The 71,909-nt window shown below is 44.2% G+C and overlaps 1 protein-coding gene across 2 annotated transcripts; it reads left to right on the plus strand.

Moving 5' to 3' along the window:
- Nucleotides 1-3,375: 3,375 nt before the first annotated feature.
- Nucleotides 3,376-19,836, plus strand: TNFAIP3 (TNF alpha induced protein 3). 2 transcript variants are annotated; one of them, XM_062186824.1, is made up of 9 exons: nucleotides 3,376-3,502; nucleotides 7,023-7,332; nucleotides 10,575-10,765; nucleotides 11,392-11,539; nucleotides 11,702-11,872; nucleotides 12,593-12,773; nucleotides 14,975-15,885; nucleotides 16,556-16,737; nucleotides 17,743-19,836. In XM_062186824.1, the coding sequence occupies exons 2-9, from the start codon at nucleotides 7,038-7,040 to the stop codon at nucleotides 18,025-18,027; spliced, it is 2,364 nt and encodes a 787-aa protein (XP_062042808.1). In that variant the 5' UTR covers nucleotides 3,376-3,502; nucleotides 7,023-7,037; the 3' UTR covers nucleotides 18,028-19,836. The 2 variants fall into 2 exon arrangements, with proteins under 2 accessions (XP_062042808.1, XP_062042809.1); XM_062186825.1 differs by lacking the exon at nucleotides 3,376-3,502 and adding an exon at nucleotides 3,556-3,648.
- Nucleotides 19,837-71,909: the final 52,073 nt, after the last annotated feature.

The following is a 71,909-nucleotide window of genomic DNA, read 5'->3' on the forward strand; positions in this document are numbered from 1 at the left end:
CCACTGCCATCCATAGCCCTCATGGATTTGAACCTCCAAAACCATGAACTGAAATAAACCTCTTATCCCTTCATAAATAGCTTGTCTCAGGGATCTCACTGGAATTCTGAAATGTTGAAAAATATAGAGGGCAGTCATATAACGTATACAGAACGTCCGATTTTAGCATAACCCATGATCACGGGCACCAAAAGTCTGTACACTCTGAGAAAGGCATTGTCACTGATTCTTGATTAAGAAGTTACTGAACTGCATCCAAGCTGAGCCCAATCCGTGTCCCAATAATCCCACTTGCCTCTGTTGAATCAGGGTTCGCCTGATCCTCACTGTCTTGAGAGGGATGCACGTCCTGTTCCTCGTATGGTGTAAGCTGGCAAGGTGCAGGCACGATCACATGGATACTGTTTAATCCCAAGATGTCTCAGGGGCTCGTTGTGTACAGTTCATGGCATAGGAATGCTGGCAGTGCAGTGAAAACGGTACACCACTCAGGAACTCTCCAAACACTCTGCGTCACTGGAATTCGCCTTTCCTCTGAAGAGACACATTTTTCTCCTACATGCTCACAAGATATTAACAAATATTCCTTCCTCTTAACAGACCTTTGTCTATATTGACACGGTCTACAGCAAAGAAATTAAATCCCTTTCAAGCCTTGTGGGTCTTTTAGATCTCTTTGGTTCTGATTAAATCAATTCATTGTTATATCCCCCTTTTGCAGAAGGGATCATTTCCACATTCTTTCCTTATAGTCTCTCTTCCCTGTTTTCACCACTGAGAAAATTCGTATTGGTCTTGTCCATGTGTTTAGAAAGGGTGGGGCCAGCGCCGTGGCATAGTGGGTTAAGCCCCTGCCTGCAGCACCAGCATTCCATATGTGTACCACTTCAAGTCCAGGCTGCTCCACTTCCGATCTAGTTCCCCGCTAATGCGCCTGGGAAGGCAGCGGAGGATGGCCCTTCAGCCCCTGCACCCACATGGGAGACCCAGAAGAAGCTCCTGGCTTCTGGCTTCCGTCTGACCTAGCTCTGGCCATTGCAATCATTTGAGGAGTGAACCAGAGTACGGTTCACTTTCTCTCTAGGTCTCTCTCTGCCTGTCTCTCTCTCTTTGTAACTCTGCTTATTCAAATAATAAAATTACCTTTTAAAAAAATAGAAAGGGAAAAGTTAAGTGGACCCACTAAACAGATCCCTGCTTTGGGCAGCAGAAAGAACAGCTAAGACATAGGCAGGGCAGGACTATGCACACGCCCTTGTCTTTCCAGAGATCATCTCTCACCCTGTCTCGGGTACAGCCCGCGGGAATCCATTAGCTCAGCAGTAGAGCTGCGGAAAATGGAGAACACAACGAGGGCTGCGGACCACTCCTGCCTCTGACAGCTCCAGCCTTGTCACTTATCCTGGCAGACAAGATGGCACACAGCCACGCTGGGACAATCGGAAGTGGCAGGTATGACCATGGCCTTTCGGGCTTGTTATTCCTTATGACATTCCTAAATCATCAAACCAGGGAGCAAGATGTGAACCAGAAAGCAGTTAATTGAAGCTGCAGGAGGAAGACAGATGAGACAGAACAGGCCCATTCTGTTTACAAGGGAGTGCCAGGGGAGAGTGCTCTGAGGACTAAAGTTCTGTGAAGCGTGTTGTTTTACATTTATCATTTTTTTTTAATCATTGCGACAAGTCCAGGAGGTTTCCTGAGGGTGCATCCAAGGCCCTCCTGCTCTCAAGCCCCCTTTCTGCCCAGGGTCCATGTTTGCCTAAGTGGTGTGTTTGTGAAGCTGTGGGCCAGAATATCGACAGGGCCCCTGAGACTCTAACCGAGAATGGTCTCGGAGTTAGGATTTACCAGCCTGCCCCTGGCTAAGAAGGACCTAGTTCCAGCGGCGACTCTGACACTTAACCGCTTGTGCAGAGTCCAAGTGGACTCAGTATCTTCAGTTTCATATAGCAGGTGCATATTCAGTAAATGTCATTTTACACATGTCATTTGGCGACTCTTAGCTGAGTGTTGGTAGCTGAAGACATTTGTGAATGAGGACTAAATGATCCCAGGAGATGTGGAGTTGGGAGAAATTCTAGCCATCAGTTTGAAAAGACTAGAACCAGGGGTGATGTGCGACCCAGTGGCTAAGCCACACTAGGATGCCCACACCCTGCACCCGAGGGTCTGGCTCCAGTTCTGACTCCTCTGCTTTCCATCCAGCTTCCTGCTCATGCACACTGTGGCAGGCAGCAGGTGTAGCTCAAGTGTGGGGGAACCCTGCCACCCACCCGGGGAAGCATGGATTGAGTTCTGGGCTCCAGGCTTCAGCCTGGCGCAGCCCTGGCTATTGAAAGCATTTAAGGAATGGACCAGCAGAAGGCAATTCACTTTCGCTCTCTTTCTCTCTGGGTCCAGCTTGGCCATTGCAGGAACTGAGCCAAGGGGCACAGGGGCACCCCAACTCCCCAGCCCTCACTCACCCGCCATGGCCCAGGCACCTCCACCGCTCAGGGGGTACACCTAACTTCTAGGTGACGTAGGATCCCGGGGAAGCCTGCAGGGCCTCGGTTACATGGGAATAGTGGGAGACGGCCTGGAGGAATTGCGAGGACGCTTGGCCGTGGACCTTGGGGTAAGTAATTGTCAGGACGTCTAGGAGCGCACCGAGTAAAGCCAGGGCGAGAACGCCCGTGGGCGCAGGTGACTTCTGAACGGAAGTGCTCTTTGAACGCCGGGGCCTGGCGAGGGCGGGGTCGGGGGCTTGTCTGACTCAGTTTACCCAAGACCGGCCTTGCCCCCGCCTCTAACGCGCCGCCAGGAGGATCCAGAGGGCTCGGGGTCAAGGGCAGAGCCTGCTTCTTTTTCTTGAAATTCCCGCCCGGGCTCTGGCCAGGACTCTCCCCTCGGAGGTCATCACGTGCGCAGCCCGAACTGTGCAAACCCAGCCCGGGGCCCGGGTGGTTTTTCGGGTTTTCTTGCTTTCTTATTTCCCTTCGTCTTCTCCACAGTGGATGATTTTCTGCAGAAAAACGGCTGCGAAAAAAAAAAAAGAACCGATTTCATTTCCAGTTCCCATCACCGCGATTTCCACATGGATGTGACGTCGCATCCCCGCTTCCGAAATGCCCAGGTGACTCACGCGGGGACACCCCGCGGGGCGGGGCGCAGGAGTTTCTGAGCTGCGGCGGGGCGGGGCGGGGCCAGGCCGCCGGGGGCGGAGCGTCCGGACGGGGCGGGGCGGGGCGGGGCGGGAGCGGCGCGCGCCGCGGGCCTCCCGCGCGCGCCGCGTCCCCTGCCCCCTGGCGGCCGGCGCCGGCTCGGCCAGGCGGGCGGCGTCACGTGACTGGAAAGTCCCCGTGGAAATCCCCCCGGCTGTCGCGGTACAACTGAAAGGGTAGAAAGGAAACTGCGCAGTCTGCAGCCTTCGCAGCCGAGCGCCGGGACTTTGGAGTGCGCGGGGGCGGAGCGGCGAGCGCGGCCGCCAGAAGACATCACACACCCCCCACCCCGGCCGGTGAGCGAGCCCTAGCCCCGGCGTCCATGGGACGCCGCCTCGTGCCGACCCCCGCCCCGACCGCCACCTGCGGCGCGCGCCTGCGGTGACCGGCGCTTTGGGGAACTTGGGACTGACTCTGGGAGAGGATCGCGCCGCCCGGAGAGGTAACCCCCGCGCGCTGTGCACGGGCTCTCCGGGGCTGCGGGTGCGAGTCGGGCCCGCCTCCCTGGCCTTGGCTCTTGCAGCGTGCCCCGGAGAGGAGTCTGTGGCTCGGGTGTACCCGTGCTGGGTTTTGGAGTGCTGGGCGCTGCGGTCGCCGCGCCAGATGTTGGGGTGACAGCCAGCTCTTGCTTTCCAGTAGTGCAGAGAACCTGAGCTGCAGGTGCCTGGCGCCCCTTGCTCGGGTGGTCGTTGATGCTTCGCCCGTTTCTTTGCCTCTTTTTTTAGGGGAGAGGTGGAGGGGGTGCAATCAGGCACTGCATGTTCCCGGCCACGTAGGCTTTTGCAGAAGCTCTGCGGCTTCCTAGATTTTGCAAAACCAGCCAGTGGCGGTGGGATTGTCCAAGGGGCAGCGCCCCGGCGCTCAGTGGGCTTTGCATCGGGGTGGGCTCGCAGCACGGGGTCCCGCTTTTCGGCTGCAGCGATGGAAGAGAAGTGTGCATGGAGAAGTGGCTGGCCGGCTTGCTTTCGGGGGTGGGGAGTGGGATGCACTCCGGGAGCGCCGTGCAGGTTCCCGCCGCTCCACACTCGGTCTATCTCTGTACAGCCTGTGTCGTCTCACATCCTGCCACCTGGCTTCTCAGGAAAGCAGTGGTATTAAGTAAAGAAGAAGCTCAGCTCTTTCGGGGCTGGCTTTGTTTGGAGTTCCCGCTGCTCTGAGCCTTCCTTGGAAAGCTGGTCTGCTCAGGTGTCACCGGGCGGCATTTGGGGGGAAGCATGTTAATGAGAGCCTTCCGGCCCCTAAACCTGGGACACCAGCTTGCTCAGCGGCCAGCCAGCCAGCCAGCCGTGTTGCTTTGACGTCTTGGAGACTGTTTGTACAATTTTTGAGTTGTTGGAGCGTGCCTCCCAACGGTGGAAGTATTTGTTGATAAATAATTCATAAGTATCCGTATCGCAACAAAAATGTCTGTCCAAAGACTTCGAGTGAGGAAGGAGTGCAGTGAGTTCAAGAAGAATCTCATTGATCCTAGCGACCAAAAATAACGGGAGGGGAGGGATGATCTTTAAGTAAGACTCTGGGGTAACAGATGTAGGAATTACACGAGAAGGGTATTACTGCTTTTTTTTTTTTTTTTTTTTTTGGCATGGAAGAGCATTATAAATGTATCAGATGAATGTATATTTTAATCTTAAATGTGGAGAAGTCCCAGAACTGGAAACTTGGGCAGTAGGTTTCTCTTTAAAGGAGTCAGACTTGCAGGCTGTGCCTGAAGCTGTGAAGGAGGCCACACTGGTTATGAAATACTGTCTTTGCGTGTCTTGCATATGGTTTACAGCTCTCACTGGTTTAGATCCTTGCTGAGAGATCCTGAGATCCAGACAACAGGAGAGTGAGAAAGGCAAAACAAGGCAGCCCCTCATTTGTTAAAACTCTCCCTACTGCCTGTCTGTGTTCATCCAGGAGCGCCAGGCCCTGCGGCCACAGGTGTGCTGCTGTGGGCATGGAGGGTGCAGGTGTCGGGAGACCCGGCTTCCACGGCAGGACTCTTCTGGCATGGCTGTGGGGCCTGTGCAGGGCCTGTGGCACTGTTGCCGTGGCTGCAGACCGAGATGGTTGTGTGAATTCAGAGAGGGGAGTAGAGCCTACTCCCCTTCTTGGCTTTTAGCTCCAGCCTCACCGTGGCGTTGGCCTTCAGTGGGTGACTGGACAGCGCTTGTTGGCCGGGTTCATGGATGGATGCATGGATGGATGGAACAGCGGCATTGTGAAAGAGACCGTGCTATGCCTTGAAAGAGACATGTGTGTAGTATTTCTGTCCCTTCCTTGTGTGTGCAGTCCCGTGGTGATTTTGCCCAAATCCACCTGCTGGGAATGTTGGTTATCACAGAAGAGAGCACCATGCCACCCAGAGAGGGACTTCTCCCAGACCCCACCCAGCAGTCAGGGGAAGAATCCCAGTCCAGAATGACCACCAGAAAGCTCCTTGACAGCAATCGCGCACCGTCTGCTCCCCACCCACCCTCCTTCCAGTGGGCCACAAGAATTCAGGCTGTCGGTGGCTTCCCTAAAATCTGGGTTTCTTCTCCCTCACACAAAGGTTTAGCACCTTCCTCAAGGGGAAAGTTGCCCTGACAAACCGTATGATGCAGGAGTGGGATTGACAACTGTTAGGAAACTTCCCAGGGATTTTTTTTTTATGCTCTGAAATTGTCTGCATCTTCTTGGAAATTCACCCTTCCCCGGGACTAGTGATTGAGAGCTGGCTCTCTGCACAGCTCCACCCTGGAGAGGTCCACGGTCACACATCCTTCCGTGCTGTTGGCATGGGTTATTGATGCCAGCCTTTGCCCTTACTCCTCTTTGTTTGAGTGGCCACCTTGTTGAAAGTTTCTTCCTTGCGTGCATCCAGATTATCATTTCTTCCACCAAGTGATGATGCGTGAAGATTTTAGGGTGAAAGGTGGGCTGGAAATGCATGCATGTGAGTGTGGGTACCTACGTGGTGGTCATATACTCTGCTTGGCAGTGGCATTGAAATGATGGAGCTCCTATGTCTGTTGTTGGATGTGTAGAGTTTCCTAGTTCATTGCCATTCTTCGTGTAGAGTTTCCTAGTTCATTGCCATTCTTCGTGTCTTACTTGGATGTTGTTAAGCTCAATGGCTAGGTTCTGAAGGGATGCTCTTAAAAATAGCAAAGCTTCTTGTTGGACATAAGCTTCTTGGCTGGTTATAAAATGTTGGTTTTCACTGGTTATGAATATCATCATAAACTTCACAAATAAGCTATCTGTGCTGCTTCTGGGCACTGGAGAGGAAACCCCAGTCAGCAGGCTAGGTGACAGCATGAAGCTGCAGGGTTTCTCATAAGACGTTTACCATTCTCCCGGCGTAAGGAGGGAGTGCTTCAGAGATAAGTCGAGACTTGCCCATGAGCAGAGATTACCTGGTGGTGGGCTTGGGGAGGGAGCCTCGTCTTTTCTCTGCTCCTGAGATGGAGCAGCTGTTACGAGTGGCATCCCCGCGGCACGGGAGCTGACATGGGTTTGTTGGAGCAGGCCCTGGTGCTGATGCAGACTTGGCTCCCTGGCAGACGTTACTGAAAACATGGGTTATCCCCCTCCTCCTCGCCATCCCCCCCCCCCATCCCTCCATCCCCCGCCTTCTCTTGTTTAGACTAATCTGTAATGGTGATGTAACTTACAACAGTCCAATGTGAGTTCATCTTTGGGGCCAGCTAGTATCCTGGGAGTCGAGTGACTAAGATCCTTGGCCTCCAGATTAGGGTAATGGCAAGATCAAACAGCGGGGTTTCCTGCAGGCAGGTATATAGGAGCAGCTTCAAAGGCTAACGGGTTCTTCCCCCTCCTCTTCAGGTGGTGGAGAGCACCATGGCTGAACAACTGCTTCCTCAGGCTTTGTATTTGAGCAACATGCGGAAAGCTGTGAAGATCAGAGAGAGGACCCCAGAAGATATTTTTAAGCCCACCAATGGGATCATTCATCACTTTAAAACCATGCACCGATACACGCTGGAAATGTTCCGGACTTGTCAGTTTTGTCCACAGTTCCGGGAGATCATCCACAAAGCTCTCATTGACAGAAACATCCAGGCTTCCCTGGAAAGCCAGAAGAAGCTCAACTGGTGTCGAGAAGTCAGGAAGCTGGTGGCTCTGAAAACCAATGGTAAGGGGGCCCCTTCAGGCTGCCTTTGCCCGGGGCAGGGGAGGCAGGGAGCTGGCTCCTCTGGTGCTGGGTCCTCATTCCTTAAGTTTTGGTAGCACCAGCCCAAACTCAAGTCTCTTGGGGCCATAGACCCCATAGTGTAGAACCTCTCAGAGAGCAAGCTTGTTCTGAAAACATTTCTCTTAAGGCTGTTTTCTATGGTTAGACTGCAGCGTGCATGCAGGCCTAGAAAATGCCTCTCCATTTAGCTGATTTATGTTTCTAATTCTTGCAGTGATGCTATTCCCTAGCCAATCATGGAAATATTAAAAGGCTTTCAGTTCAAACACAAGGCATGGTGTGCAAACTGGCATTACTCTCCTGAGCAGATACTGTGGTGTGCTTGGACTCTGGGATTAATTGGTGGCGTTTTGTGGGTTAACCAGTGAATGGCTGTTGGGGATGTGAAGGGCTCCTCTTGTCTCCTCCTGCCTTACCTAGGTTCTATTGCCTGTGGTTCCAGCAGATGAAGTAGAAAATAATTGAGATTTTTAGCGTGAATTTTAGACCTCTACTTCATGACTTTTGAGGATTCCTAGCCGTTGGATTTCTTGTATGCCTGTCTGCCCCAAAGGTCCTTTCTCCAGAAGCACTGTTTCCCACTCCAGGCTTTACTCTTTGATTTTTTTTTTTTTAAATCATTTCCATTGAGCAAGAATGTGTGCATGTTGGAAACATCTAAGCATTCTAAAGGTTCTATTTTTTGGATATAGATAATTGTTTTAAGAAACAAGTAGACTGTCCAAGATCAAGGAAGAGCTGGAATCTCAGGTCCTTATATCTGTGACAGTCTTAAACTGTCTGACCAAAATCATAAGTCCAAGAGCAGAAAATCTTGGTTGACAATGCTTCTGAAAAGAGCATGAATTCATTTAATTGGTCCATTAACTTCGGCTGTTTCTGACTTGGATCACTTAGAGTGACTGGCAAATGTGTGTTTTGCTTTATTTTGATTCTGGGTCTTTTGTACATCACCTCAACATCTTGCCTCTATTTATGGAAGCTTAGACTCTTAGAAACATGGGTAGAGAGCCAGCTGGGGACAGCTCTTGTCTACTTTGTTCTTGGCATTAGATCAAGTGATGAATAGAAGTAGGTAATTATATTAAGTCCTCATCAAGGGGCTTATATACCTGACAGTTTGTGGTTTCAGCTCTCCCATTTTGTTAACAAAAAAAGGGTGGCATTGGGAGAGTTAGTTGGAAACACAAACACTGCTAAATTAGAATTGGGATGGAAAGAGGAAAACTTTATTATCATTCACTGAAATAACTAACATTTTGCTGTATTTCCTGTTATAAAAAAAGGACCATAAAATAGTAAACACTTACTTTGCCAATGTCATTTAATTAAATCAACGAAGATCCATGCTATGAATAAGACTATAAAAGCAAGTGCATTTTGATAACATTTTCTGGGAAATGTGGGTTTTTTTTTTTTAAAGGCTCAGAATCCCTTTATTGCCCACTGTCAAGAAAATTCCTTGAAATTCCAAAAAAGGGAAGATGTATTATTTCAGGGAGGAGAGAAGTGACTTTCCTTCTCTGTTTTGTTAGTAGCGCTTTTTTCTTCTAAAAGTAGCGCTTTTTTCTTCTAAAAGCCTTCCCGCTGTAGGAGAGGTCTTCAAAGCCAGTGGTCTCTTTGGGGCTGGGGGTGATTCACAAGTTTGCATTTGAGGATATGAGACTGCGGTGAATGAGGAAGGGAGTAGGTGGCATAAAATTGAAACTTCATGTGAACAATTCCAGCGTCTATTGGCTGCAGCGATTTCACTTGTATAATGAGTAGCCTTATTCCAGCTCAGCCTGACCACACCCCCTTGGAAAGTCCAGGGTGCAGTTGGCAGTTTAAATGTCTACACCCCAGAACAAAAAGTACAATAGCTTGTTGCTCAACTGCTAGTCAAATAACTGAGCACTGGGGAATTCCAGATGTTACTTAGGGAATTTCATACTGGTGCATCTCAATAAAGAACTGAAAGTAAGCACATGAAGAAGAAGAAAAAAAAAAAACCTTATCTTTGCTCTAGATTTTGCAAAGGGGAAATTTCAACAGAATGCAACCATTGCCACACTTTTGCCAAGGCACAAGGCTTGAGCTATCTTTTGTGTTTATTGGTTTGAATTCTTTACTTAGCTGATTCTTCTACGTGGGTAAAATTGAAGAGTTACTGGCTGTGGATGTGTTTATTTGAGTTTTTGTTGATTTTGTTTTTTAATACAGTTTGGCTATAATTCAAATTTGATAAAAATTTCAATTAGCTTCATTGCCCTGCTTAGAGAGTGATGTAAGAAGACATTTAACTTTGTTTACAAAAAACTATTTTGCACTTGCCAAAAGAAATGTGCATTATTTTGCGCATGCCAAAGGAATGTGCGTTAAACATTCAGGAGTTAACTTTTTGCATTAAACATTCTCCCAAAATGTTTATTATTGGAGCAATGGGGGGTGGCTGAGAGAAGGTGCGATCTATTGAATGTGTATCTTACCCTGGAAAAGTCAGAAGTGAAAGGAATAAAAGCAGACCCTGATCTCCAAATGCCTACCCTAAACGCTGAATTATTTTCAAATGTAGACATCCAAGTGCTTTTGAACTTTGCAAAAGGACTTTACAATTGCTCACATGCAGGTTCACCTAAGGCGCTCCTATAGCTGGTCCTGGCAGGCCATAGGTAGCCTCACTTTGCATACCAGCCCAGGAGCCTCCCAGTCCCAAAGGCTAAAGTGCAATGGTCAGGTCGCTCACCACTGTCCCTGTCTAGTACACCCAGCCCCAGCCCCAGCCACGCCTGCTTCCTGTTTTGCACCTGCTGCACTCTGTTCTCACTGGGAGCTGGATAGCAGCCGTGCCAGTGCCTCAGCCAGGACTGTTAGGAAGGGATGGGTCTGTGGGGATCCCAGTGCAGTGCCCTCACTTCACAATAGGGAGAAACACTGCAGAGCTTGCGGACTTTCCCCCAAGGTCACCTACAGGAGGCAGGACAGAGCCAGGTGGGAGCAAACCACACTCCCCTAGCTCCCTTGCTGTCGGCAGTCCTGAGAAAGAACAATGACGAGACCTGCTGTCTCTCTGAAGCGCGTCACCGTGTGACATGCTCTCAGTGGCCCCTGATTAGCTGAGCCGGTTTATCCTGGGAGCCCTCGCTGGACTTTACACGCTGGTTCCTTCACTTTGCCTCCCTCTCCTTCCCTGGGGTCTGCAGGTGACGGGAACTGCCTCATGCACGCCGCGTGCCAGTACATGTGGGGCGTGCAGGACACAGACCTGGTGCTGAGGAAGGCCCTCTTCAGCACCCTCAAGGAGACAGACACCCGCAACTTCAAGTTCCGCTGGCAGCTGGAGTCCCTCAAATCCCAGGAGTTTGTGGAAACGGGCCTGTGCTATGACACCCGGGTATGTGGCATTCTGCTGTCTAGCCTCTGGTGGGTGAGGGGTGCCCTGGGCATGGGACTTACAACAAAGTCACATGAATTTGGCTAAGCGTCGCGTACTGGATGGAAAGCACCAGCAACTCCTGGGGGATGAGCCTGAGGCTTTGGCCAGTCCGGAGGCCGCGGGCCGGCTGGTTCCCAGCCATGGGGCTCTTGGTGTCAGCAGAGGGTCCCTATCACGGCTTTCTCCCTGGGCACTGTTTGCTGTTTCTCATTGTCACTGCCCTCCCCATGCTCTGGTGAGCAGCCAAATAGACACGTGCCTTACCACTCTCGGCCACAGGTGTGGAGTTTTTGTGTACGTTTGTGATGAGCTTCAATGTTAGGTCTCATCAGGGAGGTTTTTTTTTTTTTTTTTTTTTTTTAAAGAGCAGGTGCTGTCCTCATCTTCCTCCCCCACATTTGAGTTTGCCTTGTAGTGGAAAAAAAGTAAAGGAAGAAAACCAAAACGGGGGAAAGGGTGATCATCTGAATGATTTCAAGAAAGGGGGCCATGGGCTGTGTTATCTAAATGAATAATTGCAGAGTGAGATCAGAGTGACTTGGCGAGGCCGAGTATGTTCAACCATTTCTCCCTTGTACCCTTAGAACTGGGATGATGAATGGGACGACCTCGTCAAAATGGCATCCACAGACACCCCCGTGGCGCGAGGCGGGCTGCAGTATCACTCCCTGGAAGAAATACACATATTTGTCCTTTGCAACATCCTCCGAAGGCCCATCGTGGTCATTTCAGGTGAGACGCCCGCAGGTCACTGCCGTCTTCAGTACCGTGCGGCCTTGGTGCTTCGGCTCTTAGCGGAGGCCCACGCGACCCAAGTTAGAGGTGACGCTAGCTGGGTGGAAGTTACTGAGAGTCACCTGAGGCCCTTCATTTCCTTTCTCTTTCCTTACACAGACAAAATGCTGAGAAGCTTGGAATCAGGTTCAAATTTCGCCCCTTTGAAAGTGGGCGGAATTTATTTGCCTCTGCACTGGCCTGCCCAGGAGTGCTACAGATACCCCATCGTCCTCGGCTACGACAGCCAGCACTTTGTGCCGCTGGTGACCCTGAAGGACAGTGGACCTGGTGAGAAAACTGAGCGTCTACTCATGTGACAATTCCATGAGCTTCCAGATGGCAGGGGGCGTGTTCTGCTCCTCATGGAGGTGTAATGCTTTCAGTAGCAAGAATCGTGGTACCCCCACATCTCTGTGGCTGACTGCCGCGTGTTGTCAGCACGTTCATAGCAAGTAGGACATGGATACACATATGTAGGACTGCTCTGCTACTATTGCTATGTGATAGATGAAGGCGCACACAGGGCCTGACTCGGGTGGCTGTTAGCTTCCTAGAGTTATTTGGTAGCGGGCACAGCACTGTGCTTTCAATACATTCTATTTCTTTCGTTCTATCTGCACAGCATCCCTGTGAGAGGCAGGCATTGACAGCGTTAGTTCACAGGTGGGATAGGCGAGGCTCCCAGAGGCAAATCTGCACCTCTTGTAACATGATAGTGACCGAAGTAGGATTCTAACTGAGGTCGCTCTGACGCCACAGTGTGGGAAATCAAGCTGTAGGATGCACCACTTCCACGCTGCTGACTATTCCATGAGCTTCCTGAAAATAAGCGTGCCTGACACAGGGCAGGGTTTAGCGCTTTCTGTTTTCCTTTTTGCGTTTAACTGTGCTGAGATAATGCTTTGCTGTTCTTTCTGCATTTTCCAGATGTACTCATTGTTTGCTTGACTTTCCTTAGAACTTCATGTAGTGGCATCGTATTTACCTATGTCCTGTTTTCCCCCACAGAAATCCGAGCTGTGCCCCTGGTTAACAGAGACCGAGGAAGATTTGAAGACCTAAAAGTCCACTTTCTGACAGATCCTGAAAATGAGATGAAGGAGAAGCTCTTGAAAGAGTACCTGATGGTGATCGAAATCCCAGTGCAAGGCTGGGACCACGGCACGACGCATCTGATTAACGCCGCGAAGTAAGCAGTTTGTGTGTAGCGCTCTTCTTCATCCGTCACTTTGTGCTTCGGCTGTGTAGGCTGGTGCCGCTGCCAAGCTCAGCAGCACAGTTCCTCACAGCCAGTTTCCTCCAGGGTGAAACAGATTCGGTGTTCTGTGCACGAATGGGGCAGGCTCAGCCGCAGGAACACCAGCTTCGGTTTCAAATGGAAAGAAGTCGTTCGTCCACACTGGTTTTCCTGGATGTCTGGATGTGGAGAGTTAGAACTGTGGGTTTGAGATGTGCGTTTAGCAGTGGGTGTTCAAGCTCACTGAAGATGGCACATTAGAGTGCCTGAGTTCGAGTCCCAGCCCCAGCTTCTTGCTGGTGCAGGCTGTGAGAGGCAGTGGTGATGGTTCAAGTCATTGGGTTTTTGCCACCTGCCTGGGAGGCCTGGGTCATGTTCCCAGCTCCCTGCTCTGGCCCCAGGCCAGCCTCAGCTGTTAACAGGCATCTGGGAGCTTTCTGTTTCTCTTTCTCTCCATGTCTTTGCATGTCATATAATTTTTTTTAATTTAAGTGCATCTATGTTAAGGATAGTTTCCTTGTTGTTCTTAATTGCTCTAGTACATTCAGGAGTTTCCAGAAGTTCATGGGAAAGTAGAATTAAAAGATAAGTTTGACGGCTAGTGCTATGGCAAGGCCGGTTAAGCCACCAACTGCAATGCCGGCATCCCATGAGAGCACAGGATTGAGTCCCGGCTGCTCTGCTTCTAATCCAGCTCCCTGCTAATGTGCCTGGGAAAGCAGCGGAGGATGGCCCAAATCCCTGGGTCCCTGCACCCACATGGGAGAACTGGATGAAGCTCCTGGATCCTGGCTTCACCCTGGCCCAGCCCTGGCCATTGTGGCCATTTTGGGAGTGAACCAGTGGATAGAAGATCTCTCTATCTCTCGCTGTCTCTCTGTAACTCTGCATTTCGAATATATACTTTTTTAAAAAAACGTTTGTTTTGGTGCAAAACAGTTTTAAAATCTGTGCATATTTTCATAATACACATTTTCCATGACCTTTCGGAGGTACCATCATATTAAAAAGACTAGCAAGTGAACACTCTTAGAAACAAGCCTTTTTCTCTTAGCATTTTGGCAAGGACAGACCCAGAGAGGCCTGTAGAGTTTGTTTATATGACAGCCCATGATTTTGCCACCTGGCAACAGGATGAGAGCCTCAGGGTACAGACTGAGTGGATATCAAGTCTTTTGGGTTTTTTTGTTTGTTTGTTTTCAAAGATTTATTTACTTATTTGAAAGTCAGAGTTACACAGAGAGAGGAGAGGCAGAGAGAGAGGTCTTCCGTCTGATGGTTCACTCCCCAGATGACCACAACGGCTGGAGCTGCACCGACCGAAGCCAGGAGCCAGGAGCTTCTTCTCAGTCTCCCACACGGGTGCAGGGGCCCAAGGATTTAGGCCATCTTCCACTGCTTTCCCAGGCCATAGCAGAGAGCTGGGTTGGAAGAGGAGCAGCCAGGACTAGAACCGGCGCCCCATGGAATGCCGGCGCTTCAGGCCAGGGTGTTAACCCACTGTGCCACATCGCTGGCCCTGGATATCAAGTCTTTAAACCCTGGCTTAAAGAGCTGCCTGTTGCTGAGACCTGGAAATGCACACGAGATGGCAGTGAGGGCAAAAGAGAGTCACTTTCTCAAAGTGGAGATTCGCAGATGGCGGACTCAAAAGTAAATACGGCACTTGGGGGTCTGCCTCTTTGTTAGTCATGGCAGTGAAGGCTGGTGGAGACGAGGCGCTAGGTTAGAATTAATAACCACAAAATAGAGAGCACCCAATTCCACAGTGGACTGTACTCATCCCAGACGAACGGCCTGGGTTCCGTCTCACTGCGCATTTGGCCTCCCAGAAGTGGGAAAGGAAAAGTGGCACAGCGAGCTTTGTGAGGAAGCAAGAGAGTGAGCAGGTGCAGAGGCAGCCGTGACCGAGCCCTCTCCTGGGAATTCCCTGTGACTGGCCGCACCCGGACTGGGTGGCTGAGGTGGTGACCTCCAGCAGCTGCGGACTGGTTCCTGCGAGGTTTGCCTCTGGAACACGTTAGCAGAAGTGGCCGACCGCATCACACTGGCAGGGCAGGCCCTTGGTGGGGACCTCATGTCAGTGACTAGTTCTCAGCCCCGCTCATGTGTGGCTCTGTGTCATCTCGTGTGTTTTCCCTTTTCATCTCCAGGTTGGATGAAGCCAACTTACCGAAAGAGATCAATCTGGTCGACGACTACTTTGAACTTGTGCAGCACGAGTACAAGAAATGGCAGGAAAACACTGACCAGGGGAGGAGGGAGGTGCACGCCCAGAAGCCCGTGGAACCTTCCAGGCCCCAGCTCTCACTCATGGATGTCAAATGTGAAACGCCCAACTGTCCTTTCTTCATGTCCGTGAACACCCAGCCCCTGTGCCACGAATGCTCCGAGAGGCGGCAAAAGAACCAGAACAAACTCCCAAAGCCAGGGCCAGAGGGGCTCCCGGGCGTGGCGCTTGGGGCCCCTCGGGGAGAGGCCTGTACAGAGTCCTCAGCCTGGCGGCCAGAGGAGCCAGCTGGGGGGCCGCATTCGGCGCCACCGACAGCTCCCAGCCTTTTCCTGTTCAGCGAGACCACGGCCATGAAGTGTAGGAGCCCTGGCTGCCCCTTCACGCTGAATGTGCAGCACAACGGATTCTGCGAGCGTTGCCACCACGCGCGGCAGCTCAGCGCGGCCCACGCCGCGGGCGACTCGAGGCATTTGGACCCTGGTAAGTGCCGGGCGTGCCTCCAGGACGCCACCAGGACGTTTAATGGGATCTGCAGTACTTGCTTCAAAAGGACTACAGCAGAGCCCTCCTCCAGCCTCAGTGCCAGCGTCCCTCCCTCGTGTCACCAGCGCTCCAAGTCAGACCCCTCGCAGCTCATCCAGAGTCTCTCCCCGCATTCTTGCCGCAGAGCTGGGAACGACACCCCCTCCGGCTGCCTCCCCTCAGCCGCACGGACTCCAGCGGACAGGACTGGGACGAGCAAGTGTAGAAAAGCCGGCTGCACGTATTTCGGGACTCCAGAAAACAAGGGCTTTTGCACCCTCTGTTTCATCGAGTACAGAGAGAACAAACGTGAGTGCCATGGTTGATCTCCCTGGGCAGCAGCTACCCCGCCCGAAGCGGGGGTTTATTCCTGGTCTTCAAGAGGGGGAGTCCATCTGGGCAGCTGGGTAGAATGGTCAGAGCCCAGCCTGCTTCTGCACCATGGGTCAGAGTGGCTTGGCCAGCTGCACAGGGAGGCAGAGGGCACGGTGGGGTCGCAGCAGCTGCAAGGTGCCGCCACATTTCCAAGAATCTATGGTAACCTGCAGATGGAGCACCTGGAATTGGTTTTCATAAGGCCATTCTGTGTGTGGCATATAAATGCCATAAACTCTAAGAGAGAGTTTCAACTAGACTTCTGCAGCTTTGGGCTAATAAAGAAATCTGGAAATCTGGGGTTGGGGCAGCCTTGACTGACAGAAGGAAACATTTGGGGTCTGGGAAATCTGAATTTGGAAGGAGGACAGGCAGTAAGTGTCTGCTGTGTGTCCTGGAACCGTCGCCGGTCAGCGCTCCTTGTGCAAGCTGGGCGACTTGTAAAGCAAAGGTGTTTCAGAAGCGGTGGTATCATGTTGGCTACATTTGTAGAAGTCTGCTCGCCGCTTCTGTGTTTGGAATCCATGTATTTCTGTACTGTGAGCGTTGCTGGGGCCTCGTGGCGACCCATACATTGTGCTGATCAGCATCCACTTTCTCGTAGATTTTGTAGCGTCCTCGGGGAAAGCCAGTGCCACGGCCTCCAGGTTCCAGAACACCGTGCCGTGCCTGGGCAGGGAATGCGGCACCCTCGGCAGCACCACGTTCGAAGGCTACTGTCAGAAGTGTTTCATTGAAGCACAGAATCAGCGATTTCACGAAGCAAAGAGGACGGAAGAGCAACTGGTGAGCAATCCCCACGCAGTGCAGGTCAGGCCTCCCCTGCGGGAACAGCTCCTCCCACCTGTCACAGGCAGGCTCTCTCCCCTCGGGCTCTGTGTCCCCGTGATAAAGGATCATTTTACAAAGTCACGGGGCCAGCATTGTGGCACAGTGGCTTAAGCTGCTGCCGGTGATGCCAGCATGCCAAATATGAGCGCTGGTTCCAGTCCCAGCTGCTCCACTTCTGATCCAGCTCCCTGCTAATGGACAAGGGAAGCAGCAAAGGATGGCCCAAGTGCCTGGGCTTCTGCCACCCACATGGGAGACCAGGCCGGAGTTCCAAACTCCTGGTTTTGGCCTGGCCCAGCCCTGGCCCTTGCAACCATTTGGGGAATGAACCAGTGAGTGGAAGATTCTCTCTCTCTCTTTCTCTGTCTCCCTGTCTCTGTCACTCAAGTCTGCAGGAAGATCTAAGGGATAAAAATCCCATTCACCTTATCTTCCCAGCTTGGAGGGACTGCTATTGATTTTCTTGAACTAAGCATACTTTAGAAGTCATTTTATAAAGCAGATAAAATCTGCCGTAGAATAAAACCTCTTCAAGCTTCCAAAAAGCCAGGTAGTTATCCGAGACTTCTTGAATTGTGGCAGAAACACAAACATCGCAAAGGCAGACTTTTTCAATGATCCTTTATCACAGGGAGAGAAGGCAGAAGCCAGGGGCTTCCACTTAGCGGCCTCAAAGCAGGCCTGCAGCTAGCTGTGGAGCGGTAGGAATTGGCTAAGTAAGCACAGCCGGTCCTCAGTCCCGACAGAAGAGAGCTGGGCCGGCTTCGCTGGGAGTGGTGGTGGGCTTGACCTCCTCAGGGCGAGGTCTGGTTTCCTGGGGATCGGAAGGCCACGTCCAGCTCGCTGATGGCACCTGCCCGCTGCTCCCTTGCGCGGGTGTGGAATCTGCTGTGTCCAGTGAGATCTTGTGCCCTCTCTGGGAAACATGAGCCACAATTCTGTCTGTTCTTTCCCCCCCAGAGATCGAGCCAGCGCAGAGACGTGCCCCGAACCACACAGAGCAGCTCCAGGCCCAAGTGCGCCCGGGCCACCTGCAGGAACATCCTGGCGTGCCGTAGCGAGGAGCTCTGCATGGAGTGCCAGCACCTCAGCCAGCGCGTGGGCTCCGGCGCCCCCCGCGGGGAGCTCGCCCCCGAGGAGCCCCCCAAGCAGCGCTGCCGGGCCCCGGCCTGCGACCACTTTGGCAATGCCAAGTGTAATGGCTACTGCAATGAGTGCTTTCAGTTCAAGCAGATGTACGGCTGACGGGAAACAGGCAGGCCAGCTGCCGCCAGCGTGGTGCTATACTCCAGGCCTCCAGAGCCCACTGGAGGGGCAGTGCCCGCCACAGGGAGTGGGCTCAAGCGTGGCTGAGCAGGGAACGACAGATAAGCTCTTCATCCCGGCCGTGATGGGCTCGGGTTTGGTGACCGGGAGTCAACCCAGCAGAGCCCGGGACTGGATCCTCCCGTGCCACCATGCAGAAGGCCCGGAGCATCTCCGGACCCGGACCCTGCCCGTCGGGACTGCCTTGTCATCTTGTTGAGGAAGAGGAGAGCTCACCCAGGCGGGTGGGCGGGGAGAGCCAGGGCCACGCCCCCTGCCCTGCCACCACCCCGCTCAGAGGGGTGAAGCTGAAGCCTCGTGGGACAGAGGCCCTCTGCCCGAAGCTCAGGGAGACGCCCACATCCAGAGAGTGTCAGGAGTCCACCGTGTCCCCCCTGCCACGTCCCCTTCCCTGTGAGCCGGCCAGAGAGCAGAACGGACTGTGACGGAGCTGCTGGGACCGACGCTGTCAACGATGGAAAGGAAACAAGCTGCTCTTTACAATGTGCACCTTTGAAAACTCAGAATATTTTAGTGGGAAAATGTGTAACTCTCTTGGTTATCATTGTCTGCTGAAGAGGTTAGCTTGAACCAAGGTGTGTGTAAATCTTGTACATAGGTGATACACCCTTATGTATGAGGGATTTTTTATTATTATTAATAATAGAGGTCTATGTGGGAAGACTGAAGAATAATAACCTATTTTCTGGTTGTTGCTGGGGCACCACCTGTATACACAGCTTCCGTGAACTCAACCAGCTGCCTTTGGAAAGGGAGCATTCCAGTTGTGTCTGTGTAATCCACTTTATTTATTTTATTACAAATGTCAAGATTATTTAAATGAAGCTTTTCCTCAGCTCTGGGGAAAGGCTGCGGTATCTCCTGTGAGACAGCATCTTTGCTTTGGTCGCGTTCCGGACCCAGGCGAGCTCCTGCCCACAGCAGGGAGTGGAGCTGCCTGCAGACACCTTGCTGCTTGCCTCCCTTGGTGAGAAGGAATTGTATCAAGAGGAAATCCATTCGAATCTCATGCCTCCCCCTCTGATTTGCTAAGAAGGTGTCCTGTGTTATGGGTGCTTCTGAGTATCCTACCTCCTTGGAGATATGATAGGCAAGAAGTAGGCATGAGATGGGGAGGGCGGTCACAGGGCAAGATGTGACTTTTCGTCGTGGTTTCATTTGCTGTGTTAATGCTGTGTCCTGGGGTTCTAGGCCATGGCCTTGAGTCCAGCCGTGGGACACAGAAACCAAGTAGGAAGCAAGAGGATGAGGATGTGTGTGTGTCATTGGCCTGCAGTTTCTCTGTGTGCTTTGTGTTACTGTCATTGTTACTCAGAAAGAAAAAAAAAAGAAAAAAGAGGGAAGTGTGTTTCTCCCAGGGGTAAAGGCTGCCACTTTTGGGGTCTAGAGTCATCACCCCAAAATATCTGTGATCCATAACTCTACATAGCCTTCCCTCGTGTTACCTGACATGTCTGTTCACTGATGTAAATCTTTATGATTTCTTACTAAAGATGTCAAAGAAACATCAGTGTGTTCACCTAGTTCCTCTAAAGTTGATAGCCTAATATTTTGTCTATCAATCTTTTCTTTCTTAATGTGAAAAGAAATGGAATTATTTATACTTGCTATAGAAAATATTTGAAATTTGCACATTTAGTTGTCTCATACTTTGTTGAGTTCCTTTGTTTTCCCAAATAAGTGTAACTTTCACAAGAGTCAATATTAAAAATAAATTATTTAAGAACATATTTTGCTGTTTTCTATTGATGAACACTGAAACAAAGCCTCAAATATGGAAACAACTTTCTAAGTAACTATATTTTGATGTACACTTGGGCAATGAATACTTCGCTCATCCATGGATGGTGAGGTTGCTTTTAAAAAATGATATGACTGTGTGAGCGTAGGGCTGTGCTGTGATAGACTGGCTGTCCCTCAGCAGCGTGGTCACCAGTGTCACTGTATTGAGAGGTTGGATCTAGTGCCAGCTCTTGGGGTATAGTAGGTTAAGTGCATCGTGAATCAGAGTGCCAGTTCAAGTCCTGATTACTCTGCTGGTGAGCCAGCTTCCTGCTAATGCATCCTGGGAGGCAATGAATGCCTGGGACCCTGCCATCCTATGAGGGACTCAGATGGAGTTCTGGCTCCTGGCTTTGGCCTGTCGCAGCCCTGGCCATAGCAGGCACTTGGGAAGTAAACCAGTGGATGAAAGATCTCTGTCTTTTCTCTCTCTTTCCAGTCTTTTCTCTCTGCCTTTTCTCTCTGCCTTTCCAGTACATGGAAATAAATACAATATATTTTAAAAGAAGTAAGCACGTAGTGGGAAGTAATTAAGCCATGGAGACACCACTCAGAATGGACCAATGCCTATCTTTTGAGAGTTAAGTTGAGTCTCATGGGACTGGATCAGTTACCACCAGAACAAGTGGTTATAAAGTGAAGCCATGCCAAGTAGAGACTGCTTCTTACTGCCTTTTCATTGTTAATGTTTCTTAAGGCTGTTTTGTTTTATTACATTGTTGTTGTTTTTTTTTTTTTAAACTTTGACATGGTCTATTTATTTATTTATTTTAAAGATTTTATGTATTTATTTGAGAGGTAGAATTACAGACAGTGAGAGGGAGAGACAGAGAAAGGTTTTCCATCTGTTGGTTCACTCCCCAGATGGCTGCAATGACCAGAGCTGTGCCGATCTGAAGCCTGGAGCCAGGAGTCTTCCAGGTCTCCCACACAGGTGCAGGGGCCCGAGGACTTGGGCCATCTTCTACTGCTTTCCCAGGCCACAGCAGAGAACTGGATTGGAAGAGGGGCAGCTGGGACTAGAACCGGAACCCTCATGGGATGCCCTTGCTACTAGTTTGTCAGAGCAATTGAGTCATTGGTAGGGTATCCCACATTGGAGATTTGGCTGATATGCTTCCCTGGGGTGTCATTGAACTTGTTCTTCTATACTTTTTTTGAGTCAGGGTCAACAAGGCAGGAATCATTGGCAGAGGTTGCTCTGTGTGTCTTGTTGCATGTTATCTGATACAAGCCATGTGAATACTTGTTCAGAGAAATCACAAAGATCAAGGGAGGGGGCAGCACTGTGGCACAGTGGAGCTAACGCCCTGACCTGAAGCACTGGCATCCCATATGGGCTCTGGTTTGAGTCCCGACTGCTCCGCTTTCCTGGGAGCAGCTCTCTGCTATGGCCTGGGAAAGCAGTGGATGATGGCCCAAGTGCTTGGCCCCCTGCACCTATGTGGGAGACCCAGAAGAAGCTCCTGGCTCCTGGCTTCAAATCGTCACAGCTCCAGCCGTTGCGGCCAATTAGGAAGTGAACCAGCAGATGGAAGACCTCTCTCTCTCTCTTTCTCTCTCTCTCTGCCTCTCCTCTCTCTGTGGGAAAAAAAAAGGGGGGGTGGGGGGTGGGCGGGGATCAAGGGAGACCTTCTCTCCTTTTTACCATTCTTTCTCCCATCTATCACCCAGCCTGAAAAAGTTCAGTTCTTCAGGCAACATGACGAACATAGCATTTGACCATAAGTCATCAGGATTTCTAGAACAGGAAGTAACTTAAAATTAGCAAGTTACTCTGACTCAGAAGCTTGGCTCACAGGGAAATGGAGCAGGGTGGAGGGCACCAAGGGAGTCAGAGGGCAACTGGGGGCTGCAGGCCCTAGAAAGCACAGGTATAAGGGCACTTCACAAAGTTCGTGGAAAATGGAAGTCTCAGTTTATTTTGGAGTCAAAGTTTTTGTTGAAAACCATGTGTTTTCATAGTGCATATTTTCCATGACCATTTTGAAAACCCTTGTATAGTTCCACTTTGCAGTGTGCGCATTGGTTTTGTCCACTGGGGTCCATGGCTTTCTTCAAAGTCTCAAAACAAATAAATGGTTTTCTGAAAAGGCAAAGAGCCCAGGCGTTAGAGGGAGGTATAAAAAGTAGACCTTGGAAGGAATGGGCTTTGCGTCAACTTGCCCAGATACTCACTCCCAATGCTGCAATAGGTCACCTATAGAGTAGGCATGGGGGAAGCTTAGATCACCCACAATTGAACTCATAATACTTGATGTCCATCCCTTCTTGCCAGGCTCGGGGAAGGGCATTCTTACCTTTCTGGCCACCTCTAGATTCCCCACCTCCCACACCCAGACTTCTGTGATGTGGTCTCCAGCATGTCCCTCAATCACTTCCTGCCTTTGCTCGTTGCCCATGCTTGTAAATCATTGACCTAGTCATGGGTTTCCTCTAGGTTAGACCCCCTGGCAGCTTCCTGTTGGTCCCAACGCTCTCCCTCTGTCAGCGCCAGTGGGTCACTGTCACTTGAGCAGTCTGGAAGTAACCGTGGGAGTGACTCAACTTAGGGAGTGCCAGTGGCTACTTCATGCATTCATTCAAAAATAGTGTAGCTTTGCTATCTAACAGCTCTCTCTTATCCACACATATAAACTTGGAGAACAAATTTCCTAATCTGTTTAAAAGTGACTGAAATGAAGTTTCAGAGGGTTCTGAACCAATTTGTTGGAAATATCAATTTATCTTTATATCTGTCAGCTAATTGACATCAAAGAAGAAAGGCATTTACTAGCTGAGTTTCAACAAACATTTACATATCTGATATCTGGAAATTAAATGTAACTAATAATTAAGAGGAATAACAGATGATTTTTTCTGTCCATATTATATGTTTTTCTATTAAGTTTTCTTTTTCAGTTGTGACAGTCATTAACATCAAGGATCACATTAAAATAGATTTTGGCATGGCTTTATGACAAAATCATAGGTGAGTTTAAGAAAAATATTGGGTTGTGGAGCAACAGGTTAAGCCGCCACTGAGTGCATCCCGTATCAGAGTGCCAGTTGGAGTCCTGGCTCCTCTACTTCCAGTTCAGCTCCCTGCCAATGAGCTCCCTGGGAGGCAGCAGATGGTGACTCAAGTACTTGAGTCCCAGCCCCCACATGGGAGACCTGGATGGAATTCAGGGGTTTCTGACTGACCCAGCCCTGACTGTTGTGGGCCTTTGGGGAGTGAACAAGCAGGTAAAAGATCTCTCTCTTTCTCTGTCAGCCTACCTTTGACAAAAAGAATGAAGCATATTTTTGTTAATTTTGATATTTTTTTCCTTTTTGAGGTCAAAAAGTATTTTACTGTTAATAAATACAATTGGTTTTAAAATTTTGCCCACTTCATCTTTCATTGTTTTAAAATTCCTTTATCTTGTGATTGTTTTATACCTACAACTGTGCATTGTAATTGATTTAAATTTTGTACATACATATATATATGCACATGCTCATCAATGTTTTTAAAAATGGTACAAGATCAAAAGCATCTAGAGGCCGGCGCCGTGGCTCACTAGGCTAATCCTCCGCCTGCGGCACTGGCACCCCAGGTTCTAGTCCCAGTCAGGGCACCGGATTCTATCCAGGTTGCTCCTCTTCCAGTCCAGCTCTCTGCTGTGGCCCGGGAGTGCAGTGGAGGATGGCCCAAGTCCTTGGGCCCTGCACCCGCATGGGAGACCAGGAGAAGCACCTGGCTCCTGGCTTCAGATCAGCATGGTGCGCCGGCTGCAGCAGCCTTTGGGGGGGTGAACCAACGGAAGACCTTTCTCCCTGTCTCTCTCTCTCACTATCCACTCTGCCTGTCAAAAAAAAAAGCATCTAGCGTCCAATTTCCATCATTATATGCAATGCTCTTTATAGTTTGAACCAACTGAGCTATTTTAAATTTTCATTCTTATTTTCTGCAGTATCAAGGCTAGAAGGTTAGAATGGGACACCTTTTTGATCTCAGGACTCCTTCATACTATTAAAAATTATTCAGAACCTCATAGAATTTTTGTGTATGTGTGTTACACTTTTATATTTACCATTTGAGAAATGAAAGCTGAAAAAATGTTAAATCATGGAATATGAAAGCAAACATTCCACTAGCTTCCAGAAGGATGACATCATCAAATGTTATGGAGCTTCTGGACTCTTCACTGTACCTTCTGGATGGCCATCTGCTGTCCACTTTTTCCGCCTTCTTCCTATCCACCGGAATCTGGCAAAGTTCCTGCCTTCTGTTCTTCTAGCTATCAGGAGAAGAACTTGATATTTTGTAAAAGGAACATTTAGGTTCCAATCCTGGCTTCACTACCTGTGACTAACTCAGCCTTGAAAAAGTTGCTTCATGGGTCTGTTTTTTCAGTTTCCTCGTCTGTTAACTGCTCATAAAATGCTTTAAAATACATTGTGGAAATTTACCCTTCACCCAAACAGAAAACATTCCTTTTAAAATCAATAACCCATATGATGTTCTCTACCTTAGGGACATACTGGAATCACTCAGGACTTTTCAATGGTGCCAGTGCTAAGAGGTTCTCATCTTTGGCTTGGGATGGTGCTCTTGGGTATTGGTTTTGGGTGATTTTTTAAAAATTTATTCATTTATTTGAAAGTCAGAGTTACAGAGAGGGATAGTCAGAGAGAGAGAGAGAGAGATCTTCCATCCACTGGTTCACTCCCCACATGTCTGCACTAGGCCAGGCTGAAGCCAGGAGCCAGGAGATTCATCCAGATCTCCCACATGGGTAGCAGGGACTCTACCACTTGGGCCATCCTCCATTGCTTTCCCAGGCCAGTAGCAGGGAGCTGGATTGGAAATGGAGCTGCTGGGACACGAACAGGGGCGCATATAGGTTGCTGTTGTCACGGGCGGTGGCTTTACCACTATGCCACAATGCTGGCCCAAGTGACTTTTTTTTCTTTAGCTTTTATTTAATAAATACAAATCTCATAGGTACAGCTTTAGGGATACAGTGGTTCTTCCCCTCCTACCCCCATTCCTGTCCAACCTCCTAATCCCTCTACCATCCCATTTTTCACTAAGATTCATTTTTAATTATCTTAATATACAGAAGATCAACTCTATACTAAGTAAAGATTTCAACAGTGTGCACCCACACAGAAACACAAAGGATAAAGTACTGTTTGAAGACAAGTTTTACAGTTAGTACAACCCATTAAGGACAGAGGTCCTACATGGGGAGCAAGTGCACAGTGACTCCTGTTGTTGATTTAACAATTGACACTCTTATTTACAATGTCAGTAATCACCCGAGGCTCTTGTCGTGAACTGCCAAGGCTATGGAAGCCTCTTGAGTTCACAAACTCTGAAATTATTTAGGCAGGGCCATAAGCAAAGTGGAAGCTCTCTCCTACCTCCAGAGAAAAGTACCTCCTTCTTTGATGGCCCCTTCTTTCCCTTAGGATCTCACTCACAGAGATCCTTCATGTAGATCATTTTTTGCTGCAGTGTCTTGGTTTCCCATGCCTGAAATGCTCTCATGGGCTTTCAGCCAAATCCAAATGCCTTAAGGGCTGATTCTGAGGCAACTGTTTTTTAAGTCCACTGATGCTAATATACAGCCAGTTTGGAACCAATAGCAACCAAAAGACTGCCATTCATAGAAGCAATTAAGAGAAAGGAAATACAATTACACAAGAAGAGAGCAGGTTTCCTTCATCTTATCAGCTCACCTGCACCAGGCAACATTCATTATACTATCATGAGTCCCCTTTGGCATAAAAGTGACATAAAGACTCACTACCCCAAGGATAGTGTCATATTAGATTAGAGAAATGCAACTCCATCAATAACGTACATGAGAACCGTCATTATCAGAGGTGTGAACACTTCACTAGCTGGCCAGTGCCCCTCCTGAGAGGCAGACTCCATGGGCATCCTTATTATCAGGCAGCCTGAGGAGCTTGGAATGAGGGTGAGGGGCTCTGGCGACACGTCCATGATTGATGCGTCCTGCTGCAGATGGCCATAGGTGTGTCACGAGGCCCTAGCGGGTTGCATCTCTTTTGCTTATTTGGCCAGAATCCATCAAGGTGCTGCCTTCACTTACGACACTTGGGCGTGCACCACCAATGCCTGTCTTTCAGAACTTGCCACCATCTGAGTGGTCCGCTTTGCTCTTATCCTGTCAACAACTGCGATGAAGTCACAGTCTGTCTTTTCTGACAACTTTGTACATTTCTGAGCCAGTTTATCATTTAGCACCCAGAAGAAATCTCATTTCCAAGCTACTACCTCTTCCACTAGTTACAAGTCCACATGGGAAATCCCATGTGGCTGTTAGAATGAGATTTGATCTGTACCACTTTAAATTGTAAAATCCTTTATTATATGAAAGACATCCAGCTACTGTTGATTCCTGTCAGTCTCCCCAGGAGTCAACACAAGAGGAGCCATAATTTACAACCTAAGGAATCACAGCAAACACAAGCACGAATTTTCTAGTATTAAGAATGCAATGACTAAGGAAAGGAGTAGAAAAATAATCTTTCTTCGCTGTCCACCCACCCACCCCACTCCTGCCTTTAAACAACTCTCGGGTATTTATCTGCGCCTTCTAACATTTTCCTGCCCTTCACTTCAGTGAAATTCTGCTCAGGTTTTAGGGACCGGTTTTGACTCGGAAACCATCCAGGTCCAGGTTGTTCCACACCCCCTCACACCAACTGTTTTACAAAGGTTAAATCAATTAGCATCTTGGTTGAATATTTGAACTGGTTTCATGAATATATAATAATTCTCTGTGAATTCCGGCTTTATAGATTTTTCCAGTAGAATAATGAGTCAGAAAATAGGAAGTAGCTAGCACTTAACACATCTCATGATCTTCTATAGAAAAGATATACTTCAAAGTGACTTCAGCTTAAGTATAGAAAAGTCAAACTTAAAATGACTACCCAGAAGGCTGCTGGTGGGTTTATTCCTTCGTGAGGATTTAAAGACATTAGCAAGTTTGTGGTTTTTAAAGCAGATACTTCCAAGCAGAAGCAACTGGCACTTTACCAGGTACCTTGTTCTCAGTTTCTAAAGTAGTATGTTTCCTAATTCCTGTCTGAAGTCATTTTTTGCTTAAAACACCATATTCACAAGGAAGAATGCTTTCAAAGTAGCAGACTGACGTTTTCATCTGCATCTGAGACCTCCAGCTTTCCAATAGACACGAACAGATTGGAAGAGAAAATTACTGCTGGTAAAATCATGTATTTAATAAATATTTTTCTTTTAAAAAAGAGCAGTCTTGGAATGGGTGTTTGGTGCAGCAGGCGCATCCCATATTGGAGTGTATGTTTTGGTACAGGCTCCTCTGCTTCCGATTCAGTTTCCTGCTAATGCACACCCTGGGAATCAACAGATGATAGATCAAGTATATGAGTCCCTGTCCCCCATGCAGGAAATCTGGATTGAGTTCTGGCTCCTGGCTTCCTGCCTCAGTCTGGCCTGACTCAGGCTGTTGCAGGCCTTTGGCGAGTGACTCAACAGATGAAAGTCCTCACTCTGTCTCTTTGTCTTTCAAGTAAAATGAAAATAGATTTGAAAAGTTTTTAAAGGAATATTCTTTTTCGTAGTGAACGAAAAAAGAAAACAACTGGGAGTAGTTTCCAATAACCCAAAAATTTTTTAAAAGATTATTTATTTGAAAAGCAGAGTGACGAGAGGAAGAGAGAGAGAGAGAGAGAGAGAGAGAGAGAGAGAGAGTCTTCCATCTGCTAGCTCATTCCCCAAATGGCCACAACAGCTGGGACTGAGATAGGAGGAAGCCAGAAGCCTGGAACTTCATCCAGGTCTCCCACATGGTGGCAGGGACCCAAGTACTTGGTCCATCTTCTGCCACTTTCCCAGGCGCACTTGCAGGAAGCTGGATCAGAAGCGGAGCAGCTGGGGCTCCAATCAGCACTCCGGTATGTGGTGCTTTTGTTGCAAGTCAAGGCTTAACCTGCTTCACCACGGCACCGGCCCCTGATACAAAGGCTCCACAAAAGGATGAATCCCATCAGCCCCACACAGGTAGTCCATGACCCTCAGAGGTAGCAGGGCAGTTTGTCTGAAAAATGTGCTATAATTATTGAACCAGAGTCTAGAAACACTACATAAGATGGGCTTCACGTTTCTGTTGTTCTGAATGTAGGATTTTGTATTTTTAAGAAAAGGAAAACTTGGTATTCACACCTAAGTAAACATTCTAATATCTCTCCTAACTCCAAAATACATGAAATAAAAAAAATCTGTGATCTCCACTAGTCTATCATGCCTATCAACTTCCTACCTGTCTCCCCAACAGCTTCGTAGCTGGTCTTTTATCCCCAGTCATAACCTCTGCAAACCATCCCCTGGATGCTGCCAGTGGGCTCTGCTGGATCAGGTTCTTCCCCTGGGGTCCCTGAAACACCTTAGACTTAGAAGATTTAGGGACAAGGACTGGAATGAAGTCCAGATTTCCAAACACCAAGCAGAATCTCACAAAGCACAGGAGTAGTTTTTGATGGTCCTTGATGGTTCTCCAACCAAGACCCAGCTCCCTGGTGTGCCTCACCAGGCTGTTTGTGATGGAGGCAGTGGCCCTCTGCCTCCATGCAGACCACACAGAGCTCAGGAATGCCAGAAGGCCCCAGGCCACAGCCTGCCTCTGCCTTCCCACTGCCTGCACTGACTTATTCCCTAGCCAACTCCTTCGATACTTCTGGAAGTGACTCGAGAGTACCCTACACATGGTGTCTCTCTCTCATCTGATTCAGTTGCTTTCCTTCAGTCTTACCCTGGACTCCTGGGTAATTTCTGTCAATATTTTGTAATAACCAATTAAAGTACTTTATCATAAATGTGAATTTCTGCAGGTATAGGAACTTTCTTCTTCTGTCTTTCAAGCACAATCTCAGATGCGGTCTGGATGTTCTCTGGAAGCAAACGTTGAGACAGTGGTTATGGTGCTGGGTGTTTATTAGGATTCGAATTTCATGTTTAGCCTAGGGTTAGCCCTCTCTATTTCCAACTATGGGCTGAGTGAGAAAGTTTTTCAAAACATGAGTTGTTTCTCTTGTGAAGACCGCCGCTTTTGAATCTCAATAGAATTCATGTCTCCATTGAACTGAACATTAATAGAGCTGGACCGTGGTAATCTTCACATTGGACAAATATTTTTTTGTGATTTTTTTAAGAGGTTCAACTTTGTTGTAAAAAGACTTTCTTTGGGGGCCAGCTCTGTGCCATAGTGGGTGAAGTAGCCGCCTGCAGTCCCAGCATCCCATATGAGCACTGGTTCAAGTCCCGGCTGCTCCACTTCTGATCCAGCTCTCTGCTACGGCCTAGGAAAGCACTGGAAGATGGCCCAAACCCTTGGGCCCCTGCACCCACATGGGAAACCCAGAAGAAATTCCTGGCTCCTGACTTCAGATCAGCACAGCTTCAGCCATTGCGCCCCTCTGTGGAGTGAACCAGTGGATGGAAGATCTCTTTCTCTCTGCCTCTGCATTTCTGTAACTCTGTCTTTCAAATAAATAAATATTTTTTTAAATAAAGGCTTTCTTTGAATCAAATTTCTGAATCAAGACTGTACTATTTAAATGCTACCCAACTAGTTGACCTACACAGCACAAGTTTAGAGTTATAGAGAAATACTTTGAAGATTTCTTTTCTTCTCTTCCTCAGAATAGTGACTCTTCTTGACTTGCTCCAAAATACCATACCACCCACCCACATTATTCTTCACCCTTTTAGCGCCATTTATTGAGTGCCTTCTCTATTGCAAGCACTGAGGATACAAAGATAATCAGACACATTCATGTCTTCAAGAGCTCCTGTCTTGGGAAAGAAACCAACATGGATGTCAGAATTATGCCAGCAAGAGAAAGGCATGGTCATCCATCAAAGTTCAGTTGGAAGAAGAAATACCACACTAGAAATACTCAACCAGAAAGGATTTCACATGGGCTGTGAGATGCTGAGATCATGGATAGAATACTTGGGAAAGAGAAGCTCAGGGGGAAATTGTTGTTGACTTTTGAAAAGTGCAACAGTGCAGGGGTTGCACTTTCTTCCTGCCTATACCCACTGCTTATAGCAGAGGATAGCAACTTCTCCATTCCAAATCTCTGGTGAGTTTCTCTCAGAAGGGAACTCTAGACAGGAATTCCACCAAAAATTGTTGTTTCTTAGTCTTCAGCCCCAGCATATAAAGGAGAGCATGGAAAGGCTTTCAAAGATGTGGCAACAAACATTGCCCCTACTCCGAAATAGCCAAGTCAGCGTGGATCTGCAGAAATGCTACTGTACAGAGCTTTGCCCTTGGCAGACTCATTAAGAACCAGGATCTCACACGAGGGGATGGCCTCCTACAGAAGAAACCAGGAGAAATTTAAGCCATATTCCACCAATTCCATAGTATCCCCTATTTAAAGCTTTTGAATGATTATTTGGGAGTTAAAGTATTTTGGGGGAGGCCTAACCCATTAATCCTTTACATTTATTTTAAAATTCAGAACTATAATTGGAAAACACTCATACGTATGATTTCAAAAATTTTTTGAAGTAAAATAAGATTATCTTTAATTCCAATTTTCCACACACTTTTCAAAGTACCTTTGTATATGCAAAGATATTTTTGTAAACAATAAATGTTCCAAAGATCAGAACCCAAGAAGGCTTACCTGAAAAGTACGCTAGGATGATTGACAAGGGGGACATGAGGATGGAAAAGGAAGCCACAAGCATCAGAAACTGACCTGGTTATAGAATTGAGAAGTATAACAGATGGCTATGATTTCAGTTTAAGTGTCTAGAAGGATAGAGTAAACTTACTATACTATTAGTATCTAAGAGGCCCAATTTAGGACAAAACAAGTGTGTGCACTGAGGCATTACAGAACCATTGGACAGGACAACTGGGGTCTGTTTGGAATGATGTCACGGCAGCAGGTCAAATTCAAAAATTAGCATCCTCCATGTTGTCACTCAGCACAGTGCAAGCAATCAATATAACTTTTATTGACTTGACCTAGGGATTAACAGAATAAATGAATAAATATCTGACAATGAGAAATCTTGTTGTCAATGCCCCAGAGAGACTGAGTGTAGTTCATGGCTGGGGTCTTGGGCCACTCTGGTGATTTCAGTGTAATCAGAACAAGCCAGAAGGAAGAGAAAGAATGCAGCCCAGTGGGCCCAGCGATGTTGGAGCCCAGCCCAGAAATGATGACCTTGGATCTAATGTTAACTCAAGATTGCACCAATGAATAGGATTGGGCACCTGGTATACCTCAAGGGTTCATCAGACTTGTTGGATCAGGACCAGTATAGAGCTAAAAGTGAAGTTGGCAGGTGCCTGAAGCTTAACAAGAAATGAAGATACATATGCATATAGTATCATAATGAGTTTTTAGACATTAACCATTAACTGAGAAAAGATAAGCCGATTTTTATTTTTATTGGGGACCCAAGAGGAATTTAATATGGGTTTATTATAATAATTGACTTAATATACAGCTACTAAAATCACTGATTTTGAAGAATATTCAAAAGCATGAGGAATCAGAAAGAAGTCGTGAAAGAGTAGGTAAAATGGAATATATTTACTATCATAATTCTCTATATGTGCATATGTGTGTGTATAGATAGATGCATAAAAAAATTGAGCATGGGTTTGTCCAAATTTGTGCAGAGTGACAAAAAGTTCTTAAAGAAAATATACCATGGTGTATTTAATAATTCTTTATGGATGATAATGTTATAAATTATTTGTGTATGTTTTTTCTTATAATATTGGATGTTTCTTAGTATGTCTGCTAATGGCTGTATATTGAGATTTATAATCTTCAAAAAAAAAGTTTCAGTAAAACCTATGCCTTATATCTCTGCAATTCGTAGAGGTAAAGGAAAGATGCCTAAGAATTCAGTATGACCTCACTACTAAGACTGGACCAGAGAAGGGAAAATTACAGCCCTAACTCAGCCAGCGAAACAGATTCACAAGTAAGAAATAAGGAGAAACCAAATCTAACCATGTCTAGAAAGGTATAGATCAAGAGCTATCTAGATTTGTCCTAGAAGAAAAATTAATAATAAATGATACAATTTGGTATTGAGACAGACACAGATCAATTTTCCATTGAATACACCAGAGAGGACAATCAAATGGATATAAAATGATTTCTCAATAGTCCTGATTTGCATTTCCCTGATGACCAGTGAGACTGAGCATCATTTCATATGACACATATATAGATGAAAATTTGCCACACAGTAGGGGGTGACATAGCTGAGCAGTAGGAAAAAAGAGAAATCTCTAATAAATAGACTGGAATACTGATAACAATTACAAATAAAATTGAGCTTGGAGTCCTAGCTCACACCACACTCAGAAATTAGTTCTAGTCAGAATAAGGAATTTATAGGTCAGAAATAAAATTTTAAGTATCCAAAAAGAAAAATCGGTGAATATTTTCCTGACATGAAGATAGGAAAGAAATTTTTTAAATAACACTATATCGAATATCCTAAATTAAAAGATTGATACATTCAATAAATTACACTACACTTCTTTCTAGTTCCTGCTTCCAAAATTCTAAATCCAGACCTCATTTTTCAACCAAATGATACTATCTGTGCTACTAGCACACATCCTCCCTAAAAGGCATTGAGGGTATGCGTGTAAACCATGTTCAGGGCAGCATGTATATTTTAAACAGTATTAAATCACAAGAGTTTTGTGTCTCCAGTTCCCAAGAAGACTGTTTGGGAGAACCAAATGTACAAAGGTTAAATCTCAATTTTCCTCTTGAAGTAAATGTTAGCATTGTTAAGAAAAGGTCAGGGCCAATTTTCTTAGTTGAGAGTGGAAAACAGTCTATGTCCAAGTATTTTCTATGGCTCTTCTGTGAAATGCATTTAATGGATACACTCATATTGATCAGGGTGTCAAATTTCAAAGCAGGGATTTCCCAAAAAAGATAAAAAGAGGTGTGAGGACTTCTCACTAGTGCTCTGGGAACCAAGGGCCAAACAAACCCCTGGGGCTCCTTTCTCCTTGATGACGGAGCAGTCTTTGGGCATTTTCTAGAATGTTCTGTCATATGCTGGCAGATGATAACAGTGAATTTCACACTGTCATGCCCTGCTGGAGTGAACAAACATCCCAGATAGTTAGCTACTTTAACAGGTGTAATTACAACAATCCACTCTGCTCACGAGAGTAAGCCCTGTGAGGTTCTAGCATAAACAGTTGGGTTAGCCCTGGCTGCTCTGCTTCCAATCCAGCTTCTTACTAATGTGTCTGAGAAGGCAGTGGAAGATGGTACAAGTACTTGGGCCGCTGACACTCTTGTGGGAGACCCAGATGGAGTTGCTGGCTTTGGCCTGGTCATATGGGGAGTGAACCAGAGGATGGAAGCTTGCTCTCTCTCTCTGTCTCTCCCTCTCTTTGTCACTCTGCCTTTTGAATAAATAAAATAAATCTTTTAAAAAGAACAGTATTGATTCTACTCCAGTTGTCTAAAAGGCTCACACTGCTGGTGAGTGTGAAGCTCATCCACTAGAAATGTATCCCTAAACAAACATCATCCTAAGAATGTCAACAGAACTGAAAATGACAGTCAATGGACATCTCACAGCAGCAATCAACAGGGTTTCCTCTGGACATGTGTATTGTTGAAAGTAAGTTTTTGGGTTTCAAAAACCCAGAAAGCAGGTAAGAGGACTAGAAACTGAATTTATGATTAGACCCTTGAATCAGAAATATGTGGGTCAAGGAAGCGAGCCCATTGCCCTGGAGTTCCTATCTGGTCTGTGGGTTACCGGAGGGCATGTCCCAGGAGGTTCAGATTCCACAGATACCCAGGGGGCCACTTTGTCAGTGTCTACAGCTCCTCAGTCACTCAAGTTGCCTCATTCCACACCTCGATACGGCAATTGCATTGAAACTATTGCATCACCTTGCTTCAGTCATGCATGATTAAGAAGATATGCTGGAAAGAGAGAGGAAGGAGACTGATGACAGAGCTTAAGCAGTGTCATTTATTGTAAAACCCATTGTCCTTAAGTTTGGAATGAAATCAATCACAGGTGATTGTGGTTGGTCCAACACACTTTAACTGGTTGGATTTCTACATTTCTAAACAGTATCTCCTGCTCATTTTTTTTTTTTCCAGCAGCCCCAGAGAAATCTAAAATAAAATTTTGACTCTGGGCACATAAAGGGGACCTGAAGTATGACAGTCACTTTTGTTCCAGTGTTAATTTTCAAAAACTCCAGATGTCTAATATTGAAAGCCAGTCCAGAGCGCTCAGAGTTAAAGAACTTGCTACCCACCCCTCCTCCGGCTGCCGGCTGAATCACACTGGGGAAAGGAAAGTCTGGCTCACTGTGTTATTAATTCACTACTGTGATTTCTTTCTCTGTTGCTACTGGGGACCTGAGGGTGAGGGGTGGTAAGTTGAGTGGGCAGCCAGGAAGTACGGTATTTTTCTTGATTCCTTGTGATTGGAGGAAATTCTGTCTTCTTCTTTTGGTTCAAAAGTTTTAGCAGTGTAACCTTTTCTTTTCTTCTTTCTTTCTGATTAATTTTTTTAAGGAATTTGACTTTCGTCAGTGGAAGTTACTCCAAGCCCACCTGTCTGGGCCTATGAAGGCAATTCCCTTTGATGTACTTTGTCAAATGAAGTCACCCAGATGATGTGCCCACACAAAGTGCTGGCCTCTGCAGGAGCCAAGTCTCTGCCTGTCTCCTTGTATCATTCAAGGTGTTGCTTTTCCGACCAGTCTGCTCAGACTTGTCTCAAATCTCCTCTTAGAATTTTCCCTTCTCTTCTTTTGTTGGGAGGCAAGCACTCCTAGAGATGTTCATCAGTACTTTCGTAGAATACCCATCATAAATCTTCATAATCAAGACTGTTGGGATGGGAAAATGACAAGTCATGTGTGAATGTTCCATGAAAAGTGAGCTGTGAAAAAATTTAGGTGCTATAAGGAAGCTCTGTGTCCTTTGGATAAAGCACAAGCCTGGGAGCGGTATTGTAAATAATACAGCACTAAGTTACTAGAAGCTCTGTATAGTTTGTTTCGGAAGACTGGTTGTCATTTCTACTTTCATTTATTTTTTTAAAGAATTTGCTATTGTTGCATAGGATTTCAATAATGATATTAGTAATAGACCATTTATTTTACCTCTTTCTAAGAGCTAGGGTATTTGAAGAGGTATGACCTAATTTTGTCCTAACACTACACTATGAGTTAAGTATTGCCTCCATTTGACAAACGAGACATGATTATACAGTCAAGTTTACAAACCCCAGGCCATCTATCTCAAAGCCTATGCTTTGCTGTCCCAGGGAGAATTGTTGTAGACTGTTCAAACTGATTCTAATGAAGTTTTTTCTCATTTTTAATGTTTTTATGCTTCAACAAAATAAAACTATAAATATTTAATACAAAACAAGTATATTTATGATATATGTACATGGTGTAAAGAATAATAACAAAAATGATGCTCATAGACCCAAAACTGTACCTAAGAAATAAGAGCTTGTCAGCACCATTGCTGCCCCCTGAGCCCACCACCCATTCCGTCCATCATCACCATTCCAGAGTCTGGCCTTGGAGTGCATGTGAGGGACCCATCCCCTCAGCTAGAAAGGAAGTTCTTGATCCATCATTCTTTGTTTGGCTTCTTAGTTTTATCACTTATCTGTTTACGCATAAATAAAGTAGTGTTTGGTTTTGCTTGGCTTTGAACTTTATTTAACTTTTGTGACTTGCTGTGTTCCTTCAACACTTTCTATATGGAAGAGTGTAGTGTATAATTCATTATTTTAACTGCTATATAGTATTCAGTTCTCTGGACAGAGCACACTTATTTATCCATTCTCCCGTTTTTTCTTCATTTGTGTTATTTCTGATTTTGGCTGTTATAAAGTAAGGAACATTCTTGTCCTAGTCTCCTGATACATATGTGCAAAATTTCCCCTTGGGGATATAGTCAGGAGTAAATTTGGAAAATTAAAGGGTGTGTGAATTTTCAATTTTACAATGATATCAATTATTTTTTCAAAAATGTATTTAAAATTTTTCCCACTATCTTCCTATATTTCTATTTGTCATTCATTTTCCTATTAATTTCTGGCTTAAGTATTTCTGTCCTTAAGTATTTTTTATTACTATCTTTTTATTAGACATTTGTGCTGCAAATACCTTCTCCAGATTTTTAGCTGGATTTTCACAAAGTCTTTAATACTGTCAAAATTTAATTTTTCCCCTGTATGAGCAGAATTCTTATTTAGGAAACCTTTTCCCCCTAAGAGGTCATGAGGGTATTACCCTACATTGTCATTTAAAATGTGATGCTTTTTATATTTCAATCCTTGATGTCTCTGAAACCGATTTTGATATATGGTAGAGAATTAGGAGGAATTTTATTTTCCTGTGAATTCAGAGGAGCCATATAGTCTAAAACCAGACTACTTGGGTTAGATAATTACAATGTTACAGCATTCTCCATAATATTCTTGCTCCTCTCTTGAAAGAGGTTTTTCTATGCTTTTAATTGCTTTTGTAATTAAAATTTTATTTTTCTAAATTTTATTGGTTCTGTAACTACTTTTTTAAATTACATTTTTCTACTTGTCTTGTTATATAAAAGCACAATAGACTTTAATGTAAAGATTTTGTGTTTTAATAAATTATCTAAAATTCTTTTGGGTTCTCCATAAACACAGTGATATCATCGGAAGCATGATTTTCAAGTTTGAGATGTGTGGGATTTTCAAATGTAGTGTGTGTGTGCATGCATAAATGTATAAAAGAACATTATTCTGTTTTTTACCACTTAATAGTAAATTTCAGTTTTACATACTTAATTTTTGTCCATATACATTTTTTTTTATTTTAAATTACTATCCATTGGATGCAGAGAATTAAGAAAATAGGTATAACAAGAAAAATAGAAATAACCATAATTCTATCACAGAATTTGGTAAAGTTCAACAACATATGTGTGATCCAAATGCACTATTTATTTTTCTTTTTTTTTCAAAAATTTTGTTTCCTGGTTAACAACTGCTGTAAAATTTCCCATGTTCTACTCATTCCAGCTTTTTTCATAGTAATAATATATATTTTTATAATAAGTGAGATCATAATAATACATGTAATCATTGTTTTCACATTACTGAAAATTCTTCTACAACATTAGTTCTGGTCAGCTCATTGTGTATATAGTATGATTGTTTTAATTTATTTTATTAAACATAGACTGCATTAAATATTTTCCTTTTATAAATAGTTAGAACTTTCCATCAGTTTATGATTATTTCCTGAGGATAAATTTATGAAAATGGAATGCAAGATTTTAATCATTTTAAAAAATAGTATTGCCAAAGTGTTTTTACAAATTTAGTTTTTAATATGGATTTCTACCAACTATATGTTTCATTCTGAAATTATGTTCACACTCTCTCTAGTCTATCTATCCTCGCTATCATTTGTTACACACACACACACACACACACTACATACACACGAGGACTCTAAGCTTGAATCATTAAATGGAACCAGAAACTTCCTGAAAGTTGTATTAAAACTACCCAGGAAAACTTTGCAAAATTACCCACTATAGAAATTGTTGTGTTCACTGCCACTGAATTTTTTAAGAGTGTGTATGTGTACGTTTTTGTGATTTCTATGCACTTTTGAACAAGATGACTAGTACATAAAACTTTATTTCTCTTTATAGGGTAGAGACATGCTATTTGTTTTAATTGCATTATGTCTGATGGAATTCCTTCGTGTATTTGTTGCTTTGCTTCTAAATATAAGTATGACAAGCTCAGTGCTCTCTGTGGTCACGAAGGGGTTTTTGGAAACAGTTTTAACTCCGGGCATACCCCTGAACGTGGGCAGCACCCACACATTGTCATCTCACCCCACTCTTACCCTTTTGGGAAGTCCTGATACCCTCAAAAGGAGCTTTTTTTTTTCTGCTTTATTTTACCATTTTCAAGTCAACTGGGGGGTTTCCTTGTATCCCCAGCCCAAGCTTAACTTACCCATTTTAATAGGCAGTACTGTACCAAGACTGCGTCTTTTAGAAGAGTGGTGCTCACCTCCGGCTACAAATTTACTCACTTAGGGAGTTTTTAAAAATATCCGTCTCTGAGCTCTCTCCCGGAGCTTCAGCTCTGATTGGTTGGTGGTGTCACGTGCGGCATGGGGTTCTGTGATGGATTATCTTGATCATGCTTCCAGACGATCAGACCAGCCTCTTGGGAGGAAAATGAGAGGAAAGGGAAGGGAACTGAGGGGTGGAGAGGAGACTCATGGAGCAGCAGTGAAAGTCTCTCCCTTTTGTGGTAACACAAGATTCAAAGTCGAAGGTTAAATCGTGTTGGTTTATGAAAATTAGGTGATGTGAGAATTTCATTTCATTACTGCACTTGACACTTCCACTTGTGTTCAATAATCTACATAATAAATTATGAGTATCTTCTGAAGGTGCACTTCCACAGGTTACTAGGAGGGTGCAGAGAGGGAATACAACCTTCATGTTGGCTAAAATGCTTTTATTCTTGTGGACAAGTGGGTCTCAAAAGATCAGGCAATTCAACCCCAACCCTCAAGCAAGTCTGAGATTACTGACGACATCAAAGGTGGAGATGCTACAACTTTCCCCAGTCATCCATCTAGTTATAATTCAGTTCTTTCCTCCATTCTTCATTCAGAAATTGAAAATAAACATCAGTCACTCATCTTCTTTTATACAACGTTAGCATATATCTTATGTATCTTTCATGATGATAATTTGCATTCAGCTTAATTCAGGTGATGAAAGAGAAGAGGTGTATTTAAGGGTGGGGTCGACATCAGGAAGTCTTGCTTCTAGCAGCTGGCACCTTCCTTAACCCCTCTGGGAAGTAAGACTGCTTTTATTGGCATGCACAGAAAACCCACGCTTTCATGGTACTGTTTACAGGAAGTCTTGGCATCAGCACTCCAGGTTCACTAGGTGACTTAATAACAAGGATCCTCTCCAGCCATCGCCAACATTACGCTGCTACTTTGTTCTTGTGGTTTTGCTTCCTAGTTGCAAGACCCTTGTCCTCAATGCAGCATCTGAACCAGGAATCATGGGCAAGGGAAAGTTTCTGTCTTTTTAATCAGAAAGTAACATAACTTTCCCCAAAGTCCCCTTGCAAATCTATTCAATGTTCTGTTCTCCAGAAACAGGTCAAATGACCACCCTGGGCTCGGAGGGAGTGTGGGAAAGAAACTCTGTGGCTATTTAGTTTGCCGAATGGGAAGAGGACAGAGAGAAGGTGCTGAAGATGGCTTCGAGAGCCAAACCACACACTGACTTCCACATTGTCTTGGTTGACATTTGCTTTGTTCTCCCCTCCCTCTTCTTGCCTTCAAGCACAATTTCCAAAGTATATTCCTTTTGTAGAAACTCAAGCCTGTAGAATTTCCCTCAACTGAAGTAAGACCCACATAGCCATCTATTTAAAATACTTCCTCTTAAAACATTCATATCATGTTTTACTGAGCTACGCACTATGTTTTCCCAGAGGTTTCTCTGTCCTTTGTTTCTTGACATGTCACCTTGACAACTGCTAGCTTCAGGAGCAGATGTTTACCCTAGCAGTTAAGATGCCTGCATCTGCTATCGGAGCACCTTTGAGTCATGACTCTGGCTCCTGACTCCAGCTTCCTGATAATGCAGACACTGAGAGGCACAGGTGATGGCACAAGTAATTGGGTCCCCACCACCTCTGTGGGAAACATAAATTGGGTCCCTGGCTCCTGGCTTTGGCCCAGCCCAATCCAGGTCTTTGCAGGCAGGTGCAGAGTGAACCATCAGATGGGAGCTCTGTCTGGCTCTGTCTCTTTTTCTCTATCTCTCTGCCTCTTTGTCTCTCAAATGATTTTTTTTATTTTTTAAAGATTTATTTATTTATTTATTTATTTGAAAGTCAGAATTACATAGAGAGAGAAGGAGAGGCAAAGAGAGAGAGAGAGAGGTCTTCCATCCACAGTTTACTCCCCAGTTGGCCGCAAGGGCTGGAGCTGCACCGATCCGATGCTAGGAGCCAGGAGCTTCTTCCAGGTCTCCCACTTGGGTACAGGGGCCCAAGGGCTTGGGCCATCTTCTACTTCTTTCCCAGGCCATAGCAGAGAGCTGGATCAGAAGTGGAGCAGCCGGAATACGAGCCAGCACCCATATGGGATGCCAACACAGCAGGCAGCGGCTTTACCCTCTACGCCACAGCGCCGGCCCCTCAAATGAAATTTTTAAACTACAACAAGAAAAAAAAAAAAGCCTTCCAGCTTCAAGCCTAACATAGCAATGGTTTTTCTTGCTGCGGCTATGGACAAATCATCTGAAGATTACTTATTGCTTCATCAGTTAAATCCACAGATTCTACAGCTTCTTCAAAATCTCTCCAACAAAATCATCTTACTTTTTTTTGCAAGAGGGTACTTTCTATGCCCATTTATTTTCCTATAAATAAACAAAAGCTCAGTTGCTTTTATTCTTCTGGCATGCTGTTTGTAAGCACTCAGTATTTAGCAGCCGCTGAGAAGTCATCTGTGAACCCCATGCTGGTCTGCCAGCACCTCACTCTGCCCCCATGGTTTCCTCATTTCCATTGTTTGATCCTTTGTATCCTGGATTCCAGTGGGACCCCGACAGTGCAAGGATGCTGCATCAGCCTCATGATCCCCTGAGCCCAGAACAGCCTCTGAATTGGAGTAGGACTCTGTAAAGACACTGGACCAGTGCTGAGGGCATTGCAATGAAGTGACAGGATCTGAAGTTGCAGCCCAAACACCCAACCCAGGTGCAGGCTGATGAGGAGCAAATTCCTCTCTAGCTTCAGTTGGCCATGGTCTCTCACAGAACGTTCTTTAGAAAGGAAAAAAAAAAAAAAAAAAAAAACTTCCCACCCATCAAGTCAAGCAGAACAATATGCAGATTTAGGAAATGAATGAAAGTGAGGACGGACAGCCAAGCTGTGTTCCTTTTGGCATCCTTTCCCCTTTGTGTTGGGGAAACACCTTCATGCCACAGAACAAGGCCACTGGCAGGAGGACAGGCAGGGAAGATGTTAGGGAAACAACAAATCCTGGAGCCAAGTTGTCTCCATCCTGCCCCTTAAGCTCTTCTTCTGGGGTGGCCATTCTTTTCATTTTAATTCATTTCCTGTTTGGAGAATCTCCGTGGGAAGGCCCCTAGGGTGTGCTCACGAATTTGTCCAACATGCACAATTGCTTCCCTTTTTGTCGGTCTACCCTACCCTCTGTCATTTTTAACTCTCTCAGTCAAATTCTTTGAAATCAAACTGGACTCTATCCGAAAGCAGTCTTGCATTTACTAGTATAATGGGACATTTCGCTGATTGCTGAAAGACTTACTTGATTAATCTCAAGCAACGTTATCATCTCTCCCCGATGTGTCTCCTCAGCATTTATATTCCCTGTATCTCCTTTCAAGTTCTTTAGTGTGAGTGAGCAACCCCCTTAGTTAAAAAGTAGGCTTTTGAGGAAAAGACTGTGCTGTGTTCTGTCATTTTAAAATATTCTTCTAGTCATCATTTTGTTCCCCAACAGATTCACCTTCCACTGGTACATGAAAGCAGTGGACTTGCACTAGATTTACATAGCCCTACTGCAGACCAATCCTGACCTTGAAGACAATCTCGGTTCAGTACAAGCTTACTTGTATTACCAACACTGGACTTATCAACACTGCGTAGTACCCACATCATAAACACTGAGCGCTGCTCACTGCCAGTGAGATTCTATACAGATCTGTGTGGGCTTCAGGTCTGATGACTGTGAGGGGCATTTCTTGAATGCATACTCTGTTGGGTACTAAGGGTGACCACAAAACACTTGAAAGCCATATTGGAGAGTTTATGTATTACTCGAGTCCCTTCTCCCTTATTAATTTTCTCTTCCCTGAGCTTGATGTGTTTCCTTTTGAATTTGGTGAGCTGAGTGACTACTAACTAAATATGCCAGGATTTGAGAAAACCAATGAGGAAGGCCTCTTCCCCCCAAAGTAGCCTATTCTACCAATCTAGCTTCTTTACTTGGCTCCCATGGACAATTCCAGTGGTCCTCCAAGAAAAGCATATATACGGTCCTGAGAAAATTGCAAGGAGGAGCTTCCGAAAGTTCATGGAAATGCATATTATGAAAAAAGTATGCATGGATTTCTAAATTTTTTGCACCAAAATAATTATCTTTTTTAACTTTTATTTAATAAATATAAATTTCCAAAGTACAACTTTTGGATTACAGTGGCTCTCCCCCCCCCCCCCATAACTTCCCTCCCACCCAGAACCCTCCCATCTCCCACTCCCTCTCCCATCCCATTCACATCAAAATACAAAAATAATTATCTTTTAATTACACCTTCTCATGAACTTGTTGAAACATCCTCAGATAGCACAAGTAGTCACTGTGTGGAAGGATTTTCCCACTGGAAGAGGTAGGGCAAGAGACGGGGCAAAGAATAAGGGCATTTTTATGATAAGAGAGGTTCCTAATGCAAATATTTTTGAACAGATGCATTTCATGTCTTTTCTCAGTGCCCTACTCTCTGGCCAACCTTCCACTGTAGAATCCGGAATACCTAAGAGAAGCCAAATAGCATAACCCTAGTCAATGAGGTATAAAGGGGAAGTCTGTGAGGAGGCCCCTCTTTCCTAACAAAAGGAATAGATGTGGTCATGCCACTCTCTTCTCCTTCTTAGTGCCTAAAGAGAAGATGTGATAACAGGTTTGGCTACCTTTCCTTTATGAACCAACAAGCATGGGGACAAAAGGGCAGCTCACCAAGAATTGTAGAACTCAAAATTAGAGAGGACGAATGTCTTTGATTGATATTACTGGACTAGATTCTCTGTCTGCAGGTTCTGGTTAAGTCCCATAATTTAATGCATGTTTGGTAATGAAGCAGTGCTGTCCATTCACAACTGGAATAGAGGTGATCTTTTTTTGGTCTCCTCTTCACTTATTGAATTGCAGATATAGTAAGCTATTGTACAACTCAAGCTCTGCATTTCTATTGTACAGTCCTGTCTCAATGCTCTACTCACCCTTAAGATAGCTAGCTATTTTATTTCAAAGTAAATCCCAGAAACGGACATGATTTTTAGAGTGAAAAACAGACTTTCTAACCCTTCTCCAAGAGCTTCTTGGTTTCAAGTTGAAAAAACAGCATTGTGTTGTATAAAGATTATAATTTTGGGAGTCAGATACACTGAAACCCAACTCTCGTCTCTGTCACTTAGCATATAACTAAAGTTGGCACGATAGTCAAACTTTCTAAGTCTCCATCTGATACCCAAGGAATGTACCAGACACATTGAAATGAAATGTAAGCATAGATCTTATGCTTTTTACAAAAATTAACTCAAAATGGATCATAAGCTTAAATGTGAAATACAAAACTGTAAAACTCTTAGAAGAAAAGCTAAGAGTCCTCTTTTCAGATATAACACCAGTAGGATGATCCTTAAAAGAAAACATTGATAAATTAGACTACATTGAAATCAAAAATCTCTTCTTTGTGAAAGATAGTGTTAAGAAAATGAAAATAAAATCCACAGATTGTGACAAAATTATCCAAAATGCATATCTGACAAAGGACTGTCATTCAAAATATAGAAAGAATGCTTAAAACAAGGAAACAAGCAATCCATTTTTTAAAATGGGCAAAAGTTCAAGACACCTCACCATGAAAGATATCTAAATGATAAATAAGAATATGCAAAGATGCTCAACATCTTGTATCATCTAGGAATTACAAATTAAAACAATATTAAGGGTGGGCAGAGGACTGGTGTTTGGCCCAGTGGTGGTTAGAACTCTTACTTCCTTATCAGAGTTGGCTTCAATTCCTGGCTCCAGCTTCTGACTCCAGCTTCCTGCCAATGTAGACCCTGTGAAGCACAGTGATGGCTCAAGTAATAGAGTTCCTGCCACCCACGTGGGAGACCTGGACCCAATCCTGGCCAATGTAGGAATCTGGGGAGTGAACAAATGGAAGGGAGCAAGTAAGCATCCTCTCTCTCTCTCTCTCTCTCTCTCTCTCTCTCTCTCAGAAATAATTTCTAATAAAATAAATATCCATTTTGTAGTTCAAACTCTTTTTTATCCCTCCCACTTCTCCCAGCCTGTGTTCAGATTGAGTTGTTTTTTTGTTTTTGTTTTTGTTTTTTAGCTCCCACATATGAGGGAGAACATGCAGTGTTTGTCTCTCTGTGTCTGATCTAACATTATATTCTCCTGTTCCATCTATTTTTTATTTCAAAAAATAGGGGATGCTGGGTGTGGTTCATTCATTGTGACAAATATGTTATTCTAAATGAGATGCTAATAATAGGGGAAGCTGGATGTGATTTATTGATTGTGACAAATATATCACTCTAATGTAAGATATTAATCACAGGGGAAGCTGGGTGTGGGTCATATGGGAACTGTGTATACTATTTCACAAGTTTTGTTTTGTGTATTTAAAACTATCCTGAAATAAAAAGTTTTTAAAAATATTTTATCTGAGAAGAAAAAAATCATTGAGATACAAATCCACATGTTTTAGAATGGTAAAAACCCAGAATAGTGACAGCACCCAATGCCGGTGAGAATGGGCACAACTGAAACTCCCATTCAATGCCAACGAGAGTGTAAAATGATACGGGCACTTTGGAAGAGAGTTGGGCAGTTTTTTATAAAACTGCTCATACTCTTACCAAAACTCCAATAAATTACACTCCTTGGTATTTACCCAAAGAAGTTAAAACCTCACATCCACACAACAATCTGCACACAAATGCTGATAAAATCTTGATTCACAGTTGCCAAAACTTGAAAGCAACCAACATGTCCTTCGGTAGGTGAATGGATAAATAGGCCACAGTATAGCCATATACAATGGATGCCATTCAGTGCTAAAAATAAAGAAACTATCAAGTTGCAAAGACATGGAGGTGACTTAAATGCATATTGCTGAGGGAAAGTAGGGAATTTGGAAAGACTATGCGCCGTATGAGTCCAACTAAGTTATTGTCTGAGAAAGGTAAGCCTGGAGCCTGAGTGAAAATATTAGTGGATGTCAGGGATTTAGGAGGAGGAAGGAAGGGAAGAATGGATGAAGATCAGAGTATCTGGGGGCCATGAAACTTTTTTATGTTACTATAATGATAGATATATGTCATCATACATTTTTCAAAATGGACCTACAACAGTGAACTCTAATGTAAACTCTAAACTTTAGGTAATAATAATATATCAATACTGGTCCATCAGTTGACACAAATATGCCACACTAATGTAAGATGTTAATAATAGTAGAAACTGGGAGGTGGGTGAAGGGACATATGGGGACTTTCTACTTTTTACTCAAGTTTTCTGTAAGCTTGAAACTACTCAAAAAATTAAAGCCTATGAATGTAAAAATTCATGTCTGTGGAGTGTTTGGAACACAAGAACCACCCAATAGACAATAGCTCTCTTTATTTACTAGCTCCTTGGTAAGTAAGTCCATCACATGGAAACTTCTGTAGCTGGCTAAGGATGCCCATTGTTGTGTCAAGATTTTTCTCCCCATGCACTATCGACACTTGGGGCCAGATAAGCTGTTGCTGTGGGGGCTGTCCTGAGCGTTGTAAGATGTTTAGCAGAATATCCAATCTCTCCCAATTAGAGGCTAGGAGCAACTACTTCCTATCCCATCCTCACTCTGGGATAGCAAAAATAGTGCCCAAGGGGATAAACAAAACCACTCCCAAGTGAGAACCATGGCACAATGTGTGGAAGGAAAGTACCGGGCCCCCAAGACCTTCATCCGAGCCTCTGCCACATGAGACCAGCATTTCCAAGCTCAGTGAAATATGTACCACTGGAAATTGTTCTATCCACAGGGATTCTTCATTTCATGTTGGCTATGAGGCCAAAATGGGCTGGAAATGTTTCCTGGTTTAGCGTTATTTGAAAGCTGGGTAGTAAATCAATCTCTGCTTTTAGGAATTTGCATCCAAACTGACCCAAACAAAATGAAAACCATATGGTCGGAATAGGGGATGATACCCACCTTCTCCTACTCATTCCTTTTGAAAAACAAGCAGAGGAGCCAAGAGCGGCGAATCCTGTTGCCAAAAGGTATTTTTTTTAGCTTAGTTTTGTTGATTCAAATAAGTGCTTAGGCCATTTAGATACTTTATGGCATTTTTCCTTGCAAGAAAGAAGTTTTCAGATTAGTAATAGTTTTCTTCACTAATCTCAGTCTCAGCCACTAAACTACAATCAAAGTGTCTATTAAAAAGCAAAAGACCCTGTTATTTGTTTTTTGTTGCGCTATAAGGGGATTTTGTGTGTGTGTGTGTGCACCTTAATTGGGTTGGATTCCGTATGACTGTCTTATTGAAGTCTGAAGTCTGGGAGTTTCCAGGAAATGTGCGAAACTTGATTTGCCTGTGTGTGTTTTGATCAGGTACCAGCCAAAAGATTTATTTATTTGTTTATTTATGGAAAGAATGCAGGATTTCAGCCTAGGCCTCGGTCCAGGGGAATTCGCGGCTTAATAAAGACCAACAGCCCAATCAGCACTAGAGCTTCTCCCAGTTAGTTTCTCCCTGGTTTCCTTATCAAAGGAAAGCAGACCTTCTAAGCACGAACTTCAAATGAATCATTCTTTTTTCATCCAAACTTCTTAGCATAGCAAAAAGATAGTCTAGCTGGCAGGGCCAAGGAGAAGCAGGAGTTTGTGCGAGAGTGGTGCTCAGCTGGCTCTATCCTCAGAGAAGACCTTGGTCGCTACGCTGCCTAAAGACCCATCCCTAGGCTCGTTGAGTCTCCAGAGGGGTTGACTAGTGTTATTCATTAAAAGTGGTGTTTGTTTATGGGTCAGGTACTAGGTCAGCATTGGGTAACAGAGCTCAAACAACAGAGGTACCCCTGTGTTCTTCAATAGATTAATTTCTATGTGTTTGTAAAACACTAGGGGCTCCAGAGTGCAGAGTCTGGATGGTTTTGAACCCTGAATACACCATCAGTCACGTAAATCTCCACAGGTCTCCTACTCTGAGATTTCCATGAAGGTGGCCAGCCGGCCAGTCTGGCCAAGTATCAGAATCACTGAGGAGTTGTTTTTGATTCTGTAGATGCCCAGCTTCTACTCCAGTTCTTCTTCATCAGAGCTCAAAGGACCAGGTAGGTGCATCAACTTTAGTTTGAGGTTGGAAGCCTAGACATAGGCTATGTGAAAACAGGAGCTACAGAAGGTCACCCAACCATGTGTTCCATTGGGACAACTCATAAGTAACAGAAGTGCATGTCATGCCCAGACCTTGGTTGAATAAGAAGCGGAGAAAAAAGGTCCTTTCTTCTCTAGTTCACCTTGGATGGTCATCACCCCAAACTCCCCCAGTCATCAATCTTCTCACTCTCTTTAGAACTATGGTAGCAGTTAGCCTCCCATTGGTGCTTAATACATTAACCAATTAAGGCACTGGATATCTTATCCCATTTTCAAAGTCTCCTTGGTCAGAACCTAAATAATTATTAAAAGAAGTAACAAAACATTACTTTATCTCACCTGATTCTCACTGTGGGACTTCTGAGATTCTTATTGGGAGATTGTCAACATTATCTGCTTTTTGATCCTGTGTGCTCCTCTTGTTTTATAGGGGTGGGGGAGTCATTTGCTGTGTTGGTTGGTGGCAGAGTTGACACCATAACCCAGGTCTGACTGACTGACAGTCAGAGGCACTTTACTTGTATCATGATACAATTTGAAATTATTGTAAAGGATCACAATCTGATAATGACTGCCAGCATTCCTTGTATTCTCATGGCAAGACTCCAAATATTTTGGAGACCCTGGATTGAGGTTTGAAGGAATAGATTGAGATCTGAAGACGTAAAATTGTAGAAAATTTTGTATTTTTTCAGTGAACATTAGAGACAGTAAAAAAATTTAAAAAGCAATTTTAATTTAGCATGTCCTTCTCAATTACTGGATGATGCATCCAAATGAGAGATAACTAAACGGGGCATGGGTTCAGTGTATCTGGATCCAACATCCCTAAATATGGCTTTTTGGATATCTCTTTTCTGTTCATATATATTTATTCACTGAAAGTGTGATAATAGGGAGTACAAAGCTAGATTTGATAAAATAATCTTTTCTCTGCATTGGTCTTTGCATTACTTATTGTCTAGATTTTCCCACTTTTCTTCAAACTCCCTAACACTCTTTTGGGTGTTAATTTTAAGCAAAGAAAGCTTGCCACATTATAAAGATTGTTTGGCACCATTTTACACAAAGGTGAAAAGTTAACTTTTGGAAATGATGAGCTATTTTTCCATAAGTGTTTACTTGTGCTTTGTGGTATTCTGGATCATTCCAGTCATAAAGACTTATTACATGTAATATTTCTTGCTACCCATGAAAAGGTATTTTTAAAGAATGTATAACCAACACTCCATTTACTTTTTATTAGTATGCAGAGGATTTGTATCTAATTAATGAATGTAGTTTTACTGTAGTTTGTCATTGTAAATGGAGCGAAGTACAATATCTTCATAGCTATTCTAAAATGTACATTATGTAAGAATTGTAAATATACTTGATTAAGTACTTTGTATGCTGAAAATTGCAATAATAAGTCAATAAAATTCTCACTTCTGGCATTAAAAAAAAAAGAAGTAACAGAAGCTTGAGATTTCTGAAGGATCTAAAATAATCGCCCACAAGATAAAATTGTTCTTTGTTTTTTTTTAAGGGAAAGGGTTTATTGGTGGGGGGAAACCCGACAGACTGGAGGGAAGGGGCAAAGAAGGAAAGGAGAGAGGAGAGTGAGAAAGAGAGAGAGAGTGAGGGAGAGAGAGAGAGAGAGATGTTCAGGAACAGATCCTCTTAAAATTTTGCTGGGGCACAGGCAGGGAAGTCGGAGCAGTGAATCTCATTGGGATGGGGGTGGAGCTGACATCATTGGTTGAGCCATGGGGTCACCTGGCTTCCAGCCATGGTGGCGGGGGCTAGAGGATAAAATAGTTCTTACAATATCTTATATGAATGAAAACTGGGAGCCCTGCCAGAAAGTGGTCTTTTAGGAAGAACTTGAGCACATTCAGAATTTTAAAGATCCTTCTCTATAAACTGCCTTTATGGGAGGATTTTTAAAATGACATTGAGGAAGATGCATTTAAAATGGGATGAGATAAATGGCATAGGAAGCAAGATGCCTCCGGTCTTGTCTGGAAAGAACTGGAGGTGATGTCTCTGGGCTGACAGTACGGCAGGAAAGCTCAGTGCCTAAAACTGTAACCTCAGCCCTGCCCACCACCCACTCACTCCCTGCCCTGATGCATGGTGATGTCTGAGGTTCATGGCCCATCCCCACAGACAGCCTGTAGAGGGTACACTGTGGAAGGTAACATTGTCATCGATGGAGCTGTAGCATTCACTCCTGGGAAAATGCTACCGCGGGTGGAGCCATGTGCAGCAGGGCCCCTGTGAGCAGACACCTATGAGGGTTCAGCTACGAATTTTAATTGTAGTGGAAAGTTATCACAAAAGTCAAATCATAATCAAATGAGTTGTGGTTCTCATTGAGTAACTCTGAGTGACTTTAGGGGAATTAATAAACTCACCCATGTATTCATCCATATACTCATGAATGAGTGCCGGTTATATGCCAGAAGGTGTGAAAGCAGATGAGGATACGGGAATAACCAAAACAGAGAGCCCCATGCCCTCGCTTGGAGAGAAAGGAGACATTAAATAAAGCATCACTCAAATGCATGTAAAGCCAACTTGGGGTAGGGATTGGAAAGGGATAATAAGGAAGTCCCTTTTAGAAGGAGTGGTCAAAAAGACCTCTCAAAGTCACTAAACTGAGACCTACAGGATGATTGGGAGTTAGACAGACACAAGGCTGGGTGGGGGCATCCAATGCTGCTAACAGCAGGTGTGAGGGCTGGTTGAGAGTGGAGAAATGAGGCCTGCTGGTGATCTGCCCAAGGCTAACATGATTAGAGAACTGCCGCGGTGTGGGGTCTCAAACTCATACCCTGAAAAGCCAAGATTTTCTCACTGGGAAAGTTCTGCTTGCCTGGGAGTAGTGGTGGTGTCCAGGGGGTGAGAATGGGAGCCACTGGCTAATGTGGCGTGTGGGACGAATGCACTGGCCATGAGGAGGGTGCAGGAGAGAACCCAGTGACTGCGGTCTATATTGAACGGGCTTCTGGATGTTCACATCTGTTAGAAAGATGAAGACGGGTCTAGGTGCTAAAGTCTTCAGTGAGCGAAGGGGAGTGGCTAGGAGGTTTGCAGACAATTTCTTGTCTTGACAATTGTCTTGACAATTCCTTGGAGCCACTAGAGATTTTTCCAGAAGTGGTAACATTCCATTCTCTGAACTCTTTCATCATAGTAAAAACAACACTAGACTTAGAATCCCAAGACCCAGGTTTAGATTTTGGCCTCAGGAGCTCTCCAACAGAGCCCCTTACCTGGGACATGTCACGCTGAGCCCCTTGTCATCTGTGGAAATTCATAAATGACTCTGAGCGGGTTGGAAGGGGGTGGGGAGAGGATGACCACTCTCCCTGAAGAAGTGCAGCAGATTTCTAGCGCAATGACCTTCAAGGCTCCTTGCATGGGAGAATCACCAGGGGAATTTAAAGAAAAAATTATAAGACATCCAATAGAGATGCTGCTTTGGTCTGAGTTGGGCCAGGCTTCGGAAGTTTTTGAAAGGTTCCCCAGTGATTCTAATGGGTAGTTTGGGAATCACTTGCTGAAGAGAAACACGTGTCATTTGAGAAGCATATTCAACACACGCCACTAGAACATAAGCCCCGTTTTTCTGTTTTGTTCACCAAAATTACCCCAGTGCCCGGAATACTTGGCATACAGCAGGCATCCAATTACCTTTGAGTAGAACTGTGATTATAAATCTGACGAATGCACTGCCCCAGGGACATAAAGTATGTCCAAACTCTCACTGAACTTATTCAATTACTTAAAGATCACTGTGGTCAATCCTGGTTATAAAAATATTGGTGGCTGGTAGCCTCAAGCATAATTCCAAAATATTCAGAATTTGTTTCTATACAATGAACCATCTTCAGAACACCACCCTCCCTGTTGTGTGCATAAATATATTCAAATCTTTGTCCAGGTGCTTGTCTCACACAAAAATGAGATTTCTAAGTGCCGACATTTATGTAGGTGCTCAAACGGGAACAGGATTTATTTAAGAGAGAAAACATACATTCACACGCAGAAAGATCCATCAGTGAGTGGGCCAGAGGATTGCCCAAAGGAAAAAGGAGGGAAGGGGGAGAGAGAGAGCACCTCCAGGCATGGTCCACAGAGAAAGAGAGAGAGAGAGCTGGCTTCTTTTATGGGGTAGGGGGTCATGCCTCTGCTACATTCATGAAACCACCTGGGACTTTTGACACCTCCATAAATTCCATACAGAGTTTTCATGGTGTCTGCTCTTTAGGTCCTAGATGAAACAGGTGTATCTGAGGAAAGAGGGCATTTTGATGGACGGGTAGAGGAATACCATTACACTGGGGGCTTGCAGAGACTTCCGGCTCTCTCAGACCTAAACTAGCCACCTAGCTACACCACATCATTGCAAACACATCTCCCACTACGTGTGGGCTCAGTCTCATGAGGGGCTGTAACCAGGGAATTTATTTTCATCCCACGATCAGGGAGACCGAGACATCTTTCCCTCGCCACTCCTGCTGCACCTTGAACTTGTTTCTTACTTCAGCAGTCACAGCATAGAGACCGTCTATTTACAAATCTGCCTCCCCCCTAACAGGAAGTTCCCTGAACACAGAAAGGCTTGTATTTTCCTTGTAATTCCCGCACCTATTGGTACGACGCTGATAATAATGATGAAGTGCTTGGCTCTGAAACAATATTTTATCATCTAATGAATAAATCTGACAGCTGTCTGAGACATACTGGGGATTTTCCTCCACTGTATTTCCCCAACAACAGAGAAAGAACCAGGATTAGACCACAGAGACCAAGCAGAAATTCACTTGGTGGCTAGTGATGAGGTAACTTAGATGTGGCTGCTTTGCTGGGATAAAGATAAGGAAGGGAAAAGAAAGCTTAGCAGACTCCGGCCTTTCCCTAGCCTGCCTCGGGGATGTTGGTGCAACCAAAGCACCACCGTGAAGCTGGGAAGAAGGAAAGCGCTTACAGAGTCAAAGGTATCTGGGTCTTTCAAATTTTCCACTACATGGCCTCTTAGAAATAGCTGGAGAATGGAAATTAGTCTCCAGTCCTCTCATTAACAAGCTCAATGACGTTGGGAGAGCCGCTTACCCACTCCATGGGTGTTCTCATCTATCAAATAAATGGCTAAAAATTGCTTCCCTACCCACAGTGTCACCATCAAAATGAGTCTAGGGCATACGTAGAAAACCTGTTTACCATGAAGGTCTTCGCAGGCTCTTAGCAATGCAAGAGGTAGCAAAGCAATGCTCCCGTTGGGTTACAGTCGCTGCACTGCCCAGGGCTCCTTGGGCAGGGCCCTTGCGCAGCCCCAGGTCTAGCATGGAACTTGGAAGTGAACATTAATGAGTGGACCTGCTGTCTACATTGCCTGTTGTTACAGCTGTGACTGGCGCTCCTGCCTTTACTGAAGACAGAAGAGTCCCAGGGAAGCGAGAGGAAGATACTTAAAGCCATCCTTGTCCTCCATCACCTGAGTTTACGAGCTGTAAGGATAATCAAAGCCCCTTTGAAAATGTTGACTTACCTGCAGCAGGTGGACTAGATCTGCTGCCTGGAAAGACCTGCGAGGGTCAGAGAAGGGCTGGATGTCACCAGAGAACTTCAGCTGTCGCTATGCTCTGTGGCTATTTTCCAACATGCTCTTTTGCACAAGACTGGAGCCCCTAACTGTTCATTTCTACCCCTCCTGATAAAAATCTAAATTGCCCCACAACTGTCACTCTGGTGAGAACAGCTGTACCTAGCTTCTCCAGAAAGCTGTCTTGGACCAAGTGGCCCTGAAGCTTGCTGAACCTCTGTGTACCTTTCCTGCATGAGCCCCATAAAGTCTGCCAATTCCTTCTCAATCTTCACGGCTGCTTCAGGGTCCGTCAATGCCTGGCCTTCTAGAATGAAGACTAAGGAAAAGGGGAATGGTTAATTTTCCTCCATTGATTAAGAGACCCAGATTCTGTCTTTTGGGAAAGTAAGGTGCTGGGACAGGGAAGAAACTGGGATTTCTTATTTTTTCGACTTTCATAGTTAGTGGGGGGAAAAGACATAGTTCCTTCTCTTCTTGTTTTAATGGTTTTAGATGGGCCTGAGCCTCCTGTACTAGATTATGATAATCTCTGTTATAGCATTGATTTTGAAGACTAAATAAGTCTTCAATCTCGCTGTGGGCAGAGCCGGGACAAGTGTGAGGCCAGTGATGTAATTATTGCAGGCACAAAATCTAAGAAGGTGGCCAAAAACTCAGTAGGCAAAATAAAAAGGATTTCTATGTATATTTTAAAATTAAATACTAATGAAAAAAATCCGTGATAAGCAAAATGAATAAAACTGAGGTCAGTACTATCAAATTTTCTGTTTACTGTAGGCTCCAATGTAGCCTGGCATGGCATTGACCTTGGGTATCTAGTTCTGAGACGTTTCCTTGTTGGAGCCTCCTTCAGTTGGCACAGACTGCTCCACTGTCTGGGTGGAGCGCCCGCCCCCCGTGGGGATTTCCCTCAGCCACAGTATCCTCAAAAGTCCTCAGCATGCTCTTCGGCTCCTGCCTTCCCCTGGGACTCCATTCTCATTGGTTTAGCAACAGCAGTCAACATTTCTCACCCACAAGCCTGGGACTGAGCCTGGACCTTTGTGTTCATTACATCAGATTATCCTCAAAATTTCCACATGTACCAAGACAGCAACTCCAGGCATTCCCCCAATTTTGTGTTTCACAGCTGGGAAAGCTTGAGAGAGGTCCTGATAACAGCTGCGGGTGACGTAGCTCATGCATGGGACGGCCGCTCTCAGCCAGCCCGCTGGACCACTCCTCATAGACTACATCCACCGTGTTGTCTTCTTGCCTCTCCCCGGTCCCATCCGTGTCCCCTTCCTGGGCCTCCTGCTGTCTCTCTGTAGGAGCCTGATGTTGAGTGGGGAGCCTCACTGAAACTCATCTCGCTGAAATGGAAGGCTGGGAAGGGCCTCAGAGAGAAAGCATCCAACCCAGAGACCTTCATCATTCCTCACTTGCGGAGCAGGCAGCTTGGCTTGGAGGAAGAGGATGTGGTTTACCAGCTTCACCGAGTGGCAGCTCTGGAAGGAGCACGTGACTCTGCTTTTCCCATGGCACTGAGACCTCTGGGACTGTCTTGTCCCCTGGGATTTTTGCCCTCTGTCCCCATGTGCTATGCTTCTTTCCCCAAACTGCTCCAACTGCCACCCCTTCGAACCCACTTTCTCCCTGCTCCTGAGACGCATTCATTGACTACTTCCTGTGTACAAGGGGGTTTGCTGATATTATTGGTGGTACTGGAAAAACAAAATCAAAACCATTCCTGGCTCAGAATGAAGTTGAGCTGGAAACAAGATGGGCCAGGGTCCAGCTTCAGAGAGAACATCACTTTCTAGTTCTAGTCGGCTTCCACGTACACAGCTTTGGGTGCCCAACACCATCCCTGAAGTAAACTCGGCTCTGTTTGCATGGGGCTTGTTGAGAACGGGGAAGGCAGATAGCCAAAAACGCTCTCCACTCCAGCCTGCCAGAGCCCAACCTTTCCTCTCTGAGAGCTGCAATTACAGGCCCTAGAATCAACACAGGAGCCGTCTTTACAAGGCTTCATTAAAGGGCACCTCGTTTCCCTCTCACTCACTCCCAGAAGCTCCTTAATAGATTCGTGGGTCAACATCTTGGAATGTGCCTTGGAAAAGGGATAGGAAAGATGAAAGGAAAGTTTCCATGAGGGGAGGGAGATTTAGGGCCCAAGAGTAGCCTGAACCGCCCCAGCTCTCATTAGAGAATGGCAGGCTCTGTGGTTGCCTCTCTCCTGGTGGTTCCCAGGATCGACCCACGGGCACAGATAATGTGACCAGTACCGAAGTCACTGCTCATTTCTTGCTAGTGGTGCTCAGAGAAGGGGCTATTTAAAATATCTGATGCAACACGACAACCACCATCCAGTAGAAGGAACAGCACTGATTGGAACTGATTGGAATTTGTTCCTCTTCCTTCCACTTTTTAAACAGAAGCAAAGAATCGGCTTCCATGAAATCCTTTAGCAGTTCCTAGAGAGAAAGAGCTCCTCACTTCGTTGTGATCTCAGCCCATCAGCAGCAGGCCGGGCTGCTGGGAGGCACCACTCATTAAAGTAGACCAGAAAGTCATTTTCAGGGAGGCTAAGGGGAAAACCGAAACTGGATTGGGCAGAACATGCACCTCCCATATCCAAAATTAGATCCTGGCAACACATGATCTCACTGCTCCTCACCTTGAACTTCACTGGGTGGCCAAACAATCCAAGTAACTCCTGATGAACTGTGCCTGAGCCAGCATCAGAGTTTCCAGGCAAAGCCCATCCTTGAAAACTGACTTGACTGTAGGAAACGACTGTATTTTAAAGGGATCATTTTCTTTGTTTTTTTAAAAAAACCCTACATTCGTTTTTTTGTTTGTTTGTTTGTTTTTTGTTTTTTACTTCTTTAATTTTTTTAAAAAATGTGTTTCAGGGGCAGAGAAACAGAGGGAGAGATACAGCAAGAGAGACAGACAGAGCTCCCACCCACAGGTCCACTCCCCGAAATGCCTACAATGACCAGGGCTGGTCTGGGGCCAGAGCCAGAAGCCAGGAAGGCCATCCAGATCTGCCACTAGGGAGACAGGAACCCAGAGACTGGAACCATCACCTCTGCCTCCTAGGCTCTGCTTTGGCTGGAAGGTTGAGTCAGGCCCCAGAGCCTGGAATATCTTAACCACTAGGATGTCTTAACCACTAGGCAAGCGCTTGCAGCTGATTTTTACTTTCCAAACAAAAATACTTATTATAGAATTCATTTTTTCCCTTGGTTCTATCTTCGCAATCTGTGTCCGTGATATTGTAGGGCACATGAAGATTCCTGTGGCTAGCTGGTTCCAGGCTGCGCCTCCACATCCCCCAGAACTGAGCCAGCACAGCCCGCTGCTCAGATCTGGGTTGTCTCCTTTAGAAAACCACAATACAGACAACTTGAAAAGTAGAGAGGCCTGAGAAAGAGAGAAGCCCCTTACCGTTTTGTTACTTTCACATTGGGATTAAATGCAGTTCTGCTGATGCAACAGTTGCTTCATACATTTTTTAGAAAATATTGATTCCACATGGAACACTGGAGGTCATTTAAAACGCTGGGGCCATGTGCCATGCTGCAAATGGACTTTGAAAGCCATGAGAGGAGGGGCAAGAGAACTTCTAAATATAATAAACTTCCCAAAAAAGACAATCTCAAATCTAACTGAAGCTCTACTATTTTTGAAAGTGGAAATCCCCGTTTTTGCCACACAGCCCTGTGGTGGAGCCATCTAAGAATTAACTTCTGTGCCTGCAAGAAGAGAAAGCTCATCCTTTGCTGAATGCCTTGGTCACTCCTCTTCCTTCCTGTCACCCACAGGGCAGCAAGCACCACCAGTTACATGTGACCCCTGGTGCCTGCCATCCTGGGAGCTGAATCCCATGTGCTGCTGTGGTTCTCACTCACCCGGGTGTTTTTCTTTAAAGAATTTCCTTGCAGTCTTCATTTCTGTTCTTTACTAGTATCTGGACTGGTGCCAACACTTCGCCATGAAACAACTTGTATTTGATGAAAAAAAAAAATGAGGCTTGTTTTTGGAAAATACACTTCATTGGCGAGGACCTCAAAAAGTTCATGGTAAAATGGAATTAAAAAATAAGCTTCTTTTGGTGCGAAAAAAAATTATGACACCCATAATACACATTTTTCATGAACTTTTTGGAGATCCTTCATAGGATGGGTTTTCAAAATTTTTTCTGCTCCAGAGTAAACTTACATTTTAATTCATTTAATTCATTTTTCATGAACTTACTGAAGTCCACTCAGACATGACTCTGACCTTCACCATGCTTGAAGGAGAAATGCGACAGGTTCCTTTTGTGCATTTTAAACAAAGGAGAGTAACTTTATAAAGAAGGCCCAGCTCGGCCATGTCCTTGCACTCTCCCGCAAAGTGCATTTCCACATTCAGTTTGAGTTGGGCTATATTTAGGCTGCCTAGGCGCCTGCCTGGGGCCACTTCTGCATGCCTACCGTTGGCAGCAATAGCCGCTGCAAAAACTGGCCCCGCCCCGCCGTCCCCAGCAAAGCTCCTCAAGCTTCCACTACTGGACAGCCTCGGGGTGACAGTGGACAGGCACAGGATCCCCAGCAAAGCAAACTGCTGTCACCTCTTTTCAGAAAAATTTGGACCACAGTTTCCTCATTATTTCCACTGCTGAGCTCTGATACATGTAATAGTCGAGCCTCCAAGTGTGCAGCTTCCGCTTTGTGAACTTAAGCAGCTACCACCTAAAAACAAGCAGAGAGGGGCCAGTGCCAACACTTCGTGTCCCATCTGTTCCTCTGCCAGTCCAGCTCCCTGTTAATGGCCTGGGAAAGCAGTGGAAGATGGTCCAAGTGCTTGGGCTCCTGCACTCATGTGGGAGACCTGGAAGAAGCTCCTGGTTCCTGGCTTCAGATTGGCCCAGCTCCAGCCATTGAAGCCATTTGGGAGTGAACCAGTAGATGGAAGATCTCTCTTTTTTGCCTCTGCCTCTCCCTGTCTATAACTCTACCTCTCAAATAAATTTAAAACACCTTTTTCTTAAAATATGCAGAGGGCCAGTACTGTGGCACAGCAAGTTAAAGCCCTGGCTGGGCTAAAGCCATATGGGCGCTGGTTCTAGTCCCAGCTGCTCCTCTTCCAATCCCTCTCTCTGTTATGGCTTGGGAAAGCAGTAGAAGACGGCCCAAGTCCTTGGGCCTCTGCACTTATGTAGGAGACTCGGAATAAGTTCCTGGCTCCTGGCTTCTGATTGGAGCAGCTCTGGCTGTTGTGGCCAATTGGGGAGTGAACCAGCATATGGAAGACCTCTCTCTGTCTCTACCTCTCTCTGTAACTCTGTCTTTCAAATAAATAAAATAAATCTTTTAAAAAATGCAGAGAAAAAAGTGAATATGTACAGGTTCTTTTGCTTGTCATTATTCACTAAGCAATACAGTGTGACAAGTATTTACACAATGTTAGGTATTGAAAGTAATGTGGAAATGATTTAAGGTGTGCAGGATGATGTGCACAGGTTAGATGCAAGCACTATGCCATTTCACATACAGGACTTGCGTGTCTGTGAATTTGGCTATCCTTGGGGGTCCTGGAACCCATCTGAGCCTCCATGGTACTGAGGGACATCTGTCTCTCATAAGCCTCTCAGTGTTAAGAGAGAATGGCTAAAAATCACATCTGACAAAGCCCAAGACAGAGAGCTCCCACTGCTGATTAGTGTTTATCTGCAGGGGCGAGTATTTGGCCTAGAGATTAAGCCACGGGTTGAGATGCCTGAGTCCCATATCAGGAGGAGTGCACGTGTTCAACTCTCGGCTTCACTCCTATTTCCTGCTGCCTGCTAATTCTCCTCTTGGGAGGCAGCAGTGATGGCTCACCTAGGTTGGGTCCCTGCCTCTTCATGCAAAGACCCACATGGAGTTCCTGGCTTCCTGCTCCAGCTCTTGTCCTGCCTGTTGTGGACATTTTGGGAAGTGAAACAGCACATGGGGTATCTCTCTTTGTCTGTCTGTCTCTGCCTTTGAGATAAATAAATAATAATGACGTGTATCATTATAATTACTCTGTAATATCTCTGCGCTTCTGTCATTATTAGGTTCCTTCCTGATTTATTCAATAAAAGATCAAGTAGTACAGCCATGAGCCTGGTGGCCCAGTGAGGGCAAGGACAAGCAGCCTTCTGTCCACACTGTGTCTGGTGCTTTCAAAAATTAGCTCCTTTTCTGATTACGTAGGTAATTCACCCTTACATCAGAAATTCTAAAAAGTATCAGGAAGGAAATAAAATTACTGATGCAGATCACCCATCTCCAAACTGTCACTGTAAAACATTTTGGGAAATACGTTTCTAGAATCTTTTTTTTTTTGACAGGCAGAGTTAGACAGTGAGAGAGACAGACAGAGAGAAAGGTCTTCCTTCTGTTGGTTCACCCCCCAAATGGCCGCTAGGCCCAGCACGCTGCGCTGATCTGAAGCCAGGAGCCAGGTGCTTCCTCCTGGTCTCCCATGTGGGTGCAGGGCCCAAGCACTTGGGCCATCCTCCACTGCCTTCCCAGACCACAGCAGAGAGCTGGACTGGAAGAGGAACAACTGGGACAGAACCAGCGCCCCAACTGGGACTAGAACTCGGGGTACCGGCACTTACTAGGATTAGCGTAGTAAGCCGCGGCGCCGGCCTCTAGAATCATTTTCTATGCCTTTAAACATCCCTTGCTGTTCCTACCCCTGTAGGTAGTTGGGACCATGCTAGGCATACTGTTTTGTAACAAGACATCTGAAATTCATGATATTGCTATCATCTTCCCAACGTTTAACCATACTCATCTTTGTTTTATTTGCCTCTCCAAAAGCCCAAAAAGATAGCCAAGGCAGGTGCAATCAGCTCCACTTTACAGATTAGGAAACTGAGACACGAAAATGACACGACTGAGGCCACAGAGCAGCTCAGCTTCGGTCTCCCAGCCACCAGGGCCATGCTGCTCCTCTGCATCAGGAAAAGAGGCCAAGGAGCACAAGCCGGCGTCAACACCGTCCTCTGCAGGGCATAGCGGCGCGAACCAGAGGCCGTCGCTATCACCACTCCTCAGAGCAGAAGGAGTTGGATAACAAGTTACAGTGATGGCAATGAGACCAAGAATGTACCAATGAGAGAAAACACAATTTTTTTTTCTGGAATTTATAAACATTGGGAAATTCTTTGAAAATATTGAATTCTCATCTTTTATAGTATAAATTAGTATAATTCCTGTGGAAAACTGGTAAAATATAATGAACATACAACTATTCTTTTTTTTAACTTTTATTTAATGAATATAAATTTCCAAAGCACAGCTTATGGATTACAATGGCTTCCCCCTCCATAACTTCCCTCCCACCCACAACCTTCCCCTTTCTCGCTCCTTCTCCCCTTACATTCACATCGAGATTCATTTTCATTTCTCTTATATACAGAAGATCAGTTTATTATATATTAAGTAAAGATTTCAACAGTTTGCACCCACATAGAAATACAAAGTGAAAAATACTGTTTGGGTACCAGTTACAGCATTAAATCACAATATATAGCACATTAAGGACCGAGATCCTACATGAGGAGTAAGTGCACAGTGACTCCTATTGTTGACTTAACAATTTGACACTCTTGTTTATGGCCTCAGTAATCTCCCTGAGCTCCAGTCATGAGCTGCCAGGGCTATGGAAGCCTTTTGAGTTCACCGACTCTGATCATATTTAGACAAGGTCATAGTCAAAGTGGAAGTTCACTCCTTCCTTCAGAGAAAGGTACCTCCTTCTTTGATGACCCATTCTTTCCACTGGGATCTCACTCATGGAGATCTTTCATTTAGGTCATTTTTTTTTTCCCAGAGCGTCTTGATTTTCCATGCCTGCAATACTCTCATGGGCTTTTCTGCAGGATCCGAATGTCCTAAGGGCTGATTCTGAGGCCAGAGTGCTGTTTAGGACATCCGCCATTCTATAAGTCTGCTAACATACAACTATTCTAACGCCCAGTATCTCCTAAGAGCAGAGCAAAGTTCAACAAAGGACGATATGTGGATCAAGTCTGATCTCTGTAAGTAGAATTTTACTGAAGCCCAGACAAACCCATTTGTGTATTATCGAAGGTGATTTTTCCCAATGATGTAACTGGGTAACTGTGGCTGAGCACATGAAATCCTAAACTATTTACTGCGTGACCCTTTGCAGAAAAAGTGCCACTCTGTGCCTGAGAAAAGAAATGGGTACATCACAAAAGGGCATGCTTGAAAATGTTTTCAATAGTTTTATACACAATCATCAAAAGCTGAAACCCACCCAAATACCTGCTAACAGTAGAACAAATGAATATTGGTATATTTATACAATAGAATACTATACAATGGTGAAAAGTAACCAACTATTGTTACCTACAACAAGAAGGATGTATTTCACAAACACAATGTTGGATTAACTAAGATAGACACAAGAGAGTACCTGTAAATGATTCCATTTATATGAAGTCCAAGGACAGTCAAACTGAATCCATGGTAAGTGTTAGCTACCTCAGGGGTGTTTGTTGACTGCAAAAAGAGATAAGAGAGTCTTCTAGGATGCCAGTTATGTTCATATCTTAATCTGAGTAGTAGTCAAACAGTGCATCTGTATTTTTGAAGTCATTAAATACTGGCCGGCACCGTGGCTTAACAGGCTAATCCTCCGCCTTGCGGCGCCGGCACACCAGGTTCTAGTCCCGGTTGGGGCACTGGATTCTATCCTGGTTGCCCCTCTTCCAGGCCAGCTCTCTGCTATGGCCTGGGAGTGCAGTAGAGGATGGCCCAAGTCCTTGGGCTCCTGCACCCGCATGGGAGACCAGGAGAAGCACCTGGCTCCTGGCTTCGGATCAGCGCGGTGCACTGGCCGCAGCACGCCAGCCGCAGTGGCCATTGGAGGGTGAACCAACGGCAAAAAGGAAGACCTTTCTCTCTGTCTCTCTCTCTCTCACTATCCACTCTGCCTGTCAAAAAAAAAAAAAAAAGATTAAATACCACACTTAAAAATATGTTAAGCCTGAAAAAAAGCTTGAAAGGAAACTTGCAAAGCGTAAGAAATATTAAAAAGAGCTGATAAAAACACTGCAGGAAAAATCTATCCTTTTTTTCAGATGTGATGTTACTACAGAAGTCTCCAATTGGAGAGAATAAGGTGATAAGATTTTTATTAGCAAAATTAATGTAACCATATGAATCCAGTAAGAGAAAGTTCATACTAGCAATGGAGAAGCTTCATGATCAATTCTCTCAATGACTTCTTTATATTCAAATGCTTCATTCTTTTTAGCCATTTCTATGTACAGTCATCCCTTGATATTTGCAGGGCCTTGGGTCCAAGAGCTCTCTAAGAAAACCAGAATCCACAGGTGCTCAAGTCCCTTGTACAAAATGGTGTCATATTTGCACATAGCCAAGCATGCCCCCCACATGCTCACAGGCTGTAATAGTACATAGCTAACTGACCATACCTAATACAATGTACCTAACATACTTGCCTAATGCTATGTACATGGATGTTACACAATCACATTCAGGAATCATGATAAGAAAAAGTCTGCATACACACAGTACAGACAACCATCCCTGCTTTAATATTTCCAGTCTGCAGTTGGTTGAATCCATGGATAAAGAGGACGGATTGTGTTTATATTTATACTGACTGCTTCCTGTGCCTAGAACTTCGGTCCCCTGCACATCCGTGTAAGCATTCCCTCATTTCCTTCAAGTCGTTGCTCAAATCTCACTGTCTCAGTGCAGACCTACAAACACTCTCATCTCGGTATTATAGATTCCCTTAGGCTGATGTATTTTTTTCTACTGTGCATATCCCTCCCTTCTGCACTATGCACGCATGCCTATTGTCTATCTCTTCCCCCGGTAAACTGAACTCCACGTTAGCAGAGATTCATTTTGGCCTTGTTTACTTCTCCATCTCTGGCACGAGGCAGGCATGCAATAACTATTTGTTTCATGAGTAAGTTGAATGTAGGTGGCAGTCAACCATTCTTTCAGCATTAGTATTTAGAATCACTATGACCCATAGATTCTTTCCAAAAAGATTGCAATAATTTGCATTCCCAACTAGTAAGAGCATACTTATTTTCCCCTATTATTAACATTGTATGCTTTCAGTCTTTTTAATTGTGGGTTATTTGCATGGTATAAATATACTTCATTGGTTTTTAATGTCCTATGTTTATCAATCATTGTGTTTTCACTTTTAGGAATTGCCTGTTTGGGGAGAGTTGTCTTTTTTTAAATTTTACAAAGTGACTCAATCCCCTCTCTACAACATGTAGTCTGAATTCTTTATTCTAGTTCCCACTTTGTCTTCGGAACATTCAACTTGAAGCATTTCAGTACATTTCTGTTCAGGAAATGTAAGAATGTGAATGTTCTTTTTTATTAAGTAGATGGAAAAAAAGATGTTTGTTTTCTAGACAAACTTTATGAGGCCTTTTTTCAGTAAAGGATTATCTTCGGTCAAGGCTTTTAATCAAATTGCTATTGTACTTAGTAGCAAGGACAGGAAACTGTCAACATGTGACTTTATGCACAGTCTTGTCTCTTGGGAACTGGGGAAGGAAAGATAATTGCTAGGCTAGGTTTACATAATTGGGCCTATAGCAGAACTCTTCGTAAGTCAGTGATAAATGACAACCTTTTTCTTTTTCTTTGTTTTTAGTAAAAGAGACAACCCAATTAATCTCCAGGGTAACCAAGCCATGTAAGCAAAGAGTGACAGCTTCATAAAACAGTGTATTTCATTTGTATAACGATTTGTAGTGTTCAAACTTTTATCAATGTCATCAGATTTGATCCTTAAAAACAAAATTAACTTTTTTGTTAAAGGCAAACAGAAGTTCATGGAAGCTAACTATGACAACCAGGATCTCCTGTAGATTCTGTGATAGAGCCCGCCCCCAAAGCTCTTAAATTATTTCAGATTTCAATAGTTTACTATGTTAAAGTCAGAACATGGTATTAGCATATCAAATTGAACAGGTTGGGCCTGAAGATAATTTCTCCTTTTTGTTCTAATAAAATGTAAGTTCTTGTCCATCTGCTATCTTACCAGAACACAGACATCTACCTGCAGCCTACTCTTGTCCCAGACCAGTGTCTATTCTTTAAAGAATGCAAGCCTACAGTGTCAAAATAAAAGGCTTCTAGAAAGTTGTACTCTATTCTTTCAACCTCCACTACAACCAGCAAGTAGGCTACAGTACATATTATTAAGGTAGGGTCCATTTACATAATTTCAAACAACTGGGCTTCTTTAGCTTTATAAACCAAGCTTAAGTCCATATCCACCCCCGTGTTCCTGACTCAGCTGGCCCCTGCCATTCTTAACTAATCCCATTTGTGCTGGTATTTTTAATCTTTTAGGCCACCTGTTTCCAAATACTCTTTATCAAGGCCCAGCCAGGTGAGCATTCCGTTCTACCCTCCCTAGTTCACTTCCCATTTTTTTACTTGTATATTTCAGAGTTTGGTTTCATTGAGTCATAAACTGGACAGCAACTCAAACTTTCCCTTTATTTTAAATAATTCTGGCTTTGGCCACTTCCTTAGCCTGTGATATGAGAAGACCTTGGTCTGCCAAATAAGAGTTGGCCAGCAAAGTTGTGTATCAGCCTCAGCCTGGAGACCCACTTGTATCATCAGCATTGCTTCCTGCCAGTAACCTAAGGGCCTCGGGCAGTCTGGGGGAAAGGTCTGGAGAATTGTGGTGTTTTTCCTGTGCCATATAAGACGATGGGACTTTTGGCTTGAAACCACATATGGGACTTGCTCATAGATTTGTTCCAGAATATCTGCTTGTCTACTGGTAACACCTTGTCAACTAAATAAAAATATGTAGAGGTTTTCTTAGAGTGCTTGTAGTTACTGTCTATTAAAACAGGCTGCTTCTTGCATTACTCTAAAAGAAAACTGGTTAACTGGTATATTTATGAATTGTAATTTAACACAGTACAATCCTAGGACAGCAGAAAATTTCTCTGGGGTGGTAGCATGGCAAAAATTTTGAAAATAATACTGGGGCCAGCACTGTGACTTACTGGGTAAAGCCACCATCTGCAGTGCCAGCATCCCATATGGGCATCAGTTCAAGTCCCAGCTGCTCCACTTCTGATCTAGCTCTCTGCTATGGCCTGAGAAATCAGTAGAAGATGGCCCAAGTCCTTGGGCCCCTGCACTCACATGGGAGACCTGGAAGAAGCTCTAGGCTCCTGGCTTTGGACCAGCACAGCTCTGGCCCTTGCCATCTGGGAACTGAAACAGCAGTTGGAAGACCTCTCTCTCTCTGTAACTCTGCCTTTCAAATATATATATATATATATATATATATATATATATACACACACACACAATACATATATACATATATGTATATATACATATACATATATACATATATATATAAAGAAAATAATACTCTAATCTGCACACCAAATTTGTGTTATATGTTTCCTCAAATTAGGTCACTGTCATCTGCTTAGAATGTATAGTCAAAGGCAGTGACTCTATCTAAGTTTCTCCACCTAATTCTGCCCAGGATTTAAAGCATTCATGTGATAATTTCATTTGGATATTCAGCCATAGTGGCTTGGGCTTTAACAATTGGAGAAAGAGATTTCCTGTGTTAGGCCAAAATGATGAAATTCATTCTTTGATCTCTCCTTCCAATCTAGCTCCTTCTCAATAGTCAGCTTTATTAAAGTATAATTGACAAGGATATGTGGGATATATTGATGATATGCAACAGGATGTTTTGATACATGTATACATTGTGAAGTGATTACCACAATCAAGTTAATTCACATATTCATCACCTCACGTATTTTTCCTATTCTGTGTGTGGTGAGAACACACCAGATCTACTCTCCTAGCAAATTTCCAATACATATGACAGTATTAGTCAAGACACAGGCTGAGTGATCTCCAGAACTTACTTAACCTGCCCAACTCCATCCCATGGCTCCTTGCCAGCATGCACACACTAAACAAAACAGAATGGGAGCCCATGGCAACAAATATTTACCAATGAACAGCGAGATTTAGGTTTTGACAAAAGCAAGTTAGAAAAGATTCCATTAGGACTGCCCCACCTTCACAATATCTAATATAGAACTGGTACATTTGTTCTAGGAGATGATGTGTTAAAGACATACAAATACCCTTAGCCCGCGAGACCTCAGTGGCTTGGTCTCCCCCTACCAGTCCCTCCATTTACTGGGAGCTTCTCTGTCTCCTACTCAAAGAAAACTTAGCTTCTTCTCTTCTCACCATTGCATCTGGTCTCATAAATTGTCATCGACACCAGGACACCAATATGACCTCAGCTCACCAGTTTTCCCACAACATTTTCTTTATGTGAACATTTACACTGATTCTATGTCTTAGCTATAAGGAATATTACTGCTCTGAATGTGGGAATGCAAATATCTCTCCAACATGCTGATTTCATATAGAAAAAAGAGGTTTATTATGGCGCAGGCTCTGGTCAAAATCAAGAGGCTCATCGGGTGATTGCCTCCTTGCTGACAGAGTCCCAAGGAACCAGGGCACCAGAGACAGGGAGTACACATGTGTGTGTGTATGTACATGTGTTGATCCTGGTCTCTCTCCCTCTTCCTATCAAGCTACCAGTATCCTACCATGGGGACCCCCAGCCTGGTGACCTTAGGGAATCCTAATAATTTCTCCCAAGCCCCACCTCTCAACACCATAGTGTATTAAGTTCCCACCCTCTTGGTAGCTCACAATGGGGATTAAATGTCAACGTGAGTGTGTCAGTCAACTTCTCATAACCATAATGAAATAGCTGTTACAGGCTGCTTGAGAAGAAAAAAAGGCTTATTTAGCTCAGAGTCTCAGTAACTTAGTGCAGCCCCTGTGATGACTGCCACTCCTTGGTTGCTCCACCTCATGGCGCAAACATCAATGGATGGAGGGCACACAAGAGCAATCAAGTGCTTCTACCTTGAACTAGGAGCAAAACAGAGCTGAGAGGTCGTGGTGGCTTCTCTTGGGCATTCCCCAGGTGATTAATGATGCTGGGCATTTTTTTTTCATATAAGGGTTGTCATCTATATGGCTTTTTTTAAAAAAAAAAATTTCTACTGAGAGCTTTTGTCTGTGTTTTTAATTTTTTTATTGCTATTGAATTGTTGAGCCCCTTATATATTTTGGATATTAACTTCCTATCAGATACATGGTTTGGAAACATGTTCTCCCATTCTGAAGGCTGTCTCTTCTCTCTCTTGATGGTTCTCTTTGCTGTGCAGGAACTTTTTAGTTAGCTATAATTTGATTTGTCTGTTTTTGCTTTTGTTATCTGTGTTTTGGGGATCATATCGAAAAATCATTGCCCAGACCAATGTCAAGAGGCTTTTCCCCTGTTTTATCTCTTAGTGGTCTTAAAGTTTCAGTTTTTATGTTTAGGCTTTTAATCCATTTTGAGTTGATTTTTTTATGGTGTGAGATATGGGTCCAATTTCATTATTCTGCAAATGGCGATTGAGTTTTGCCAGGATTATGTATTGAAAAGACTGTCCTTTCCCCGAGTGAGTGTTCTTGGTACCTTTACTGAAGATTACTGACCATACATGCAGGGATTTATTTCTTGGTTCCCTATTCAGTTCTGTTGATCTATATGTATGCTTTGCTGCCATACTGTTTTGATTACCGTAGTTTGTGGTATGTTTTGGAATCTGGCACATGATGCCTCCACCTTTGTTCTTTTGCTCAAGGATGCTTTAACTATTTCAGATCTTTTGTGATTAATATGAATTTTAGTCTTTTTTTGTATTTCTACTAAAAATGCTACTAGAAATGTGATAGGTATTCATGAGACTGTAAATCACTTTGAGTAGTGTGGACACTTAAACAATATCTATCAACCAATAGGACATGGGCTATCCTTTCACTTGTTTAAATCTGCTTCAGTTTCTCTCAGTTTTCAATGTAGAGATCATTCACCACCTTTGTTAAATTTATTCCTAAGGATTTTTAATGTATTGAAAATGAGGATTTTTTCTTGTTTTTTTTTTTTTTTGATACTTACTTGCTAGTGTATGGAAACACAACTGATTTTTGTATGTTGATTTTTTTTCAAGATTTACTTATTTATTTGAGAGGCAAAGTTACAGGCAGAGAGACAGAGAGAGGGAGAGGGAGAGATCTTTCATCCACTGGCTCACTCCCCAAATGGTCGCAATGATCAGAGCTGGGCCAATCTGAATCCAGGAGCCAGGAGCTTCTTCCAGGTCTCCTATGAGGGTACAGGGGCCCCAAGCACTTGGGCCATCTTCCACTGCTTTCCCAGGCCATTAGCAGGGAGCTGGATCAGAAATGAAGCAGCCAAGACTCAAACCAGTGCTCATAATGAGATGCCAGCATAATAGGAAGAGGCTTAACCTATTATGTCACCATTCCATCCCCTATATGTTAATTTTGTATTCTACAACTTTATCAAATTTGTTTATTCTAAGACCTTTTTGGTGGAGTCTTTAAGGTTTTCTCTATGTAAGATTATGCCATCTGCAAAAAGAGAAAATTTTACTTTTTCCTCTCCAATCTGGATGTATGTGATTTATTTTTTGGTACCTAATAGCCCTGACTAGGACTTTCAGTACTACATTGAATAGAATGGTAAGAGTGAGTGTCCTTAGCTTGTTCCTGATCTTTAGAGGAAAAACTAAACTTTTCATCAATAAATATGTTAGCTTTGTACTTGTCATGTATGGTCTCTATTATGTTGAGGTATATTCTCTATACAGCTAACTTTTTTTTTTTTATCATGAAACAATATTGAATTTGGTCAAATGCTTCACTTACATTTTTTATCCTTCTTTCTATTAAAATGGTACATCACATATATTGATTTGCATATGATGGATCATCATTGTATCCAAGTGATAAATCACACCTGATCATTGTGTGTGATTTTTTCAATGTTCCTCTGATCTCAGCGTGATAGTTTTGGACGGAGATTTTTGTATCTAGGTTATTTGAGATATCAGCTTATAATTTTCCTTTCCTGTAGTGTCTTTGGTTTTGATATAGGATGGAAATGTTCTCTCTTCCTTGGGTGTTTGGAAGAGTTTAAGAAGTATTGGCATTAGCCAGCACCGTGGCTCAACAGGCTAATCCTCCGCCTACCGGCGCCGGCACACCAGGTTCTAGTCCCGGTCGGGGCACCGGATTCTGTCCCGGTTGCCCCTCTTCCAGGCCAGCTCTCTGCTATGGCCTGGGAGTGCAGTGGAGGATGGCCCAAGTGCTTGGGCCCTGCACCCCATGGGAGACCAGGAGAAGCACCTGGCTCCTGCCTTCAGATCAGTGCGGTGCACCGGCCGCAGCACGCTGGCCGTGGCAGCCATTGGAGGGTGAACCAACGGCAAAGGAATACCTTTCTCTCTGTCTCTCTCACTGTCCACTCTGCCTGTCAAAAAAAAAAAAAAAAAAGAAGTATTGGCATTAATTCTTCTTCAAATGTTTGTTAAAACTCACCAGTGAAGTTCTCAGGTCACGAGTTTTTCTCTGTTGGACATGATTTGATAGTTGATTCAATCACTTTATTCATTATTGATTGTTCATATTTTCTATTTCTTCATGATTCAGTATTGGTAGGCTGTGTTTCTAGGAATTCTCCATTTCTACTAGAGTGTTGGTTATGACTGTTTATATGGTTTCTTATGACCCTTTGTATTTCTGAGGCATCAGTTCTGTGGTAGCTCCTCTTTCATTCATAATTGTATTTAGTTGAGTCTTAGTCTTTTTTCTAAGTTAGTCTAGGGAAAGGCTTGTAATTTTATCTCTTGACAAAAAAACTCTTAGTTCCACTGAATTTTTCCCTTGTTTTACAGCCTCTATTTCAGTTGTTCCTACTCTGCTCTTTTTAGTATTTCCTTCCTTCTGCTAACTTTGGACTTAAGATGTTCTTCTTTTGCTAGCTGTGTAAAGTTAGGTTGTTTATACAAGATCATTATTTATGTAGCTGTTTGTTGCTATAAACTGACCTCTTACAATATATTTTGTTGAATCCTATGTTTTGATATGCTGTTTTTCCCTTTTAATTTGTCTCAATTCCTTTTTTCTTGGATTCGTTTGTTTTTCAGGACTATATTCTTTAATGTCTACATATTTTTTAATTTTCCTGTTATTGACTTCTAGTTTCATACCATTGTGGTTGAAAAAGATACTTGAAGGGGCCGGCACTGTGGCTCAGAATGTTAAAGCTCCGGTCTGCCATGCTGGCTTCCCATATGGGTGCCGGTTCAAGTCCCAGCTGCTCCACTTCTGATCCAGCTCTCTGCTATGGCCTGGGAAAGCAGTAGAGGATGGCCCAAGTCCTTGGGCTCCTGGCTCCTGGCTTCAGATTGGCTCAGCTCCAACCATTGCAGCCATTTGGGAAGTGAACCAGCGGATGGGTGACCTCTCTCTCTTTCTCTGCTTCTGCCTCTCTCTCTCTCTCTCTCTGCCTCTGCTTCTCTCTCTGTGTAACTCTGCCTTTCAAATAAATGGATAAATCTTAAGAAAAAAGAGAAATACCTGATATGATTTCAATCTTAAACATTTTTAGCATTTTTTTCTGGCATAACATTTGATTTTCCTGGGGAATGTTCCATGTGCACTTGAAAGGAATGGGAATTCTGCTGCTGTCAGGTGAAATGAGTGTTATTAGATTCATTTGGTCTGTTGTGTTTTTCAAATCTACTGTGTCCTTTCTGATTTTCTGTCAGGACAATCTCTACACTGTTGAAAGTGGAGTATTGAAGTCCCCTACTGTTCTAATGTTATCTATTTCTCCCTTGAGCTCTGTTCATGTTTGCTTGATGTATTTACATGTTCCAATGTTGGTGTCTTTATATTTCGTTATTATATCCTCCTGATGAATATCCCTTCATCATTATAGAGTAACCTCCTTTGTCTCCTGTGCTCTTGTCTTGTGACTTACTAAAAGTCTGCTTTATCTCATGTCAGTGTAGCCACACCTGCTCTGCTTTGGTTACATTTGCACACGATATCTCATTCTAGCCCCTCACTTTCAGCTTGTGCGTGCCCTTAATACTAAAGTGAGTCTTTTTGAAGCAGCATATAGTTTGGTCTTTTTTTTTTTTAAAGAAATCCATTCAGCCACTTTATGTCTTTAGATTGGAGAACTTAATCCACTTAGATTTAAACCAATTTTCGATAGGCAATAACTTACTACTGCCATTTTGTTCGTTGTTTTCTGAAGTTTTTTTTTTTTTAAGTTCTGTTGTTCTGTTATTCTTCTCTTTATCTTCTTCTTCTGTATTTAATTTTTTTCTATTAGTAGTAGTTATAGCTTTTCTTCTCCCTTTCTTTTATGTATCTATTATAGGTTTCTGTTTGTTATGGTTACAATGAAACTTACATAAAACATCTATTATAAATTTTGAGCTAACAACAACTTAACTTACTGCATATAAAAATTGTATACTTTAACTTCTCTTCCCCACACATTTTATGTCACAATTTTCCTCTTTTGTGTATTATGCATAAATTAACAAATTATAGAAGTAGCTATATTAATACTTTTATCCTTTAACATTTGTACTAGAGTAAAATGTTATTTATATGCCATCATTACAATGTTTTAGAAGTCTGAATTTGACAATATACTCATCTTTACAGTGAGTTTAATACTTCCATACATTCTTATGTTGTTAGTTAGGGTCCCTTGATTTCAATTTAAAGAACTCTCTTTAGCATTTCTTGTAAGGCAGGTCTGGGTAATTAATGCCCAGGGCTTTTATTTATCTGGGAAAGTCTTTATCACTCTTTCCTTTCTGAAGAACACCTTTATAGAGTTTTACTATTATTGATTGACTATTTTTGCCTTTCAGTACTTTGAATACTCATATGTTATCCCATCCTTTCCTGGACTATAAGGTCTCTGTTCAGAAATCTATTGAAAGTCTAATGGAAGTTCTGTTATATATAAAATGAATTGCTTTTCTCTTGCTACTTTCAAGATTCTGTCTTTGACTTTAACTTTTGAGATTTTTATCACAATGTATTTAAGTGAATATCTTCATATTTAATTTATTTTTAATATTTTTCATCTTTCACTATTTCTTTAAATGTATTTGCAGTCCCTTCTT

Source organism: Lepus europaeus, chromosome 3 (assembly GCF_033115175.1).
Source record: "Lepus europaeus isolate LE1 chromosome 3, mLepTim1.pri, whole genome shotgun sequence".
Lineage (NCBI taxonomy): Eukaryota > Metazoa > Chordata > Mammalia > Lagomorpha > Leporidae > Lepus > Lepus europaeus.

Coding starts and splice junctions, on each gene's coding strand:
- TNFAIP3 (XM_062186824.1), top strand. CDS start 7,038: ATGGCTGAACAACTGCTTCCTCAGGCTTTGTATTTGAGCAACATGCGG. Junction 10,766..11,391: donor GCCTGTGCTATGACACCCGG/GTATGTGGCATT, acceptor TTGTACCCTTAG/AACTGGGATGATGAATGGGA. Junction 11,540..11,701: donor GCCCATCGTGGTCATTTCAG/GTGAGACGCCCG, acceptor TTCCTTACACAG/ACAAAATGCTGAGAAGCTTG.